We start from the raw sequence: 72,089 nt of genomic DNA on the forward strand, positions 1-72,089 counted from the left end.
ACTCGCTCTAACAGTTTTCCTTCTAGATACCACCCAATCACTTGTGAAGTTGATCAGCATTTGAGCAGAATAAATGCTTCTGAATTTACCTCCACATCATCATCATCAATCTGATCTATAGCCTTCAAGATTTGCATGATTGCATCGACAAGTTGCTTCAGTTATCCCTGGCTCACCAACTAAAACAATCTGTTCATGAGTTCCTGAATGGATCTTTTAGACTCTTGGATATCTGTAGTGTTGCTAAGGATGCCTTGTCGCAAACAAAAGAGTCTGTTCAAGGACTTCAATCCATTTTCCGCAGAAGAAGAGCTGATGATATTGAACTTACAAGTGAGGTTAAGAAATTCTTGACCTCTAGGAAAGCAGTGAAAAAGACCATCCAAAAGGCCTTAAAGAATTTGAAAACCATGAAAAGCCAAAGATCATCTCCAATCTATGGTGAAAATGAGACAAAGGCCACAATTAGCATGTTAAGACTTTCAAGGTGGTTGAGTCATTGTTGTCCCTTATCTCAAGGCCAAGAGCCTCATCAAAGTTAGCATCGTTTCCAAGCTAATGTAGCCAAAGAAGGTAGCATGTGAAGAAACAGACGCAATTGAGTTTGAAAAAGTGGATTCCTTTTGCATGCCCTAGATAGCAGCATGACAATCCAAACATTGTAGTAATCCATAACAAATCACTAGAGGTGGTTGGGTTTTGCATATAAATTTTTACATTATTGCAACTTCGGTTGATACTCAAATAAGAATAGACTAGCTTTACAAATTCATTGTAATTTATTTTTGCTTCAATTGATAAACCTCACCAAAGTATTTCTAAGTGTTATCAACTCCAACAATCCATTGGCCATCCAACAATCCATTGGCCACCATATCTAAACATAGATATTACCTCAACCATTTTCCTATACGAAAGAAATTCAACCAAGTGACGATATATTACAATTAACCCACAAATATTTTGAATAGTTTTATCACAGTCCAAAGCTCACACACGCACACGCACATAACATTTTCCAAGAAAATCGTAGTTCTAGTTTTCCTTCGATTTGGACACCAACAATTGTTCTACTTTGATAAAAACAATAGATATTGCTTGCATTCAAGTTATGTAATTGTTAAAAGTATCAACAAACAAAAAGAAGCATCATATTCTTTCAAAAATCAACATGTTTTGATCTTCATTCTCAAATATTTGAAACTAACAACACTAACACAAACAAATGAAAGTTCATGTTTAATATAAATCTGAGTCAAGATGCTAACTTGGACTATGATGATCTTGTTGGAGAAACAACACCACCTATTTTAAGCATGATTGCTGTTTGTGTTGAAAGAAAAATGGTGAAGGAGATAGTAACATAGTGGAAAGACTATTTTTTATAGAAATTATAGGTTTTGCTTTAAAATGTACAACTCAACTTTCATTACCTAAATTGGTATAGGCAACAACTATTTTGCGTATTTTAATTAATTTTCCTAGAAGAATTGTAGTATTTTATAGGTACTAACTAACTGTCAGTGTAAAGGCAGAAAAAAAAAACTAAGAAATGGAAAGTAATTGATACATAGAAAAAAAAAAACAGAAGTTGAAGAAGAGTATGTCACTATTGCTTGTTTATTAATGTAATAAAATTATTTATATATTTTTTTAATTATATAATTAGGAACATGGATGATGTATTAACTTATGATTATAATTTTGAATTAAGAATAAAATAATATTCAATCACATAATGACACATAATCTATATATTTAATTATGTATTAAAAATATATATTCATAGCATTGCTTATTAATAATGGTGATGGATCCATGGAAAGTTAATACATTTTGTTACCTGAGATTAGGCCTAACTAGTTTTGGTCCAATAGATCGGGGGAAGTAACTTTTAACCAATGTAGACATGTCAAATGGGTCAGGTTGGCCCATGGTCTAGCTAGAAGCTTGAAAATATAGGTCAGTTCAGAAAGGCTTGGCTTGCACTATAGCAACCTATAGGCTAGGCATTAGGCTAGTAGGTTAACCTGACCTGTAACTATTCACATAATAATTACAAAAATTATTTTTTATTAAAATTAATAGGTTAGCTCGTTTAAAGTCCGACCCTATATATATAAAGTTGTGTCATGTGTCTTAAGTATTTTTTGGATCGGCTTAGCCCCATAAACATGATGGGTCATGTTAGAGTTGGCCTAACCCACTGACACCTCTAAACCAAACATTTGATGAAAGTGACGAGAAGTCTAAAATGTCTCATTTTGTCTTATGTGAATCAACTTTAAAGAAATTAATATAATTATAAAAGTGATACAAAATTAGGCAATTATAACTATGTTTGAAAGGTGTTATGAAATTAGTAAACTCTCCAAAGGTTAAATGGCTTAAACATCTTAAATTATTTTCTTCAATAAATGCAAGTATGAAGATTTATATTTGATCTTTTTATTACTATTAATGATTCATTAGATTTTAAGTGAAAATATTGTTAAAATCATATTAAACAATTGGCCAGGAGAGGTAGATGTGATATATTCTAATAGGCAAATTTTGCTTTTGTTATAGGAATTGAGATGTTATACTATTTTACATCCATAGTAGTTGAATCATATTTTATCCATAAAAAGAGATGTTAATTAAAATAACCAATTTTTTTGTCTTTTATACATATATATTGCCACTTTTTTTTTTTCACTATACAAAAATAATCACTTTTTAGTTTGACTTTCCCTTTAAAAATGATAAGAGTCTCCTAACAAAAAGCAATGATGGTCCAAAATTGTTGTCCACTTCTAGCAACATTCCATCAAAAACAAAAAACAAAAGAAGTGGAACACAAAAAATTTTGACATATGTTGTGTTGACAACAACTTTGAACTCCTTTGGCTCTGTTGTTGCTTGTAATAACAAAAGCAAAAACAAGTACGTTGAAAAGTGGAACATAACTATAAACAGTGAAAAATTCATATATGATAACTTGGAAATTCTACAACCTATATTACATTATGTCATATGATCAAGTCAATCACTTCCCACGACTACGACTTGCATTCCTATGGCCAGGATGCAATGTCATTCATCCCTTACTTATACTACCCTTACGTGAAGACAATGTTGTTGACTCAGGTAATGGATTTGAATAATTCGATCTAGTGTGTCCATTCTCGCGTCATCGACTACAATATGTTCATGTACTTCCTCCCCTTGTGAAAATCTTCTATTGTGTTCAAAAGGTCTCCCTAAAGGTTGTCATTTTATATAAGGCAAAAGGACTATCGAGATTTCCTCGAGATGTTTTTATTCAAACAAATCTCTCAATGGGTTTACACTCTCCATGTAAATAACTTCCAATATTAAGTGGAGTAGTACTTGCTTACCCATTGATAACAATTCAAAAGGTTCTGGAACTTGGCAACAACTACAACGTGTGTACATGGAAGTTGTGATAGTTGAAATTTCATACAATTACACTTTTTCTCTGATAGATTGAAAGTAGCAATTGGTTGACCCGTACCATGTACTTCATATTTATGTACAATTATTGGTTTAACAATCATATTGGTTGATTTTTTAACATGACCAACCAATTTCTCCTCAGCTCATAGAGTTAGGGGATTACTGTAAATCTTTGGTGATTAAACATACATCAAAATGTTATAAAATTTCCATCAACTTTAATGTCAGCAAATATAAGAAATGTAGTAACGTCTTACATAACAAACCCATTAGAGTGTGTTAAGTATAAAACCATTTTTTATGGGATAAAACGTAGAAATTCAAGGAGTATCATCATTGGCAACTTTCATGCTTGTCATGCGAATGCATTGAACGACTCTGCAATATTAATGGTAATTATATTATATCAGATGTCAGAGAAATGTTCGTAGAGCCTCTTCAAAATCTAGTATCTTATAGGCTTTTATGGCTCTCCAAAATAACACTTCTACGGGTTTAGCTTGTTTGTACCTATTGCATATGTTTCCCTTTATATGATGGTTGCACCAACTGTGGTGCACATTTAGGAACACCTCTTTCACAAAGTAAATGATAATATGGTGTCTGTTTGAAATGATATAATAATAATTTTGGGAGATCACTAATGCACCGATGTAAAGCTCTCAGAAACAAGGTCCAGGTAATCATTTCCTCTTTCCCTCCTACCCTAAATGCTAATGAATCAATCTAGTTGTTTCCATTGTTTCCTAAATAAAAAGTGTCCCTCACTATCGAACTTTCAAAAATGCTCTATCAATACAAATGATGAAATGACTGTAATCTCGAAATGCTCTAATTGAGCACCTTAAGACTATAAAGATAAAATAGAATCGATTATCCTTGTCTGTCTAGATGTGTGTAATAGTGTCAAGATTTTTTTTTTAGGTTATAATGGTATGTCGGAAATAGTCGGAATGACTCTTCTAGTAAACCTCGGATCTTATTCAAAGTCTAGTTCTTAGCACACCAAACTTGAGTTTATGAGATATTAATCTTGTACCTATCTGTCACATTTGTTATGATATCTTTCAGCCTATAGATATGTTTAGTTGTAGTAAACACAGACTATAATATTTTACCAAGTGCCCTTTTGTCAGCCTGTCTATGGTGAGGCATTATAATATCCTGAGGACAAGTGTGTTTTTCCAACCTATGCAACACGAAAAGGTCACAATTACTTAACTTCACTCCTTATGTTCTTCATTTACATTGTTTATGCAAACATTTGATATCCCTTTTTTTTTGTTTGAACTTGTTACCTTGAACTAATAATAATTTTTCAATGCATCCCTATGAAATGTATCTATTAAGATCTATTTACAGACAAATTGATCATTCACTTTGAATCTCCTATCTCATGGTGAAGCTAAATTGTTGAACTCCTAGGTGTTTTGATAATGTTAAAAACACAAAAGTGAATATCTAACATTATCTAAGGAATGTATCAAAAATATTATCAAGTGGACACAATTTGGAAAATACAGAAACAGAACATACATGCTCATGCATCATGACTACACGCCTCGTGTATCTTTCCCATAGTTTTGGGCATGTATCCTTCCCATGCAGTTTTGGGCAAAAGTTAACATACACACTCATGTGCCTTAAACCACACACCTATGTATCAAGCCAACAAACAAGGAAAAATGACCGTGTATCCTTCTCGTGCAGGTTTGGGCAAAAATCAACATGTTTAAACAACATACACACCCATGTTCCTTAAAACACAGGCCCATGTATCAAGGACACCCGTCACTCTGCCTATCTTTTTCTTGGCTTTTCATGTTCGAAACATTTTGGAATTTTGAAGGTGTAAGGTAGGATGCCTGTCTCAAAAGTAGGGATGTTTGTCCCATAAATGGTGCATTTGAAAATTTGACCATTGAGAGCTTTGACTGAAGATTGACCAAGCACAAAAAGTGAAAAATTAAAAGACATACACTTGTGTGTCTTAGACACACGGCCGTGTGCCTCACAGATGCTTATAGAAATTGTTGATTTCAATGCCCAATGGATCTATTCTCTCAACCAACGGTCATATGACTTATTCCAACTATCCAAAACTATAAATTGAAAACTCTTTAATGAGGAATAGCTTAGAGATTGCACATGTAAAAATCATATACTTATTTTCTTCTATAATTTCTCTTATAAACTTACAACTCAATTATTTGAGATAAACTCTTATGCTTATTTTCTTGTATCAACCTTGTATTCATTTTCTTTTTTATTCAAGCAATCTTAGGTGAAATCTCAGATAAACTATAGTGGTAGATACAATCTCGAAAAATTAGTGTATGTGGACAAAATCCCGAAAAACTATTGTAAAGTGACAATATCTTTATGAGTGAAACTTCAAGTAGGTTGTTTAAAGAAGTGGATACAGGAGGCTTGGAAGAAAAAGCTTCAAACCACGATAGATCTTGACCATGTCCTTTCCCCACTCTTTTTACTTTATGTTTTACGTTTGTATTGTGTTTGTGATAAATTGCTAAGTAAAGTTTATGCTTATATATGTGTTGTATGCTTTGATAGATTATTGAATATTGTTTGTGCTTAATTATTTGGACATGTTGAATTTATTTGTTTAGGTGTGATTGTTTATAAATTTGTTAAAACCTTTTATTTGGTTAAAAAGTTTTAAATAATTATATTCATCCCTCTAAGATTATTAGCCTTTTGGGGGTTTCTCATGAATGAATTTCAATACTCTTATTTTTCACATCCTTATAAGGCTCTGGACCCCTAAAAAATAGATTTGGAACTTAATCATTAATGAGAACAGACCCGTGATGTATTGGAACATTGTGATCTGAACTGTCTAGCGTTAACCCACTAGGACCAACCCCCGTATCATAACTACCATTATCACTGCCACCATCACCACCATCATCACAACCACCAAATTTCTCTTTATCTGATTGAAAATCATCTGTTGGAATAACACCTATCTCAAAACATCTCTCCGATGTACCTCCTCTTGGCGCCTTGCTCTTTCACTTTAATCTTGAGAGGAAGCAATTAAGCTTGCCCTAACCTCAACACCATCATACAAGTTCACATTCACGTTATCATTTTGAGCACATTATATATTGTGTCTCACAATATATAATATCCAAAGAGTGAACTTCATCCATGATTGGGAATGAGTAAACCTTTGACTGTGCTTTAGATAGCTTTATGACAATTCAAACATCATAGTAATCCTTTATCAAATACGATAAATCACTAAAGGTAGTTGGGTTTTGCATACAAATTTTTACATTATTGCAACTTGGGTTGATGCTCAAACGAGAATAGATTGTTTTTACAAATCCATCATAATTTATTTTTGCGTTAATTGATACCAATGTATGAATCCCACTAATGTATTTCTAAGTGTTACCAACTCCAGCAACCCTTTGCCCACCATATCTAAGCCTATATATTACCTCAACTATTTTCCTATACGAAAGAAATTCAATTAAATGATGATATATTACAATTAACCCACAAACATTTTGAATAGTTTTATCGTAGTCCAAAGAGCGCACACACATGCACATAACATTTTCAGGAAAATCATAGTTCTGGTTTTCCTTCAATATGGACACCAATAATTATTCTACTTTGATAAAAACAACAGATGTTGCTTGTATCCAAGTTATGTAATTATTAAAAGTATCAACAAACAAAAAGAAGCATCATATTCTTTCAAAAATCAACATGTTTTGATCTTCATTCTCAAATATTTGAAACTAATAGCATTAACACAAACAAATGAAAGTTTTTGTTTAATATAAATCTAAGTCAAGATGTTTACTTGGACTGTGATGATATTGTTGGAGAAGCAACACTACCTATTTTAAGTGTGATTATTGTTCATGTTGAAAGAAAAATGGTGAAGGAGATAGTAATACAATGGAAAAAGTATTTTTGGTACAAATTATAGGTTTTGCTTAAAAAAGTAACGCTCAACTTTTCTTAACTAAATTGGCATAGGCGACAACTATTTTGCCTATTTTAATTAATTTTCCTAGAAGAATTGTGGTATTTTACAGATACTAACTAACTGTTAGTGTAAAGGCAGGAAAAAAAACTGAGAAACAGAAAGTAATTGATATGTAAAAGAAATTAAAATGGAAGTTAAAGAAGAGTATGTCACTATTGCTTGTTTATTAATATAATAAAATTATTTGTATACATTTTTAAGTATATAATTGGAAACACAGATGACGTATTATCTTGTAATTATGTGATTTTAAATTAAAAATAAAATAATATTCAATCAAATGATTATACATAATCTATATATTTAATTATGTATTAAAAAATATATATTCATAGCATTGTTTATTAATAATGGTGATAGATCCATGGAAAGTTAAAACATTTCGTTGCTTGATATTAAGCCTAAATAGTTTGGTCTAATAGATCAGGGGAAGTAACTTTTAACCAACGTAAACATGTCAAATGGGTTAGGTCAACTCGTAGCCCAGTTAGAAACATTAAATATAGCCCGATCGGGAAAGGTTTGGCCTGCACTATAATATCTTGTGAGCCTAGGCATTAGGCCCGTGGGTTAGCCCGACTTGTTACTTTTCAGATAATAATTAAAAAAATATATTTTTTATTAAAACTAATAGTTCAATCCATTTAAGGCTCATCCTTATATACACAGGGTCATGTCGTGTGCCTTAAGTATTTTTTGGGTCGACTCAACCCATAAGCACAATAGGTCCTACTAGAACGACCTAACCCACTAACACCTCTAAACCAACATTTGATGAAAGTGACAAGAAGTCTAAAATGTCCCATTTTGTCATATGTGAATCAACTTTAAAAAATTAACATAATTATAAAATTAAAGTATTATATTAATTAGGCAGGTATAACCCTCATCTCTATACTTCCAGCATAATTCTAAAATTAACGTTTGAGAGGTGTATGTGAAATTAGCAAACTGACCAAAGGTTAAATAGATTAAGCATCTTAAATTAAGACAAGTCAACCCTCATCTCTATACTTCTAATATTTATGAAGAGCCTTACCATTTTCACCCAATCAACACTTCCAATAAGCTCATTATCATATTCTCTTCAATAAATGCAAGTATGAAGATTTATGTTTTATCTTTTTATCATTATTAATGATTCACTAGATTTTAAGTGAAAATATTGTTGAAATCATATTAACCAATTGACCAGGAGAGCTACACGCGATATATTCTAATAGGTGAATTTTGCTTTTGTTATAAGAATTGAGATGTTATACTATTTTACATCCAGAGTAGTTGACATATATTTTACCCATAAGGGCTTATATGATATTTTATACATATGGGTTATTAGGGCAAAATATGTTATTCACGTAAGATTTTGCATATTGCTAGTTTACCCTTTTAGTAATTGTTACATATTAAATTAATTTATCATGTTATGTGCATAACTTTATACATAAATAATGACGTGTCATCACGAAATTATATAGTTAAAAATTAAAAATAAAATAACAATCAATCACATTATGACACATCGTTAATGATACCAAATTAGGATCATTAACAAATAATCAAAACACACTTTATCATTACTATCATTACTAAAGTGGAATTGTTTTTCATCAAAATTTAATTTATCATTTTCAATATACCATGCATAATTTCATTGAAAATTAAACAATTATATTATTATAATATGCATGAATAATATAATATGCATAAATCATAATATGACTAGAAGAGATATTAGAGTACCTTGCTTTTGATTATTTAAAATATTTTGAAAGAACAAATTTCGCAAGCTTGAAAGAAAATCTCTTTTATTTATCTCTCTCATATTACAACTATCTATCTACTTTTATAGATATGAGAATATGACTATTTTAAATTCTAATTAGTTTTGAATCTGTAGACATAATAATTAATGACTTTACATGCGGCTCATCAGCCGACGTAACATGATAAATATAAAACTTTACACATAGCCTATTGGCTGACGCAAAACGATAAATATACAGACTTTTTATAACAACACTGGTATTTGTCTCCCATGTGCTTTATAATATTTATTTCATGGAAGTATAGTTTTGAGTGTCTACAACATCTTCGACATTGATTCATTGAGTGTTGGCAATATCTCATCCTTCCATTGTATTTTGCTTATTGGATACACGTCGTGTCTTACATGTCGATTATTTGAAGGTTGATCGAATCTTCTTGCCTTTTTTGGGCCTTAGACAATTTTAAGTTTTATCTATAGAGTCCATAAAGAGTCTAAAGGCATTTTTGTTTTCTTCTTCCTCAGTTGGGATTTTAGCCTAGGCTTTTCTTAGGCTTCAGCCTTGGCTTCTGTTTGGGCCTCAATTTCTTGAGTTAATATGATCTAAAGAGTCTCTTTTGTTATCTCTATCAAGCTTTGTTGAGAGATATTCTAGATCTTAAATCTAGTAGTTATCTCTTGGAGTTGAGCCCGATTCCCTTTGAATAGAGTATCTTGAACTCTTGTGTATTTACTTGGTAAAGTTACTATAATTCCTTTATCCTTGTGAACTGTAGCATCCCTCTGTAGAAGTTCTTCAATTTTGGACTAGACTTGAAATAGTTTACCTATGTGAATTCTTGTCCAATACCAATCCTCTTTATCAAGGTTCTTTACTATTTATTGTAGTGCATATCGTCCCATTGAAACGTCCTCTCGAACCATTAATCCATACCATAGTTCTCATACAATAAACTCCTATATTTGTACAGGTTGCACATCACTATTTTCTTCGATGAAAGAAGTGATAATAGAAGTGAATGTGTGAATTTTTCTATCTAAAACACACAATGCTTGTTTCATTGTGTCTGGTATATGCGGGTCCATCATCGCTTCTTATACATCTATTTCCATTGCATCTATCCAATCTCTTTTTAAAAGTTATTTGTAATTTTCTCTTCTAAAGAGTTTTCAAGGAACATGCAATTCCATAGCTCCATTTGTAAAAATAAATAGTCCTACCAGAGGATCATCTACCTTTTCTTTTTACCAATAGGCTATTAACGTTTCTATTGTGACTAGATTTAGATAAGGAATATTAAAATTTTTCATCTCCCTGCATATCCTAGTTTTTAGAAGCAACTATCTCTGAAGAACAAATCTTCCCATAAATTCTTCTTCTTTATAATATACCTTATCGGCTTCAAGCCAAGCTAGCCGTTTTGCTAACTCTCACATTAGTTAACTAAGCTCTACTAGCCTTAAGTCTATTGCAATAGCTATTTGGCATTGAACTTCTAAGTCATCCCACAATGCTTCATTGGCTTTTGTCAACTTAAGGTTTTTAAGAAATTTAAAGCTATCTATAGTACTTATCATCTCTTATAGCTTCTTCTTTTTTTTTTCCTATTTTGCAACAGTTTTATCTTGCACCTAGGTAGTCTTAACCTTTTTCAAGTGTTCCTCTAGTCTTTTCAGAGTTTTCCTTCTTATTGGTGTCTGCATTAATTTTCATTCCTTTATTTAACATAGAGTTTTTATTGTTACATTAGCCAATTTCAAAGTTTTTCTTTCTATCAAAGTTAACTTTTTACTATATTGCTAGCTTTTGTATATCCACCATGCTAACTATGTTGGCTTTCTAATACTTCAGGTTTCTCCGATCAGAATTTTTTGTTTTTAATGAATGAGAGAACCTAGAATGTATTAATCCTTGTGATAGTGCAAGTTTTTCCTATTCTGAATAGTAGAGTTAGAACAGCAGAAGCATTTTCCAATTTCCTGTAAGGGTCTGGATAAAAAGTCTATCACAAAATTAGAATGATTAGATATATATTCAATTTTAATGTTATACTAAGCAAACTAGATTTGTCATCTAATTAATCTAGTTTTGTCATCCTTTAAAGGAAGTTTCATAAACGAAGTTAAATACTTTGAATTCATCCTTAAAGTAAACTTTTGATTGATTATGAATAATTGAAATCTGTCAATACATTCTTTAGTGGCTAAAACCTCTTTCTCGTGAGTAGGATAATTGATTTCAACTGCTGAGAATTTTCGTGATGCATATCGAACAATTCATTCAATATTATCAATTCTTTTGGCCTTAAGAACTCTACCGCAATAATAATCAGAAGCATCACTTTCTATTATCATAAAATTTGTATCTTCAAGTAAAGTTAAATATTATAGGTTTTTAGACAAGTCTTTAATTTGAATTACACAATTAGTATCTTCGTTGGTCCATTCCTATGGTACCTTTGAACTTACTTTGCTTCTGAATTTGTTTATAACCATAGCTAGATTGGAGACATATTCCCTTATATGATTTGCTAGTCCATGAAACTGTTGTAACATGTGTCTTAATTCCAACACATCAGGGAAATCCAACAATTTCTTTGAAATGTGGCCTTGGAGTTTCATGCCTCTTTCTTCAAACTCTACTCCTAAGAATTTGATCTTAGTTTGGAACCATTATATTTTTCTTTCAAATAGAATCATTTCATTTTCAAGGAACCTTTTGGTCACTTGTTATAGATGTTTTATATTATCTTTCCTAGTTTTACTAAACACTAGTATATTATCTATATAAATGACATAAAAATCAGATAAGTCAAAGAAACCCTTATCCATTTTCCTTTGGAATATAGATGGTGTCTGTTTTAACCCAAAAGGTAAAACTAGCCATTCATATAATCCTTTTGGACATGTAAATGTTGTCAAAGGCATACTTTCCTCAGACATCTTAATTTGCTAAAATCTTAACTTCAGATCAAATCGAGAAAAGATTTTTCTAAACCTAGCTTTATTTAATAAAGCTGATTTGTTAGGTATTTTCTAGACATTGTCTATAGTTTTGCTATTTAAAATCAGCCGAATGACTATTTCCCACCCAAGGTTTGATGTTTTCTCAAATATCTACCCTTTAACTATGGAAACACCAAACACTTACCCATGGTCAGTTAAATTTAACAGAACCCTAACGCCTGAAAATTTTATCTATTTTTACCCCCCTAAACTTTAAAAACTAAAATTTTCCCCCAGCCTAAGTTTTAAAAAATGACAGTTTCAACCTAGGATTTCGTTTTGAAATCTCCGACAACATCTCCGGCTCCATTGTCGATGGCCTCTCCCTCCCGAAGCATCCTCTCCTTCCGGCGATCTCTTTCCTCCTATTTGGACGCTCGATCGACATCGGAGAAGCCTTGGGAGACGAATGGGAAACGAAGAACTTTGTCTCCCAAGGCTTCTCCGACGCCAATCGGGCGTCCAAATGGGAGGAAAGAGATCACCAAAAGGAGAGGATGCTTCGGGAGGGAGAGGTCATCGGCAATGGAGCCGGAGATGTCGTCGGAGATTTCAAAATGAAACCCTATGGTGAAACTGCCATTTTTTAAAACTTAAGCTGGGGAAAAATTTTAGTTTTCAAAGTTTAGGGGGGCAAAAATAGATTATATTTTAGTTTATTTTTTAATATTATAGAGAAAATAACGATTTTACCCTTACCACCGTTAATTTTAACTGCTCATAGGTGGGTGTTTGGTGTTTTCATAGTTAAAGGGTGGATATTTGAGAAAACATCAAACCTTGGGTGGGAAATAGTCATTTGGCCATTTAAAATCCTATAGTCAATAACCACCCTAGTTTTTCCTCTAATCCGTTATGCTCTATTTATTACCATAAAAGCAGGCGAAGAGTAACGACTATTACTTTCCCTTATTAGCCCTTTAGCTAGTAATTATGGTATTTGTTTTCTAAATTCCTCTTTCATATCAGGAGAGTATCGTTGAGAGTTTGTTTTGACTCTATCATCCAGATTTTTTAGTTTTATTTTTGCAAATATATTGTTCCTTTCCCACAGTGTTAATGGTAATTCATCAAAACAAAGAAAAAACGCCTCTTTGAATTTTTTACTTTCTTCAAGATTTGAAGAGTATTCATGACCTTCGACTATTTTAGAGATTTCTTGTTTTCTAAGGTATGTTTTAAAAGATTTTTCTTTCTACAATCTACCGTGAGAGAATCTTTGAGACATTATTTTGCAGGTCATTTTCCTATCTTCTTCTAACTTAACTTTTGTTATCCACTATTTTTCTCGAGACTTTATCGAGAATTTGATGTAATAAGTTTCTTGCCTTAGCTTTTTAGGTCTAAAACCATTTCTGACTTTAGCTATTTCAGGCTTTGCTAGAATAGGAATAGTATGTCCTCCAAGAATAATATAGTCATTATCTTGGATAAATGGTCTCACTTCTGTTTGTCCTCACAAAAATGAGTTTCTAATAATAAAGTTTACCTTAAGGTACTCTAATAATAATACTTCCCTTATGACAAACTTTTTCTTGTTTAACAGTATGGTTACATTCTAGACAAATTTCGTAATCACATTTTGTCCTCCATCGGTGATTGTATTCATGATAGGTTATTCTAGTTGTTTTCATAATTCTTGTGGAAAATAGTATCGTCGTGCTATACATTTTGTCGCTTCTATATCTACTAGAATATCTAAAGTATAGGGTTCATATTCTGGAAATTTCAGTTCCACAATGATACAAGTTTCTATTATGCCTTGTACCAATGCATGACAATGAACTTTATGATTCATTATCATTCACGTTGATGAAGTATCTTCTTCTTCATATACTGGTCTACATAGATTTATATCCGATTATCTTCCTTGTAAAAAAGTTCCTCGAAATGTGACTTTCAGCATCCGAGTTATCTAATCTTTCTTTCTCCAATATATTAATCCTTGGTGCACTAGGTCTTTTATCTTTTGTTCTTTTAGAAATTGAATTTCTTGGTGAATACACATTCCTTGAAACTAAGTTTCTTAGAATTAGGAGAATTATGTCGACCCTATCACCAATTTCCTCAATTTTTATTCCTAAGTTTATTTCTATGTCCACTATGCTTGGCTGTAGTGTGAAGGTTAAAACTCAATTCCTTGGCCATGTCAACTATTTGAGATTGACTATGGTAAGATTTATTGAAATAATTGAGTTTGATCTTGGGTCATGCACTTCTGTATTTTATTGAGAGTGCATTGATATAGGATTAACAAAATTTACTAATCTATATATCATCCTATATTGAATTGCTATTTCATTACTGAATTGTAATAAATCTTTTAATCCAGAGGTATGAATTCATAGTACCATGATCCTCTTAAGGTTTGGGTCTTTAAGACTGATTGTATATCCTGGCCGAATTGTCCCATAAGATTTTTCTAAAGCTAAGTTTATATGAAATCCTCCAACTAATGCTTTAGTAAAAGTGGTTGATCTTCTATCTAGTAGTACAACTTAGAAAGGAACATTTATACCACCCCAAAATAAGCCCTATACACAAACCTGTACAACTCCTAGTTGTATATAATGATACTTGTTATTTGTCCGTTTCACAAGTTCACGCAGCTTTAGTAACCATTCATCATTTGACAAAATGATTTCCCCTTTATTTAACAATCTTTTCATGTACATATTCTAGTCCTCGAGCCTAGAATATCCATCAAAGTTTTTCCAAAGACTTCTCTTGGAGAAAACTTTGGAATAATTCATTCATTTGGGCTTACCGATATATCCTCATAACTAGTAAACGAGCTAATTACTAATTATGGATTAGTTTCGGGTTCTAATAAAATGAGTTCCTCATCATCAGTAAATAGATTAGAAGGCTTTGTAAATTTTTTATTCTATTCATAAAAATATTTAACCGATGCAAAGTAGAGACCTCTTCTTCTTGCCCTGATGAATAGTCTTCATCTGTTGAAGAGTCTTTCTCTGATTCTCTAAAGTATTGTAAGATCAATTCATAAACTGATTTGTTATCCGAGTTTACCTTGTATCCTAATACAAGTTCATATTTTGAAGTTCTAATGCTAACATCTACGTTAAGTAGTTTAGTACTAATTTTTCATTTGGCCTTATTTGGGAATTGTTATCATAGTGTTCTGTGTTGCCACATATCCAGCAATAATCATAGTCTTTTGCACTTTTCTCGAGGGAGAAGTGACACAATACCTCTTTGCTTCTCTTTCCTTCACTATTGGTGGAGTCTTCTTTGTCTTTCTCACAAATCTACCGTGGTCAAGAAGGTGAGATTTATTATAGATAGGTTTTTTCCTCATAGTTTGAAAGTGTTTAGGTCTAAACTTTTCCCTTTTAAAGAATTTATTCTTTTTCCTATGAGATTTCCTACTTTGAAGTTTATCCAATTTAACTTTACTATAACCATATTGTCGGACTCCTTCAAAGTTACAACAGTAGGTATCATCAAAATTAAGCTTTTTGTCTTCTTTATCAAACTTAGCATTGAGACACCTTGTTCTCACAAGTTGTTTTACAACTTTTATTCTTCCTCTTAAGGAATCAACTATTTGATTCTTTTCTAAGAGTAGTTTGAAGGCCTCGTTAGTCATTTTATCCCACCCGTTGATTAACTTTGCAAAAAAGGTGTTTTTATAACCTCTTGCATTCCTTCGAGTAATTGAGAAAAATATCGTCTATATTCATAAACGAAATTTTCAAGCAAAAACATCTCGCAAAGTGAAAGCTTAGATAATGCTTATAAAGTAACTACCTCTGCTAGGTTTCTACTAGATATTGTAATACATGTAAATTCTCTAGAGAGCATATCTTTAAAACAAGTGAAAATTCCTTCTCTACTTTTCAAGTCTTTCACCATATCCAAAATTTTGGTACTAGCTTCTAAACTCATCCAAAAGCTTCCTGTAGCTCCTTGCAGTGTAGACTATAGGAAACAATAGGTCTGTCCTAGATCAAAAGATTTGTTTCGTACATGGACCCAATTTACAGTTTCCTAATTTGAGATAGCATCAGATACATTACTGACACAATCTATACTGAGACAAGTCCCTCTAGACGGTATTTCTACCAATTTTAGTGTAAGTCTAGGCTTAAATTTCAACTTTATGTTTTTAGGATAAATCGTAGGAGTATATTCAAGCTTTAAAATTTCTTGTAGAAATCTTTCAAAAGAATACAAGGGATTTTTCATTCCTTCTAAAGAATCATCTTTAATCTAAGCTTCTTTGATATCAAAGATTAGATTCTTTAAATCCTCTATTTTTGGTCCTTGAGATATCCTTTTAAAAGTTTTTCCCTTTTCAACATTTTTCTTTTGTTTCTTAAATTCCTCTTCATAATATTTGCTGATTTTATCAACATCCAATAGAGTTATATCTGGAAGTTTTTCTTCTACCTTCCATTTTTCTTCTTCTTTGGAAACAAAATATTCCTTTTTTATTGCCTTTAAATACAGTTTTTTAGCTTTATCTCAATCCTCTTGGGACTCTTGAGTTACAAAATTTGCATATTCTGATGGAATACTAGAATATTTATTTTGTAGGCTAACAGCGAATTGCCTAAGCATTTCTTCATCTGCCATGCTTAGCCTTAGTCAGGAAATATAACACGTGATGTTAATGGTTCCTCGAGATTATGAAATTCTCCGTACCAATACCCTATGACAGCTTCAGCTTTATCCAACCATTTATTCCAAAATTCTAACTCATAAGTTTCAATGATTGTAATCTAGGTTGGTATAAATTAGAGTATTCGCGTCTAACAATCCTTCTACTCCTAACCATTCTAGATAATCTTTTCTAATAAATGGATTCCCATTGCAGAGATGAAGTACACACTATCTAATCTCTTGTACAATATATCCTTCGATCGGACATACTTGTTCCATATCACTATGGGTTAGTAACATAAAATAATTTTCTATCTTTATGATAGTATTAGGAAAGCTGAAATTATTAGCCAATCTTTCGTATTTTACCTATTTAGTAAAATGGTAAAAACACATTCCAGAGCTATTATTTTTTGTAAATCAAAGCTTATTTTAGAGATTGATTCCTCTATTTTAATCAGCTCTTGACTCATTAAAAATACACGATAAATTGTGTAATTTAGTTTTCTGTCTAGATTTTCTACCTTGAGATTTAAATCATCAAGCTTGGCTATATCAATATTCAATAAACCAATAATAAGTTTATTTTCAATTCCATACTTTACATGAAAACAAGATTTATTAAAATGTCAAATGTTTTTTTTAGTGTCTATGAAAAACGCCAGACCTCCATGAACGATAACACACTGATGTCTGTTATAATGAAAACAAAAAACTTGGCGATAACCCAACAAAGTATGACATACCAAAGCTTGTACGGTTAATAGCCTGACTTATTTTTTAGATATAAATCTTATCGCAGATGAAACCGAAAAAATTTTGTCACTTATCTGCATTTAATGAATACAAGTTTATCATAAAACAATATATTCAATTAAAGGGTGTAACATTATCTTTATAACAGAATTAGACAACATTAACAAACTCGACACCTCACACTTATGAGATAAAAAAGTATAAAACCTACTACATTAAAATTTCAATAAAATTATGTGTACCTATTTTAGGTACACAAATATATACACATTTATATATGTTATCATGTAATTAGATGATTTTAAATTAAGAATAAAATAATAATCAATCATATGATAACACATATGAGTGTATATACATTTGTGTACCCAAAATGAATACACATAATATTGCTCTTAAAATTTACTCTCTTCCCTAAACACCATAATATAGATAAATGTATTATGATTCAATCTGAACTATTTATAATAGTTTGAAGATGAAATTACACGAAGAGTAAAAGAAAAATATTATATGTACCCACTTTGAGTAAACAAATATATATGCACTTACAAATATTATCACATAATTAGATATTTTATTCTTAATTCAAGATCATCTAATCATATGATGATACATATAGATATATACATATTTGAGTTTCCAAAATAGGTATAGATAATTTTATTATTACACAAATTACAAGCATATTCAGAAACATCACTATATATATATATATATATATATATATATATATATATAATAATTTAATGTATATTCAAAAACATGTACTAAATATATCAAATAATTTATTCTATTAATAGTCTAAGAGTTTTAATTACGGAGAATGAACTCCAACATCTCTTCTGACTAACTTATTATAGAGAATGCGGTCATCTCTTCCCGTGTTGCTCTCAAGTAACGCACTTTGCACAAGTTCCTAATTCACCACACTTCTATCAGTTCCATGATAGGGATTTAAATTTACAATAATAATATATCTACATATATATATATAGTTTTGAATACCCAATTGGATATCACGATCACACAAATAACATTCAAACACATCATCTGAATATCCAATTAGGTATTCAAAACTAGATATACAGAATATTGCTCTTAAATCTATATTTAAAAAAGAAATTTAGATCCCAGAAAGAAGATATAAAATTCAAATTCTCACCTTGACATCCCTGTGGGAAAGGTATTTTCCCAAGTTATGGATAATCAACCTCATGTCTTCAACCTGAAAAGCCAACCAATACACGTTACAACTCTTTTAAAGGATTTAACTCAACAAAAGCAAAAGATTTTCCTCACCCTTATGTAGCCGACTAGATTCCGATCAAAAAATCTGAAAGCCTGCAACACATCAGAAGAGTTGATAAGCAAAGAAAAAATACCCTACTTACATGCTTAGTTACTGGCACAGAGGACAAAAGGAGCAGATCTGAAAGTTCTCAAGAAAATACCAGCAGTAATTCCTTATCAACATCCTCTTTCTTCCCTGTCTCTACCTCTCTCTCTCTTTTTTCATTAATAGCTACATCACCCCTGTGTTTTGCCTCAGTGCCTTCCATATTAGCTAGCTCCTTGGTATATGCATCAGATTCATCCTTCAAATTCTCAGCCTCCTTACCAGGCTCAGCATTTGCATTAGTTTTACTGTTTTCTTTATCATTCTGTAATAAAGGACGTACTCAAGCTTAATAGTGAAAGGTTATGCAGTGCCAGTGGCATTGACCAAATATTCAATTCTAAATTAAATATACCACTCCCAATCAAATAGTAATTAATCAAAGTCCTCTGTTGAAAATAACAAAAAATGTGGTATAAATTTCAACGAAAGGTAATAAAATTAGAAAGTAAATCTATGTAGCAGGGTCCAACTCTTTCTTGACAGAATAAACATCTTGGACATTCCAAATAGATTAAAGGCATTAAAACAATGTTTTTCTTGAAATTAACACATTTATGAAAATTAATTTAAAAAAAAAAAAGATGCAGGAAACTAGAAATACCTACCTCATCAGAAGAATTTTGTTGAGAACTAGCATCTTCCATTTCTTCACATTCTTCAGGATCTTCCTCGGGATCTTCCTCAACTTCTGATTCCACTTTTAACTTTGCCTCATCCACATGATCAACAGAAATTCCTTCCTTTGCCATAGTTTTTTCATCATCTGGTTGCACCATCTTTGTTGTTTCAGATTCAGTAGTGTTATTTGTCACATTAAGCTCATTTCTTTTCAGACGCTTTACTGGTGATGTTTTATCATTTTCCTTCAGCTGGACTTCATCTTGGTGCCTCTTGCGTTGTTTCCTTTTGGCCAGAAATTTGATGCGAAGTCTCTAAACAAGCACAGTGATAAATGCCTACGAAAAGAAATCAAATGATATACATGCAAAGAATCAAGTCAAAAACAAACCTGGAGAAATGCTAAAATATGACAGCCCATTTGATACTGGAGCATTTCATACAGCGTTTCTGCAAATAATGAAAGCTACAAAAACAGAACAAGCATTGTTGGCATGAGAAAAACCTACTAATTAATTTCAAGCACTTTGGAAACCAGATAAAAGACATTGGAGGCCTGATGGGAGTCACACAACTACTGTATACAAGGCGGCAAAAATTGAAAACAGGAAAATTTACCTCAAAAGTTGATTCTTCAATGTCCTTGTCAGTATAGTCCAGAAGTGAATCCAGAGAGAGTGACAATGAACGCAACTGTAGCAGTAAGAACAGGGATTATATTAGATGAAAAGCACACACAGAATATTTTCTATATACCACTGTTCCTAACTCATAATCTACCTACTTTAGAATCCTGGTTCAACTTTGTCCGCAGAATTAATCCAGGATGCTGAGGAGGTTCTTCAGGCTTTCTCTTTTCTTTCACTTCTCTAGAATTACTTCTAGAATAAGCTTTTCTATCCTTATCCTTCTGAGCTTTTTCATCTATTAATTTTTCCCTGTCTTTAGATTTTCCCCTCTTCCCATTATGACTATCCTTCAGAGAACCTTTTTCCTTCCCAATCTCAGTCTCTGCATCAACTCCCTTCCCATCTTTCTTATCCTCCTTCACATCCTTGATTTCTGTTTTACTTAAGTTAGTCGCACCAGCTTGTTTCTCTGTTTTCTTAACCTTGCTTTGCTCGTTTTCTGCATCAACTGCTTGCCTCCCGGTATTTTCTGTTTCATTTAGTGTGTCAGGTACCTTTCTCTGATCCCCATCGTTATCTGTCTTAATGTCAGCAACCGTATCACTATTTTTACCAGTGACCTTCCTTTTCAGCACCCTCTTAATTATTTTTTTCTTTCTGGTTGATTTCACAGTGGTATCTTGCAGAGCTGCAGTGCTGCTAGAATCTGAATTAATCTTTGGTTTATCATCAAAAACATTGATATGCTCCTTGGATTTCACCTCAAGCTGAATGCCTTTGTCTTCATCCTGAGTAGTTTTCCCCATGGGAACCTTTTTCACAACCTTCTTCCGGGCAGAAGTTTTAACTCCAGCAAGTTCAGCAGCAGATTCTTCCTGTTGACAGGAGATCACTGATTTTGTATTTTTCTCGTCCAGCTTGTCATTCTGAATGCTGTCCGAATTTTCCAAACCTGTTTCCTTATCAGTGACCTTCTGCTTGACAATCCGCCTAATAATCTTTCTCTTCCCAGGCTTTGCACTGCCAGCTGTCTGAGCACCAGCAGTTTCTCCCTGTTCTTTTTTCTCAACACTTTTTTCACCCACACCAATTTCACTGCCACCACTTTTTTCAACTTTCTTGTTATTCCCATTACCTTTCTGGTTGGCAGCATTCCCTTTCGTATTACTGCCAACTTTTTCATTTTTGTTAATATCAACTGCCTCTCCAGAAGATAACTGTTTCTTTCTTTCAGATTTGTCCATCCTTTCAACATCTTTTGAAGAGTCCATTTCTTTATCTGAATTTTTAATTTAAACAAAGAATATACACAACATTGTTTAGTGATCCCATCTTGGTCACTGACACAAACAGCAAAATTATGCATAACAATGCAGTAAGAAGGAATCCATATACTGCGTTTACCTTTCAGTTCATCCTTCTTCTCCCTAGATCTCTGTTAGGGAAGTATATTTTTAGTTAGCAATGTAAACATAACCACATGCTAATGTTTTTGGGAAAAGAAAAAAGCAATCAACAGTAATTAAACCAGCTGATTAAAAGGTTCCTAATAGGAACGTTCAACATCTTATACTACAATGTGTTTGTCTTGAACAATGCATGCAAAAAAAAGTCAAACACAATTAAACAAGAATGCCATAGGGGCCATATGATCCTGGTTTCCATAATTCTGAATTCAAATTATGACATATTTACTATAATTATTCCTGCGTTACCCATGTTACCAGTGTCAGAGTTAAGCCAATTTCAGCAGTTTTTTCTTGGTTGATTATTTCAACAAATCCATTCTCATGATTGTCAAGCAGGTAAACATCATGTTCCCTGGAAATCCCTATTGTCATGTAGTTTAACCTAAAGTGGAGCTACAAACTAAAAATTTACTGTTAAAAAAAAAAATTTGAACATTTGAATGTGAACTAGACCATGCTAGCAGAATATCAAACCCTCCCCTCCCCCCTCCTAAAAATGGATAAAACAATGAAGTTGTATTGAAAATATTTATAAATCATTAAGATTTTCAGCAAGCCTAGAAAGAATGTAAAAATCACAAAGCTTAATAATAGGAATTCTGCAACCTAATTGTATTTCTGACAGCACTGTGTCTGGACATGCACACCCTAAAAACATGCACACTCAAGTAACTATGCTATTATTTTGTCTACTTGGATAAAAATTACATTTCCTTCAACAACTGAGCTTTAGAAAATAATGACAGATAATACAGTAACAAAAGTTAAAACCAGTAAACCTCTTTTTTCAAAGAAAATTGTTGTTCTCTCTCAGCAATGGCCTTCTTGTGAGCAAGCCATTGTGCTCGCCATGTATCCAATGAAGGAAGACATTCCAACAAATCTGGAACAAACAATACAGTTACCTCTTTATGGCTAAACAGCCCATCCTTGCCAACTCTATCATAGTGTATCTGCAGTTTCCCGAAAAGGAGCAATTGAAATTAGCTTGCTAAAACCAAAAGAAGAAGAATAAAAAAAAAAGAGAGAAGCAAGCATCACATAGACAAAGTTTAGTTCAAGTAATTATCTCCAAGGAAAAACTAGCTACCTCAACAAACCGATTCCAATTACAACAATTCTGCAAATCAAGTTGAGCCACATCCTTTGCATATCTACAAAGTAAATGTCACAAGTGCAGTTGATAAAAGCATCACTATCATACATTTCAATACAATCAAACAAGAAGCAAATAAACCAACCTAACAGCTGTTTGAACTAGGGAAGAACTATCAGCTGAAGGGTGCCTGCCATCAGCAGAATGCCATGGTCCACCAATAGCCATAAAAGACTGATCCTTCTTAAGAACAGCAAATCTAAGGATACTGCAAATATGGGGAATGCGGTCATCAGAACTCTTTCCAGATGACAGCTCTTCAAGAGCATTCCTACTCAGTCCACTCATCAGAATGATCTGAAAAAGCGCAACAGAAACATTAGTACTCTGTAACAGAAAAAATAGTTATGAACATTAAACTACAGGAAAACACCCGGAGTATGAAATTTTACATAAAATTAAAGTCATGCATCCATCATTGCACAAGAAAGAAAAAAAGACAATCAAGGGGATTCAACTTGTCTCAATCGCTCAATTAGAATAAGGGATGATAGAAAGTAACTTCGAATGAAAAGCAGTCTTCCTTTATATCCAAAACAAAAAGACAAAGTGAAATATTGTATTTATATGAGTAATGTGAATGGTTTCTCGTATAACAAAAAAGAGAATAATTTTCAAAATACACTACACTTTTGCTCATATATTACACAACACATTTTACAAAATAACAGCAACACTTCAATCACTTGCATAATTTCTCTTGGTGTGTTCTAGTTATTGCTCCCTTTTCCACCCTTGAACCATCCTTTTAGGTATCAGTTAGTTATTATAACCATTCTGCAAATAAGAAATAAAGGCAATTGCTAGGATCACCATAATGACTAAATTAAAATGAAAGTGTACCTAAGTTAAGATCAAACAACCCAGAGGCAGCCCCCATCAATACCAGCAAATTGTACAATGAAGCAAACAACTGTTTAAGCATTGTCAATTCACCCCAGAAAGTAAAATTTCATATGCTTAACTCCACAGATAGTGTCCTATAGGCAATAATCAAACAAAGTAACTGATTTACTAGGAATTGAAATTAAGTATGTTTCTCCACCAACTTTCTATTACAAATTTACGGAGCATCAAATATGAATTCAAGATATCATGCTTTAAGCAAAAAGCAACAACTTTTTTATTATATTAGTGATCTATTCATGGCTAGACACAAACCATATATTGCACAAAAGAGAACCAATTTAAATCTAATAAAATCTCAACATAGAAAAAAATATAACATCCAACTAAACTCCGTCAACAATGATCTCAACTCAGGCTGAAGAACATAGTCAAAAGAAAAGTTTTATATTAAGGACCACAACATCTTGGGGTCAACATTTCATTCAATGCAAGAATGAATCAGGTGCATTGTATATACAAAAATTTACAAATAAATCTACCTTAGCATTCCATATTGTACTTCCATGTTCCAATAATGTTGGTTCTTCAGTCAAAAGCTTGGTTGATGGCTCTTTCAGGTCAACTAAACACTCTTCTTCAATGAAATCATGCTCAAAACTGTCCATTACAGAATGAATAGCAATAATATATTTTCCAAAGTATGTTAAGATGAAGTTCCATTCATCCTGTAGGTTATAGTAAAGTTTTACGAAAAGCAAAGAATATATAGAATCACAATGAGTTGGACCCCCACTCCAAGATTTTAAAACTCGTTCCTTTCCTATAATTTATGTTCAGCATCCCAATCAAATATCGAAAAAAGAATTGATAGATTTGTTTATATTTTAAAAATACATAGAACTAAGTTGGCAAGTACCATCAATTCTATGGTTGAAGGCAAGAAAATAACCAGAAAAGATCAGAAACAATACATACAAATAAGCACTAAATAGATTAAATGAGTCTATTTAACAAATAAACATACAAGGAAATGATTACCTAACAGGAGTATGAATCGAGAGTTTAAGATCCTCCTTCGGCCAGTTGACAACAACCTAAAACAATTAAATTAACAAGTAAAATAATTATTCGATTATCCAAACTTAATATCACATTTCTTGAACATAGATTACAAACACATGCCTTGGAAACTTCTGGAGATACAAAAAGCTTGGAATATCTCTTATCTATTGATATATAATCTCTCTCCACATCTACCAAACCAAATGAGCTAACCTGCAAGTAGATAAGATTATACACCCATAGAAATTGAACATAAAAAAATCTTAGTAAATTAAACATGTAGATAATTAGACTGCAGCCATTTTGACTGAGACAAATATGGTACTGATGTCACTTCACTTTTCTTAAAAGGCTAGATTCCTCAATTGTCATATCAGTAACAAATGCTACCAGTAACTGTCCAGCCCATCTTATAAAGCATAACACCACAACATTTTTGAATTCATGCTTTTGGAAGCACTAAAAGTTTAGCAAGACCGTCAACCAAAAAAGAAGAACAGGAATTGAAAATGCACATTATATTGTGTAAGGAAAAAGAAAAGAAGAGAAATAGGATAAGTATTATAAGAGGGGTGAGAAGCCAACGGGCAAGAGAAGCCCAATTGGACAGAAGACTTAAAAAAATCCCAGGAAGCTGACCTGAAGCCAAATGAACAGTAAGACACCATATAAAGGAGGAGAACCCCACCTTAAACAAAAGAATAGGAATTTATGTGAGCTGTGGAGATCTAAGCAAAAATACTCAAACCTGAGCAAAACTCCAAAAGGTAGCTTTTTAGAAATAAAATCCAAAGTGAGAGGAACGATAAGATTGAGCAAGATGAAAGGCAAACCCCACAGAGAAAAGAGAAGATCTGTGAAGAGGAAGCAGTTCTTATTATCATCGCATGACAAAGCTCTGGTATTTTTTTTTACCTTGCAGACATATTCTCTCCTTTTTTCTTTAACAGGTGAATGACGCCTTCAGAATAACAGAACACCAAGTTAGTTATGAGGGCTGCAAGATACACAGGGAGCTACATATTCAGAACTACATAGGGACGTAAAATACAATATCAAGATCCACCTATGCAAAACTTCATGGCGTGGTGAATCTCGTCGCAAGGATCTTCCCTCTTTTGTTGAGGAGGGACCATGATGGTCCCTAGAGACACTTGGTGGAGTTCGTTCACGCTTAGTTTCAATTCCACGTTTGCGCACTCGTTCTATCTCCTTCCGACACTCCAAAACACGTTCCCTTTCTCGTTCTCGTTCTCGTTCTCGTTCACGTTCTCTTAGTCGTTGTCGTTCTCGATCTCGATCTCGCTCCTTCTCCCTCTCTCTTTCTTTCTCTCGCTCGCGTAAATGTTCATGACGACGTTCCTCTTTCCTTAGCTCAAACTCAAAAAGATAGCTTGCTCTATCATCCTTATGCTCATCAATCCTTGGATGACCACCACGCGAAAACATACTACCAGGATAATCTAAGTCCACAGACGTGGCATGAAGTCCTTTTCCTGCTGCATAGTCCCTACCAGGAGGTAAACTCACTCCATAACTAGGGTTAGCAGAACTTTGTGGATACATGAGATCATCCACATTCCTCCTCGGAGCTGTGCCTAATATTGATGGAGCATGTTGCCCACTATATGAAGAACTAAGCATAGATAAATTGCAAGGATCAGCATCCATTCTTCCTCCATACGGCATAAGATCTTGAGTGGAATGGCGACTAGCAATATACCTTGCCACAAGATAATCAGCTTGACTGCCAGAAATTTGTCAACATTTAGTTTAACAAGTAATATATTACCATCTAGCATAGTTGCCGACAAACTATCACCTCAAGGGATAGACTAAGTATATCATTTAAAAGGAAAGGGGGACCTTCGCCATTCATTTACAAAAAAGGTTAACTGCAAGTGATCACTGGTATCTTATAAAAGGTAATCAAGCTTCATGTGTATTGGTCATGCAGTAAATATATATCACAAAAATACCTGGAACCCCCATCAAGAGAGGAAGATTGCAAGGATTGAGCTTTCAGCAATTGTTCTTGTCGAAACAGCGATGCCTGAACAATAAGATCATACATCTCAGACTAACAACATTTGTAATAAAGAAATTACAATAAACATATTTGATTCAAAAAATAACAAAAATTTAATAAAAGACTGACAAAAAAGTAACACCTGATGCTGATGACCAAAACTAACAGTTTCAGCAAATCTTCCAGTTGATTCACTTTGCAAGTCCCTTCCCATATAAGCACTCTGTCGCTCACCGTATTGACTTCTGTCATATGCAGAATAGTCAGGGATCTTCTCTGCAAATATTTTATCATCTTTAACGCCATATCCACGGCTTGATGATGAAACATAGTCACCAGATACAAATTTAGGTGAATCTGGTATAGCTGATGCATAACCACCATGACTTTCCAAAGCTGATGGTCCAGTCCCTTTGACATTTATAGCAGGAACCTGCAAAAAAAAAGCATATCATAAAGATTCGTACAAGTTATAAATTAGATGACCGAGTAAGATGGCTGTATGCCAACAGTACAATTGCAAATTAGAGCTTCTGAAGCACCCACAGGGAAGCATAAAAGAGGTCAATTATATGATTAAAGTGTTGAGATAATTTTATGTTAAAATAAAATATATCAAAAATGAAATTTAACATAAGGCATGAGGAATACAAGGCAAGCAAGTGACATTCACAAAAATATAGAAACAAAAAGGTGGAACAGAAACCTGAACAATTGAACTAAGGCTTTATAATGTTTATGACCAGAAGCCAAAAGCCTGACATTAACTAGAACATTTCCAAGTTCAGTACTCTCATAAAACCGTATAGGCAGTAGCTCCTTCCAAAGCTATTCGTCAAGGAAATCTTTAATGGGTAGCAGAAAGCTGGTGGGGTGCAAAACTTACAAAACACCTCAAATTAAAACTATATTATACGGTAATACCAACTCATGCACCAGTTGATTTACAAACTTGAATAACTTGTCAGATCATTCTATCGTTAAGGAAATATGGCCAAATGGATTTGAATGCAAACTTTGTATGCATAGCAATATTGTAGATTGTATTAAATTTCCTATAAATACACAGGTTTATTTTACTACATTTTAATATTTTCTTGATAATTAATTCTTTAAATGTGTAGTCGACATAAATACAAAAGCAAGTTGACCACTTATTAAAGCAGAGCTAAGGTTATGATAATAATGTAGGCCTTCACTTGCATCAAAAACTATGCTAAGTTTTGATGCAGAACACAAAAAAATATGAAGACAATGCAATTAAAATCACTAACCTGTTGTGCCCCACTTAAAGCAGCAGAACCATAAACAGAGCTATACTGACCCCCATAATGAGGTGCACCAGCAGTATGGCCTCTGTACCCACCAACTTCTGACTCCTGAGAAGTACCTAGCATTGAGGAATGCCGAGATGACAAAGAAACTTGAGAGCTTCCCTCTGGCACTCCAACTGAACTCACAGAATAGCCAGGTCCCAACTGCACCGCATAAATACATTAAAAAAAGGGATCAACTGCAACCTCTAAATCCATGGTCAGTGGGCATTCACAGGTTTTAACCAAGGGAGAATGCATATAAAAATAAAGCAATTGAGAATGATTTATTATAAGCCCATGTTTCATGATGGACAGAGTATTTACGTGTTTCTAATTCAAAAAATCATTAACAAAAATTAAATTCAACATACAGCAGCATATCTCAATCCTCGATGTCTATGTATATTAATCCAGAATGAACCCAAATTATGTTTATGACATATAATTTAGTAACATATAAATAATTAATTAAACTTACAGTTTGTCCATAAGCAGACTGGCTAGCATACGAGGCTTGCCCGTACGCATTGCTCCCTCTAGATGAATACATGGTGCAATCAGCACATACAGTAACAACAAAACCTGCATTAACAAAACCTGATTAAACAAAGTATTTCTTTTCCTTTTCCTTTTCTTTTCTTTTACGTTTCACTACAAGTAATTCTTCGGCTTCTGTGTATTTGCATTAACATTAGCGACCAAAATTTTAAAAAGAGGGAGATTTAAAGTATTGAGACAGTCGGAAAATGAAAAACAAAAACGTCAATTATTAGAGAAACAAAACGTTGATTGACAAGGGAACTTACTGTGACTGATTCACGGCAAAAGTTTTCTGCTTCAATGGACCAAATGATAAGAACCCTAACATACTGAATTATAGTTTTGAGGTCTAAATTATAGCAAGTGATCAACAACTCTAGTCGGTTTCGCGTTTGGGTAATCGGGTCGGGTTCGAAGGATTCAAGTAATTTCAATATCACTCTCAATCTTAATTTTAAAATAACAACTCACACATTTATCTTTACATTTTTTAGAAAAAAAAAATATATATTTTTAATTAAACTAACATGTTATCCAACCCCATTACCTTTTTTACTCCAAGTCAAAACCCTATTATTCCACGCAAACTAATATTGTTTATGGTATTTCATCTATCGAAACAAAAAGGTTTTTATGATATTTGGTTTATCAAATCGAAAATGAATTTTTAATTATTATAAAACATTAGTAATAATAATTAATGTTTGCAATAATTATTAATAAATTGTGAGCAAATACGAGAAAAAATGGTCATGTATAGTATTTGCTATCATAACTTATTGATACCATTATCCTTAGTTAATATTATAACTTGTTGAAATTAAAGATAGATTCGAATTAAATTGAACTCAAATTTAGGTTTACTCAAGTTTAACCCGATATAAAGGAAATCAAATTTAAGTCAAAGCAAAAGTTCAACAAATTTTGAAGGAAATGAGCTTACCTTGACATGTCAAGTGATCTTGAAATTTGATTCACATGGACTCAATGCTGCAAATACAAATCCAAGTTTATGTTAGTTGCATTTGAGCTTAGTAAACTTGGAGCAAAACAACTTCGTTCAATACTAAGTTAGATAGCAAAACAGTGTCTACTTACATAATATAACATTAGTGTAAATTGACGTTTGTTTTATCTACAAATACAAGTCATTGGCACGCTTATCAAGTTGAGTACCCTCATAGCTCAACCTCAATAATATCGCATACATATGATTCGAGCTTGAATTCAACCCATGATCACTGGTTTTAAGCTTAAACAAACCGAATTAATAATTGAACTTAAGTCAAATAGGCTTGAAACTACCCTCACGGAAATACTTAGATTGCTATTTGCATAGACACTATTGTTGTGGCTGAATGCAGCAGCCATGGTGGCCACCGTGACAAAATTTGAATCTTTAGATGTGATAGTATGGGTAAAAAATGAGGGTGTGAGAAGAAGATGGCAAGGAAAAGAGAATAATAGAAATTTTTTGTTGTTTGAATTTTTTTGCAACGTGAAGATCAAATTATCTTTTTAAATTAAATGCAATTGGGTGTCATTTAAATTAAATAGTTGTATAATTTAACTCATTAACAAAATACTTAAAAAAATAGTATTAATTTTGTTAAAATATATTCTAAATATACTCAAACTATATCCAGAATATTGTTAAAATATTTTTTTGTTATTGATTTTACAATCGTATATGTTTACTTCTTTGTATGATCAAAAGACTATTATAACCTTGAAACGGTATCAGAGTATTAATATCATTTCAAGTTACAAAATATACTCAATTTAATCTCATTCAATTCTTGACATGGTGTCAGAGTATTAATATCATTTTGCATCCATCAGTTTTTAAAACAGTCTATTATACCCTTGAAATTATGGTTTTATAATTTTTCCTTGCAGCCACCGTCCTTAGGTTTCATAATTTTTCATTCCACCCCCACATAAAGGAAGACATTTTTCATTAGGGGTGAACAAAACTGGTTAATTGATTTTGAAAATTGAATTGAATTTTTTGTTTTACACATTAACCGATTTATAACCAAACCAAAATTATTCGATAACTGATCTAATTTTTGGTTATCTAATTTTGAACTGAATTTTAACATTAATATTTCAAATTTTCAATTAAGTTTTTAATAAAAATTGTTTTTTTCTTTAATTTTAGCTTTCACTAAACTTTTTAATTAAAATAATTTGATACTAAAGTAAAGTAAATTTTAAATGATATTATGCTTAATATAAATACATACAAATATGATTCATTCGACTATTAAATTAATTTACAAAATAAGTATAAACTAGGATAATTAACTGATATATATAAATTGAAAAACTGCAGCAATTGGCATAGATCGGTAGCATATTCTTTTTGCACTTTATGACAATATCTTCAACCTGTAAATAATTAATAAACTAAGAAAATAAGTTAAAAAAATAACTAGCATTAGAAATTCTCTTAAACCTAAATATAAATTCAATATCATGCATTTCACATACCAAAACGTTGAACATATAGTCAATAAATTTTCCAAACAATAACTGTGTAACTAAATGAATAACACGCAAAATAAAAAAACAAATAGAGAAATAAAAACTTAAGACTAAAGTATGAGATTGAATTGAATAACTCATTACGAAGATGACAAAATGGCATTGAGACTAGAGAGATTGTATCAATCATCCTCCAAATAAATAGTGATAGTTTAATGATTATATCCTTTAATATAACAATTCTTAAATCACAATCAATTATTTCAACAATCATAATATTTACAACATGTATAATAAACAATTTACAAATTATTTATGTATGTTTGTAAATAATTTTACTTTTACCTGATTCAGTGTTTACTATCTCTTGTACGCTTTCTTCAATTATAAATGGTTCACGTGATCCTTAGATCCAATCTTGTGCACAAATAAGAGCCTCCACCATCTTAAGAGTAATAGAGCTATGAAATGGATCTAATACATGACCCCTAGTACTAAAAGCTGACTCAAATGTAATAGTTGAAACATGCATAGCCAAGATATCCGTGCTACCAAAGAGAGAATTTGATATCTTGGTGAATTCATTTTCCACCAATTTAAGATATTAAACTTCTTGTCTCCATCATCATCAATATCGTCAACTAGATATTTATCCAACTCAGATTTAGGTTGCATAGCTCGTTGTCTAACCCTTTCTTCATTATACATAACCATCATAAAATTTTCAGGATCAAGATTTACATCACCAATATCAACATTACTTATACCTTGAGATTAATCAGTTGATTGCATACTATGAGAAATATTAAGCAAACTGTACTCTTCAAATAAAGCATACAAAATCTCTTTTCCTTTTGTTTTCAACTTATCAACATCAATAATATCATAGGAATGATTAATAACTTGATTTACATACTCTAACTTGTACCTAGGATCCAATACCACTGCAATGAACAATTTAGGTTAATATTATCAATATTTTCCCAATATTTATCATGTTTTCCCTTCATCTTTTTAGCCATTTGATATAATTTATAATCATTGCTTTTACACCATATTGAAATTTTCAACCTAATGTCATATATTTCTTGCACATATGCATTAACTGTAACATAAAGAAAACCAAACACATGTAGAGTTGTATCATTAAAAATTTTTAGAAAAGGCAACAAATGACTAGCATATTTCCAATCAGTAGGCGTACTTACACTCTTATATTTATCCCCATTAAGTTCAACTCAATACTTACTATCTTGAAGCTCTAACAAGTCAAATGCTCTTTGAAATTGTATAGCCACATCCAACATCAAATAAGTTGAGTTCTATCTTGTTTCAACATCAAGAGCCAACAGACATTTACTTTCATTTTTTTTTTTATTCTACACAATTTTTAAACTTTTTCAATCTCATTGGAGAAAACCTTACATACCTTACAGTGGAATGAATTCTAAAAATAGAGTCATCCATATCTTTTAACCCTTCTTTTACAGTTAGGCTCAATATATGTGCACAACATCTTATATGAAGATAGTCACCATTCAATGCACTATTGTTCCAACGTTCTAACCTTTGCTTAAGATAATTTAGTCCTGTATGATTAAAGCTTGCATTATCAACAATTATGGTGAGTATCTTAGAAATTTTCTATTGAAGCAAACAACTCTCAACTATCTTGCCAATAGTTAAACTTTTATGACTCGAAATAGGACAAAAATTTAGAATCTTTTTGTTTAGTTTCCAATCCTCATCAATAAAATGAGCTGTAAAACACGTGTAATTGAGGTTCTGACAAGATGTCCATGTATCAGTTGTGAGAGAAACTCTATAAGAGAACTTAACAAAGAAATTCTTCAACTTCTCTTTCTCTTCAACAAAAAATTTATAACAATCTCTAGCTACAGTAATATGTGAGGGAACTTGAAACTTAGGTTATGCCACACCTATCATTTCACAAAACACTTCTCGCTCCACAAACCTAAAGGGTAACTCATCTATAATGATCATTTTTGCTATAGCATGTCTAATTAAATCTTAATCAAATTTCCAAGAATAAAGTGAAGGATGTATGGAAGTAGCCTCAACACCACTTGAGGGATCATATGTGTGTTTTTGAAATATTAAATTTTTTTCTTTTCTCTGCCACATTCAAGGGATATTTTTTATATCAATTTAAATGATTACGTAAAGAACTAGTACTACTTTTGTTAGGACAAACAAGGATAACCCCACAATAATTACATGAAGTTGTAACATTATCTTTATTTTCACAATCATTTTTTGTAAAATGATCCCACATATTGAAGTATTTTTCCTAGTTTTTGTAGAACTTACATGTTTGAGGCCTTTAGTTGGGAATGGAGCCACAAAATTCCCATTGTTATCACCGATGGATGACATCTACAATAACAATAAATTATTATGCTAGTAAGCAATATAAAATTGTAAATACTATCATGTTAATAAAACACAATAAAACAACATCATCAAGCCTTTTTGAACTTATATTAATGTGTGTTTATCATTTTTTGCATTTCTTTAATCCATGAAACTATTCCTGGAGCCTTAACAATCTCATTCAACTATTTGCATCAATAAAAATTTAATAGTATCAATCAACCCTTTATTTTATTAAAATAAAGTTACCAATACAACTTTTTATTTCCATCAATTAAAATACAAAATTAAAACCTTTAACTAATCCAAACAAAAGTACAATTTTATTAAAATAAAATAAAAACATATTTCATACTTCATTGTCATCTCAAGTGGATTCTCCTTTTATGCAATTAACCATCAATCCCACCCTTTCAAATTTCACCCCGTGAAATAATATCTCATCAAACAAGTGGAAAACTTAGTCAACAAGAATTTACTGCAATAAATCTCTAGAAAAACACATTTGAAAAGCTTTTAAAAAAAAACATATATCATCAGCTTCACTCTTGTGGTTAATATAAGTAGACCATCACCCAAAATCAACATGGCATGTGCACAATAAAAAAGGCAATAACCTAAGAAAGCCAAATTTTCATACTTTTGATAAGAACTTCACAATTGAACACTCACCTGTAAGGAATGTGGCGGTTTGTGGTGGGGTCCTGATATTTTTTTGCAAGCCCAAAATCAATAATATAGACCTGGTGATAACATATAAAGAGAAATAAGATATGAGATAATAGACTAATTCGTGCAAATGAAAATAAAGAAGAATAGAAGATGAAGCTTGTTGCATTACAATGAAGATTGTTGCAAGAATAGAGAATAGAAAATAGAAAATGACATTACAGTGAAGATTGTTGTAACTTGTAAGAATAGAGAAGAGAAAATGAAAAACAAGGGAAAAGAAGATGCGAAACCACGTGTCAATCCCTGGTTGCTTGCTCCTTGCTGCAATTCTACAACAACTTTACATTGTTTCATTCATCCTACATGCTAGTTGGCTAGAGATATCCAAAGAAAGGAAAAAGAGAAGTCCAAGGAAGGAAGTAAAGCAAAAGATAAAAAGTTTTTTTTCCTTTAAACAAACATTTGACTTTTATGTTAATATTAAAAGACAAGTTTCAATTTTTAGTATAAATTTTTTTATTATTTTTTAAATTTGAAAATTGAATCGGTTATCAGGTAATCGATTTTTCAATTTGAGCAAACCAAAAACAGAACTGAATTTTCGTTTTTCTTAATATTTTGACATTGTAACTGAATTGATTTTATAAGTATCCTATTTTTCGGTTTGAATATCGTTTCGGATACTAATTCGGTTTGGTTATCAAAAATTTTTGAACACCCTATTCTTCATGGTTGCTCCTTGTACTACTTATTTTATAACAATGTTTTATATCCTTTGCTCCTTGTACTACCCATTTTATAACAATGTTTCGTATCTTTCGATATATCAAAAATACTTTGTTCTACAATCTTTACTTTTTTACATAGTCTTCACTTATATGCATATTATAATGCTGATTAGGTAGAAGATCCATTTGATAGACATTTCATCATAAGTTATTGTTTCTTTCTAAAAGATTCTCTCATCTCTTGGCCTAATAAGAAATAAAAAGTCATTTCTCATTCAAGAACAGGAGCAGAGTATAAAATACTTACAAATGTTACTTCCAAGCTATTCTAACTTTGATGGTTGTTACAAGATAGAATAGTCTCTCAGTCCAAAGCTACAAACATCTACTACGATAATAGAAGTGTCATTTATATTGCCCACAATGATGTTTTTCATTAACATACTAAACATATTGAGATTGATTGTTACTTTGTTTGTCATCATTTGGTCAATAACATACTTCATCACGTCTTCACCCAAACTCATCCTCTAAAATGTTTTAATGATAAATATGATAAACAAGTTAACAAAATCTTTGTCCATTTGAGTTTAAAGAGATATTAAAATATATTATGAATATACTCTAAATATATTCAAAATACTATTAGAATATTTCTTGGTTATTGATTTTCCAAATTATATATGATTTACTTCCTTGTATGTTCATGAGAATTATATATATATTTAGTTATGTGTCAATATACAAAAATTACAAAATTTCATCTTATTCAATTCTTGACAAATTTGTGCATAGGACTTTATAAACTTTTGTAATAAGAGCATAAAAGTTACAAATTCTTAAAAATAAACTATTTAGGGTTAGACTTAACTTTATCTAATGAGTGAAGGCAAAATTTAAAATTTAAATTATTTTTTATAACTAAATAAATAATAAAAAAATTGAAAAAAAAAAAACCTAGTTTTTATAAAAGGAAAAATAAAACTTAAAAGTTATCAAAATAAAGAAGATATTGTTGTTTTCATTTAATTTTTTTAAAATTGATTTATTACATGTTTCTTTTAGTCTATAGCTTTTGAAATTATTAATTTTTTATTTTCTTAAAAAAATTATCATAAAAATATATTAATTAGAAGATTATTGGTATAAATTAGTATTATGTGTGATAAAGTTAATATATATAAATAATTATTTTGTTTAATTAGTAATAATAAAAAAATACTAAAATATTGTATTACCTAAATACTTATAAAAGATTTTCGATATAAATTAGTATTGTGTTTGGTTAAAGTATTTGTTTTATGTATTTTTTTAAGTATTTCCATATTAGAAATATATAAGATTTTGTTGATATTTTCAAATTATAAAATTAATTAATTAAATTATTTTTTCAAGTTTATCATATTGTTAATCTATATGTATATTAAAAATTTTCATATTAATAATTATTTTAATTAAAATTAAGAATATTTAATAATATTTTAATACATATAACAATGTTTTAATAAGTATAAAATTGAAATTAATTCAATAATATTTTAAAACATATAATATTGTCATATCATCAATGATAACAAAAGATCATTTAAATTTATTATTATTTGATAAATCAAATAAATACGATAATAAAATATTATTCTAAATCAAATGCCCTAATTAAATAATTTATAACTTCTATTCTCATCTAAAGATTTATAAATTGAGCAATGTTATATGTACTCATCTTTTATATACAATTTGGATCTATAGATGATATTTCATCATATGATTAGTTGTTATTTTATCTTTAATTTAAAATTATTCAATCACATGATACACATTATTTGTGTATTGAAATTATATCTATCCAAGCTAGAGTAAAATAAAAAGGTCTGGATAGAGTTGTCTATGGGTTGGGCCTTCAGGTTGGGTTAGTCCATGGGTTGTATAAGGCCCAAAACTTGACCTAATATATATAGGATTTGGTCACACTAGGTAAGGGTGGAATCGAATCGAATCAAGTCAGAATATAACTTAGCTCGAGTTCGACATACTAGTACAAAGGAAGGTTCAAGTTCGGTTCAAAAGAAAAATTTGAGATTCGTAACTCTATTGAAGTTTGTAGCTCCAATTTATAGCTCGAGTTTGTGATTCGAATTCGTGGCTCGAATTGATTTGTTAAAACCAAACATTAGATGCCACAAATTTAATATATAAGAGTTGACAATGTAATTTTGCAAACTGAATGTTATAAATTCATTTCTAAGATAATTTCTATAGAACAAACAATAGAGAAAGACAATCACATTCGTTAACTCGTATTACAAATTCAACAACATCACATGATATCTACATCTCCCAAACAACCCAACATCATCTTTCTACTATCTTCAAACATTCTGGTTGGTCAAATATAACCACCAAACTTATTTTGTAACGAATTAATTAGCAAATAAAGACTTCAATTAGGGTTCTTACCACTAAAAATAAAAACTTGAAAATATATGGTGCACCAATTGACGATAGTAAGATAATCATGTGTAATTAGAATCGTGGTTGGCAAGATGGACTTCGACTGGCTACAACAACTATCGATTTGGTGAGATAATAAGAATGAAGGTTTGAAGGAGCGAGATCGAGATGAATTTATGTTTGTTTGCTTGTTCTTTGTCCCAAAATGGTGATATTTGAAGGAAACATAGATGATACAAATAGGAGGAACAAAAGTGGAGATTGGAGAGAGGGCAATTGATGAGTGATGAAGGTGAGTTTTGTTGGTTTCTTGTGTGAATGAAAAAGTAACATAAGAAAATAGTGAGGTTTTAGTTTTGTGGGTTATGTGTGTAAATGGGAAAAATCAGAAAAAATGATGGATAAGAAGGTAGAGAGTACTATTACTCAATGGATAAATGAAAAAACTTTTAAGCTATCTAAGCTAGCTCTAAGTGAGTCGTGGCTTAGCTTGAATCGAATTGAATTGATAGATAGCTTGTGAGCTATTTCAAACTGAATCTTATATAATTTGAGTTTGACTTGTTTATTAATCGAATCGTATACTATAGTTTGCTCCGGTCTGAGTTTACAAAAAAGAACTCAGACAAAATTGATTTGAGCCAAGCCGATTTGCCTTAGATCCATGCTTAGGGTCGGCCTTAAATAAGTCAGTCCATAGGTTGACCCATTAATTTTAATAAAAATTAAGTTTTAATATTATAATTATTAATTAATTAATTTTTTTAATATTATGTGAACAATTCAGGTCAGCCAATCGACCAGCCTTGTGTCTAGGCTCACAGCCTAAAAGATACATGTGTCGAATCCGACACATTACAATATTAGACTGAACATTTTCCCAAATCCAACCTAGTCCAATTGATGCCTTTAGGCCCATAACATGCCTGAGCCTTTTCTCGAACCCCTTGACACCTCCAATCCAATAAAACCAATGTTTTTTAAATCAGAGCGTGATCGAACCGGTTGTCTTACTAGTTTATGGGTTGAAAAGTTGGATTGAAAACTAACCGGTTCAACTTATTATCAAATTATAACGAACATATTTTACTTAAAAATTTGTAAAAGATAGAATCAATTAGGATACTTAACCTATGAGAAGTAAAACATATCTTTTTTAAGAAATAACAATTATTTTAATGAAATAATTAAATTAAAAAATATTTTAATCTCATGATATAGAAAAAATATGATTCTACAAATTATTATCTATAGAAAACATTTTAATAGATATATTCTTTTTTCTTTTATTTTTAAATTTATTTTCCTTACAAACTTTTAAAAATTTATCTAATCTAATAAAAAATAATCAAACTCAGTTATGTTAGTTTTGATCGATCCATCAGCTTTGATCTAATTAATAAATAAATCATTTTCTAATATTAATTAGAGTGAACTTAGAACTGAATTTTAGTTCAATTGTTTATCAATCCAGCTCTTAAAAACAGTGAATATAACAATTCAGATGTTGACCAGTCAAATATTACAAGATTTCAACTTGAGCTAGATATCCGGCAGTGTCGACGAGAGCGACCGACGGAAAAACGAATCCCAAAATCAACGTGACAGCTGGTAATGTCAGAACGTGAACGCAACTACATATAGTACAACTTCTGTCTGCCACGTATGCAGCAACTTAATGAGGACACGTGTCAAGGCAGCTACCTAAAACCACCAAACCAAAAGGGGTCTTCCATTTATGGCCAGATCTCTTTGCCTTCAATTGTTTCACCGATTTCCTGAGAAAAGTAAGTGATGTCACTCAGATCATCTTTAAGAATTAAGACTCCACCATTAACACTATTTCCTTCTAGTTTCATCTACCAGACAAGAAGATGCAAGGGACAGCTAAAAAGCTTGAGCAGTCCGAGAAATTGAACCGGAAAAAAATAATATTTTTTATACAGAAAAAAATTTTTTAATTTTTTTAATTATCTAATAATGCCTGCTGTTTCTCAGGAATGTGCAATGATAGAGAAGGGAAAGGTTTAAAGTTTATTTATGTTATGGTAGTTCAGAGATGAGTTCACGTGAAGAGTATGTACCGTTGGTCCGTGAGGTTTGCGGGCAACAATTTCAAGAAAAAGATGCCAAACCAACTTGTTCAATGTGAGAAACTTGATTACTTGCTCTTCTAGGGTTTCTTGAGTGACCTCAAGCTGAAGCAGATATGGAAATGTCTACTTTTATATATTGCTGTTGGTAGATCTGAAAGATTCTAGAAGAAGGAAGCTTTTTACTTCTTAAAGAATCGAATCCTTTTGTTTATGGATCAAGGTCAGAGAATTTCAATATGATGGAGCCTCTGGTTTCGAGGTACTCTCTTATCTTGCTCTTCTCTGTAATTTCTTTTCTTCCACTTGGTAGATCAGGCGATGTAGAGGCTCTTTTGTCTCTGAAATCGTCAATAGATCCTTTAAACACTCTTCCATGGAAAAGAAGCGATGTTTGCAAATGGGAAGGGGTCAAGGAGTGTATGAACGGAAGAGTAACCAAACTTGTTCTAGAGTACTTGAATTTGAGTGGTACATTAGATGAGAAAAGTCTGAATGAGTTAGACCAGCTTCGCGTATTGAGTTTCAAAGGTAACTCAATTTCAGGTCAAATCCCAAACCTTTTTGGCCTTGTTAATCTAAAATCTTTTTTTCTAAATGACAACAATTTCTCTGGTAAATTCCCGGAGTCCCTTTCAAGCCTACACCGTTTAAAAGTCATAGTTTTGGCCAATAACCAGATCTCCGGTCCCATTCCTTTATCCCTCTTAAATCTCACTCGATTGTATATGCTTTATTTGCAAGATAATAACTTCACCGGAACAATCCCTCCGTTCAACCAAACTAATCTCAGACTCTTCAATGTCTCCAACAATCAACTTTCTGGTCAAGTTCCATTAACCCCGGCTTTAGTTCGGTTCAATAAGTCTTCATTCTTGGGTAATATTGATCTTTGCGGTAAACAAATTCAAATCCCTTGTAAAACTAATGAACTTGGGCCTACATTGAGTCCTTCTTTCCCTATAACGCCAGGTTCAAAATCATCATCAAAAAGGGTCAAAATTATAGCTGCAAGTGTAGTAGGTGGATTTGTTGTCCTATTAGTTTGTGTATTATTGTTATGTTTGGGATGGAGATATTGTAGAAAGGAAGCGGGTTCCGGCGAGTTGAGAAACAAAGGGGTTGTTGGTGTAGAAGGAATAGAGAGAGAAGAGGGAACAGGAACAGGAACAGGAACAGGAACAGGAGGTGGAAAACAAGGAGGATTTTCATGGGAGGGTGAAGGATTAGGGAGTTTGGTGTTCTGTGGAGCAGGAGATGAGCAAATGAATTATAGTTTAGAGGACTTGCTGAAAGCATCTGCAGAGACGTTAGGAAGAGGTACAATGGGTAGCACATACAAGGCTGTATTGGAATCAGGATTCATTGTAACTGTTAAAAGGCTTAAAGATGCAAGGTATCCTAGATTGGAGGAATTCAGGAGGCATATGGACATTGTTGGGAGATTAAGGCACCCTAATTTGGTTCCTCTTAGAGCTTATTTCCAGGCCAAGGAGGAGAGACTTCTTGTCTATGATTATTTCCCAAATGGCAGTCTCTTTTCACTCATTCACGGTATGTCCCTCATTTCCTTTTATTTAATCATTTTCCATCATTCACTTTGATAAAATTTATTTTATTAATTTAGCTACCTACACTTTACACTTTTTCTACAAACTACTAAAGTAGTCCTACCTAAGAGGTATGGGTTAGTTAAGAGTTGATTTCATTTTCCTCCATGTCAGGTGCCCGGGTATTAAAATTATCTTCTTTATTGAAATGTATAAAAAAAAGAAAACACCTATACAATTATCAAAAACCCCATTAAAAGACCCGGTGCAAAAATATGAAAAATCCATCCATAGGCTGTCTTTAATACTTTATAAACTAAGTAGATGAGTTGAAAACTAAGTGATGCCACAAAGGGCCTAAATAAAATAGAGGCGAATACATACTTCCAATGATATTTCTTATGACATAAAGGGCGAAAATGAAAATAAAAACTGTTATTCATGATTTTGAAACCTTGATTAGATTGGTCGGTTCAATCGGGATCCGAAACCCTTCCCAATACGGTTTGATAGCTTTAGCTATTTGGATTGTTTTAAACCTTAGTTCAATTATGAGAGTCACATTGGGTTGCAATTCAACCATTGGATCAATCGCAGTTCAAAGGAACAATGACAAAGTGAATGAGTCGTTAGAAATGGCAAAATCGATGCTAAGAGGAGCTAGAAATAACAAGAATGACATTGGGAGGAGTTTCCAAAGAGAAAATTAGTATGAGATGGAACTAGAAATGACAAAATTGATGTTGAGAGTAGTTGGAATTAACGAGGTTGGTGTTGGGAAAAATTGCCCAAAAGAAGATCAAACAACTAGAGTTTGTGTGAAAATGATGAGATTGACTCTCCTCTTTTTGCGGTCTCTTACCTTTTTATACTCTTCTTTGAAAATACCACTTTGGTTCCTACACAAAATTAAAACAATAAAATAATATTTAAATATATATTAATTGAATAAAATTATATGTATAAATAATTTGTACAACTTAAGATGGTAGATTGTGATTAGGTGATGTGATTATTTTTTTTTTTTAACTTCAAAATCATGCAATTGAGTGTTACCATATCAAGTTATATACAAAAGATTGTACAATTTATTTATACATGTAGTATTATTTATTTTAGTTTAACCCTAGAGTAAAACCAAAAAGGCAAAATTAGTTTTAGATTATGTATCGGTTCTATTGGTTTTTTTTTTTTTTTGAGATAAGTATTGGTTGAATTGACGGTTTGATTGGTCGAATTGAAAGTTGATTTAAACAATGTTATTGACGGGGTTAAAGCTTGGATGTTAAAACTTGGTTATTAAAATTTAAAACCATGCTGTTATATATTATTCCTAATTACAATTTTTCAAATTGAATGTGTTTGGAATTAGATTCTAGTAATTATAACGTTACATGTTGATAATGCTAGTGTTGTCTATAAAGCTATATCAAACAAAACCAAAATGTAATGTGGTTCAATGTTTTTCTGACCTTTAGTTTTGGTTTTGCCTCCCATTTGAACCAAAATTAATCAAGGCACGTGATACTCGGGCACGTCACTTAAATCACCTTTCACTACTTGGTGGTGATGGTATTGGTGGGCCTAACTTACTTACACCTTCTGTGCCTTGTTTTTTCTTTATTGACTGGCTAGACCCTCATCACTTGTCTCCTCAAACTAGGATATATTTATATTTTTCGTCAAGATGCAAAGCCAATATTTGATTTTTAATAATTATAAAGTTTGTTTTTCCACTTTTGTCAGTGTCTGAAAAAGTGACTTCGAATATTCAATATGACATATTAAGTACTTGGACCATTTGGTTCTTTTCAATAAATTGATATTTATGTTTATTATTTTTAAATAATATAATATAAATTTATGTATAAAATAATAATATATATGATTTTAAATTAAATTATATAATAATAATAATAATACATTATTATTTGTTTATAAATTTGTACATGGATATAATTTGATAAAAATAATACACAGTCAGTACAGTATGTCAGTATGTGTGTACGATAGCAAGCACGGTTCCTTTCGTTGTGGGCATCCGGATATAAGGTGAATAAGGCCAAGTTGACAGCTCACTAGTGTTGTCCCGTACCTGCATGCCCATCATCGTTCTTATATCTTCTCCCCTTAGATTTACCAAATGACGTGCCCACGTCTCTTCAAACCTTGTCTCCAGTCTTATATGCTTGTCAGACTCACGGGGTCCCCTTGTAGACCAGTCAAATAATTTTTGAACTATGATATATATGAACAATTTTTTTTTTAATGTAATTTATATATAGATATATATAAATAATTTGTTATTGTGATTAAATATGATAGTATTTAGAATTTAAGGATTGGAGTTAAGATATTATATATCATTTATATATTTAAATTATATATTAAAAGAAAATATATATTGATATATAATTTTTTAATAATTTTTATAGATGTATATAATACGTATTATTATAAAGTACCCAACACTAAGAAAAATACTTTTTCAAGACCAAAAAAAAAAAAAATTGTATGAACATTTGCATACTGCCAATATTCCCCAAACTTGATTTTCATACAATTTGAATACATATCTTTAAGATTTGGTTACAGTTGTTGTTCATTGAAGAAGGCCAACTCTACATGCATTAAGCAATAATATTTGATTAAATTGTATGAAGCAGTAGTATTGTGAAATTCTGAATTAACTTGAATCTTTGGTTACTGTCACAGGAACAAGAACTTCCGGTGGTGGAAAGCCTCTTCATTGGACTTCATGTCTCAAAATAGCTGAAGACTTGGCCAGTGGACTGCTCTATATCCACCAGAACCCTGGACTAACCCACGGCAACTTGAAATCCTCCAATGTCTTATTAGGTCCCGACTTTGAGTCATGCTTAACAGATTATGGTCTCTCCTCATTTCGCGATCCGGACACACTGGAAGAATCCAGTGCCGCGTCTCTCTTCTATAGAGCCCCTGAATGCCGCAGCGCCTGGAGACAACCCACTCAACAAGCTGATATTTACAGCTTCGGTGTCCTCCTTTTGGAGCTATTAACTGGAAAAACTCCTTTCCAAGACCTTGTTCAGGAACATGGTTCAGACATTCCTAGATGGGTGAGGTCTGTCCGGGAAGAAGAAACTGAGTCTGGGGATGACCCTGCTTCGGGTAATGAGGCATCTGAGGAAAAACTTCAAGCTCTTTTGAATGTTGCAATGGCTTGTATCTCACTTAAGCCTGAAGGTCGTCCAATGATGAGAGAGGTGTTGAAGATGATCAGAGATGCAAGGGCAGAAGCTCAAATCTCATCCAACAGTAGTGATCATTCACCGGGGAGATGGTCGGACACAGTTCAGAGCTTGCCTAGAGAAGAACATTTGAGCATTTGAGCGGTAATAAATTTGACTGCTTTAATTTAAATTTTTGATTCTTTTCAATTAGATCTCAATTGATCTGCTCAGTATTGTAGAGTCTGCCACTAGTGTAAAGTTTGATTTTTCTTATATTTCGTGCTTTGAAGCTTGTTTTTAGTTGTAGAAGATTGAACCACTTTGTCTAATTTAAGATTGAACCACTTTGTCTAATTTACAATTCAGTGAGGGTTTGTTAGCTGCTAATGTCTAGGAGCTGAGAATTGTTGAATAGGATCCCACAGATCAAGATACCCAAAGGCCTTCATTCATGAGTTAGAAACACAAGGCAATTGTCGAATAGGAGAAATCGGGGTGACAAGCTGATGCATCAAACAAGATACATGAAAAACCGGATGAATTTTACCCTTGGAAGTTAAAGGCCAACTTGTAAGCAACAACTCCAATATGACATGATATCGAACCATAAAAACAGGAAGACAACTAATGGGGGTACCTTCAGGGTTTACAGTTAAAGGCGAAGATTCACCCAATAATCTATATTAAATTCATGTCTAAATCATCTGTTATCTGCAAAACAATTCATCCTAGACTGGGTGGCTTGCAATATTCCTTGAGAAGTTCCAAAATAGCACATGAACAGTTAGAACACTACTAGAACCAGGCAAATAGGCATCAACATGAGGAGGAAGCCATTAAGTCCATGTAGGTTCGTGGCTAGCAAGACACCTCAAGGAAGTCTCCAGTGAACTATTAACCACTGCCATTTAGTCCTTCTCAAGTCTTTTATATTTACAAGACAAAAAGAAGCACTTTGCAAGTTTTAAAAAAATTTCTACCCAAAAGTGACTAAGAAATCCTCTTTACAAGTCTTTCATATTTATAAGATGAAGGGTGAAATTACATGTACATAAATATTTTTAATTCAAACATGATTCTAGAAATTCGCACATATTCTAATTGTATAAAGAAAAAAATAATTATATTGAGTGTATGATTCCAATTTGATAAGAGATAATTGTTTTTCCTTATAAACACAAGATGGAATATGAAAAAATCTTATAAATGCAAACAAAATATGTTGACATCTAGAATTTTCTCTTATTGTCCCCAAGTGACAGGATTTTCATCCGTGTTTTTAGTTAGTATGTAAATAAATGATATATCGAATCATTATCCTTACTACTTATCGGTGTTTAGTTACTTCTTAAATTTTGTACCCATAACTTCATTCAAAGAGAACTTTTATAGTATAAAATTATATATATATACAAAAGTTGACATGTATTTATTGCTGATATGTATTTATTTGGATGAAACACCTATCTCATTATTCGATTTTTTCAAAATATGTAAGTAAAATCGTTCTTGCTTTTTTCTTTAGTATTTTTGAATTGAATGTTTTTTCATTATTCTTTTCTATAATTACAACACATTCCCCATGTCCTTTCATGCAGGAATGGAACAAAATCATCATGATGTTATGTCAAAATTTATATGATTTAATATCTTTATTTCTCTGATCTAGTTAGTAAATATGCGTATTATTTATGTTTTTATATTATTCATATATTAAACATATTTGAAAGAATTTTTAAATCTAAAATATATTAAACATATATTTTACATTCTTTTTATATTAAATATAAATTATATATCGTATTTTATGTTTATCATATTTTTGAATTTTCGACTAAACTTAAAGAGCAATACTATGTCCACTTTGGGTACACAAATATATACACACTCATATGTGTCATCATATGATTGGTTATTATTTTATTCTTAATTCAAAATCATCCAATCACATGATGACACATATAAATGTGTACATATTTGTGTACCCAAAGTGGGTACACATAGTTTTATTGAAACTTAAAATGTAAAATTGTCTCTTATATTTTTAATTATTTACGAAAATATCACTGCCATTTAGGGTTGGATTCGAGCCGAACCGAGTTCGAGCTCGGCTTGATTCACCTAGAGTATTTGAGCTCGGCTAAAGTCGGCTTGAGTTCGGTTTAACTCGTTTTTCATTATCAAAACGACGTCGTTTTGTATCAAAAATTTTAATTAGAAAATTTGATAAATAGCTCGAGCTCGACCGAGCTCGGTTAAGGCCGGCTCATTTTGGTCTCGATTGAGCCGAGCTCAAACTCGAGCTGGTTTGGCTCGAATCCAGCCCTACTGTCATTTAAAAAAACCCAACAACATTTCTTTCTTAATTTTTAGCCGTAATATTGTGTTTTTCTTCCATGTGGCATGTACAAAGATTCACTTTGATCTGAAGTTTAAAATTCAAGCTGATTAATTTGTTTATTTTTTTCAACTGATTGGTATATCACTTATTGTATTAAGAATTTTGATTATATATTATATTATATTATATTTAATAGTTAATTAAACACTTTACATTTAAATTGTTATATTGATTTTTAATAAGAAATTCGAAAAAAATCATAAAATTATTACGATATTGTCATATTTTTAGAAACGTATTATTGACGATGTGTCATATTATATCTGTATATACATGTCCATACTTTTTTCATATGCAAATTTTAGAAAATTTTTTTTATAAAAATATTTTTTATTATTTACCATATTATACCCATATTATTTGCATACTATTTTTTTTTTTGTTTTTATATTTACTAACTAGGCTCTAGACGATCACTCATAATATTTTTCTAATATTTACTGGAATGAAAGATATCTCTACGACTAAGTGAGCAAGTTTTAGTTATTCACGAGAAACACAAAACTATCTTTAGCCGTAATTTTTAAAAAGCAATGATGTGTGCATTAGTTTTTAATTTTTAATTAAATATTTATATGATATATTGTTATGTGATTAAATGTAATTTTAATTTTAATTCATAATTATTTAATCATATTCTCTAAATATCTAATAGAGTATTCAAAATTAGATGTAATTAATTTTATTCAATTTCTACATATTGGGAAGCTTTACTTGTACCAGAATGTGCACACATTAATTGGCTTGATATATCACCATTTTAGATATTATAAAATTATGTGCACTCAAATTTAAATACTCAATTAAATATTTAAATAATATATTATTATATAACACTCAATCGTATTATAATATATTATTTGAGTATTTAATTTGGTACTCAAAACTCTAGTTAGTAAATTCGTATATTATACACAATAGCTACATTTTGTTGTTTTAATTTAAACATGTTCAAATGCATAGTATAAATGATAGCTACATTTTATAAGTTTAAAATGTATAAAACGTGCATTTTATATACATATTGTATTAAATGTTTGTATTATATGTTTTCGTATTTTTATTTTTTTCTTTCAACGAAGGGTAAAACAACGTCATTTTATAAAAATCAAAATAATGTTGCTTTCATATAAAAAGTATATAAAACTCATCTCAAAATAGTGACAATTTGCGTTCATTTTTTTTTAAATCGAAAATCTCTTATAATCTTATATTTTTTCTTTTTAATTTTTATTTCTTACTATCAACTTATCATTTTTTTCCTTCAATTTATTAATATTTGAAAACAACAATTCACATCGATGATTCGATTAAGGTAAAAAACCTACTACTTTGTTATATTTATAATGAAATATTCTTGCAATGATAGATTTTGATCTTTATTATTTTGAATGTTAAAAAAACTTGAACTTAATTGATAAATCTTATTTTATCTTTATTATTTGACAATAGAGTCCGATCTTGATTCATAAATGAAAAAATATATGTGTTTAATTAATCTTATTTAGTAACACAATCATTAAGACTTACAGTTTTTTTCAATAAGGACAAATAATATCGAATAAGATAAAAAATTTAAAAATATGATATAATTTCTCTAGTTTTTTTAAATATAGGGTTTAGGGTTTTCTTTGTCGATATTTTCTTATAAAGTGTTTATTTTATTGTTGAGAATGATACCTACATTGTCAATCTATCTCAATTAGAAAGGATAAAGATAAGATATAAATAATTTTTTCTTATTAAATTTTCTTTTGTAAATTAAAAAATCAACTATTGTGATATTTAATTAACTATGTTATGTTTTTGAGATACTATAATTGAAATTTGATTATAATTTAAAAATTGATTATGTATTATGATATATTAGGTCTTATAAAAAATGTTAAAATTATTATTGATATTGTCATATTTTTTAAAATATACTATCAATTATGTGTCATATTAAACCCATAAATATATGTTTTATATTTTTTCTATATCTGAATTTTACAATCGTACTTTTATAATCCATACCAATTTTTTCTGCTCTCATATATACTACCTAAACTCAAAACTAAATACACATAATGTTGCGCCTCTAAATAATAACACTTCTTCGGCTCTAGCTGCACCACCATTCCAGTCAGAAAAACCAATCTCCTAATACGTCATTATTGTGACTGGTGAACTTACCAACATTTAGTTGGCATTGAAATTGGTCTTCAAATGCACCACAAAGCTGGCTGATAATCTATTTATAAATGCATTATTATTTACCATTCCAACGTCTTACCAAGGCAACAGAACCACGTTAAAATTGAAAGAGAACGTATTCCCCATGAAAAAATTGCAAAGGTCTTGGCATAAATGTTATGGTGTAACATTGTTAGGGCTTAAAATCGTGCATCCCCCAGGTTGCTCTAGGAAATTTCTGTCAAAAGTTTTGATTTTGAATAATACCCACTGATTTGCTTTAAATAAATTCTACACCTAACCCCTTGTTACAAGTTTCAAGTTTAGAGCAACGTTTTCATAAGTGAATTAATAAGTTTAGACAGGTTCCAACAACCTTTGCCATGATTTATAAAACTTTAATTTATTTTGTGTAGTAGTTATAAGTTCAATCATTGTGTCTCGAGATTTATCTGTCCAATCAATTTGAACGAGATTCTCCAATTGAAAAAAAAAAAAGTTTAAACCAACCATGCTTTGCACGTTTTTTAAGAATGTAGGGTTGTGAAAAATGTATATGGTATATTTATAAGTGAACTATTTTGGAAAACAGGCCATACATTACGTATATGGTATATTTGTAAGTGAACTATTTTGGAAAACAGGTCATACATTACACATTCACCAATATACACAGCATGTCAAAACAATGTTGACTTTTTAGCAAGAGTGTTACTATGCAAGAAAGATGTAGTACTGCAATCGAACAAAGCAAAATTTCAGAAAAGACAGAGCATTCATCAAACTCCCAAGGAAGATGACAACAATGCAAAATTTCAGATGATGTCAACAATGCAAAAGTCAGAGCAAACTAAAACAAAACTGTGGGTTGGATGCGAATCAGATGCAGGCAACTGGACACAATATATCAGTGAGATAACAACACATGGCACTTTGATCTTTTGCGATTTTTGTCGAGGTATACAAAGAACTTTATGCAGTGATTTTGGAACCTTCAACAAGAACAACTAAGTTCTTTTCCTGTCAAAGATTTCAAAGTTGAGCCCAGAACACATCAAATGAGCACTCAACTATGGTATATTAATAAGATGTGAATCATTTCAGAAAACAGAGTCATACATATGACAAATTCACAATAGTGCAGCAAGCCCCAGAATTTTGCCAAATCCCAAGCAAAACAACAATGGATCAATTTTTAATTTTATCAGCATTTTTGTCTTTCTGGTTATTTGACATTTATTTTTGTGACCTACAATTTGCTGCAGGCTAATTGATAATATCCTACAGCCTTACTTGGATCTAAGGGCTTCCCTCCTAATGAAGTTTTCAACTCAAAATTGACAAAGAATACAATCTTTAATTGACTACACAAGGAAGTCACAGCATTTAATTTACCCACCAATCATGATAATAACATAAGTACTTTAAAGAAAATAATCAAACATTCGTATTGGTCTAATAGGGTATGTTAATAGGATTTGTAAAACTGACACAATAGCATACACGTAACAGTGGCAGATGAGGAACCACAGCATAGATTTTGTACACATGAAGCTTTTAACTTAAAATTCAGCTTACGCTGGTTAGAAATTCTGTGGCTCCAGCCACCAGATGATAGGAAGTTGGCATCATTACTATATGGCGCTTCAATCTAACATCTGGGTTGCTAAACATTTCAGGTTTCCAAAAATGGGATCTTTTCCATTATGGCACCAAATATGTGACTAAATATGTGTACAACAAGTGAAGAAGAGCGTCCTACCAGCTTCTTACACATTTACAGTAGAAAATTTTTGTACTTACAGGCCAGTTATATCAACATCAACAGTTATCCATCAGCATCTTGGTTCCTGCTTCAGTTGGATCCCCATTGGTGAGCCAAACATCATTGACTGAAAGGAACGCAAATGTAAAATTAGTTCCCACTAGCTATTTGTAATATCAAAATTTCAATTTATCAGGGGGTTATTAGTCCATTTATTCATTATTGCTCTATAATTGTCAAATTGTGTACAGTGAAAAAAAAAAACCAATTTCTACTAATCCAATAATCCAAAGTTTGAAGAAAATAACTTACAACATTTATCATTCATCTTACCTATGCATTTCATTCCATGTCCAGATAAAAAATTGCAATAAATTTGTAAAATGCAGAGTAGGGTATTCCACAGGCAAAAAGTTCTCAGGACAGGTTTAGTTCATACTAGAAATGATTAAGAAAGTATCGCAGTAAGAATATAGCAAAATTCCCCAATGAGATTAGGTCAGAAGAACTCAAATACGTGAATATGACACAGTTAAAGTTAAATTGAAAATATTAGTTTGACCAATAACAGACAAGATCTTGTAGTTTTGAGAAAAAAACTATAAAATTGAGATATCCAAAAATATTTTGATTGACACTGAGTATGATCCAACAATTCATGTAGAAGGATAGTGCCAGCTTGATTATAAACATATCAATTAGCAGATTGTTGAACTATAGGTGGACCAATGGCAGCTCTACCAAGGGTTTTTTATTTTCTCTCATTTTAGTCATTTAATCCGTTCCCCTTCCTTGTTTTCATCACAGCAGCTGTTATCCTGGATGATATAGCCACTAACAACCCTATGATCTTAAACTCTGAACCTGGTCTCACATTGACATGAAACAAAGATAATCTACATACTAGAGAGACAATTGATTGGTACTTTGTGAGTGGTTCCTTTGCTCATAACATTTGGCAGTAGGTAGCCAATCTGCTTTCAACCTCTTTGTCCTTATTCAGGTCGTTGGAAACTTTTCAGGCAATCAGTCTTCTTTGAACAATTTTCATTCAGATATATAATTTCTAGATCACCGATTGTCCATTTAATATTTACTTGATCTGGAAAGGACACAACAAGCTGAGTTTTGTAAGTGCAACATTCCTAATGATACTTTTTTCAGTGCCAGTTCCTGCTCTGAAGAATCAACACTTTCTGCCCTAGTCTTCCTCAGAAAATTTCATATTAGCAGACATTGGCCTTAATCCACATTTTCATAAATCCCCAATGTTATTTCCATTATATGGGAAAAGGCAAATTATCCTAGCAAGAAAATCAAGATGAATAGCATCCCTAATAGTACGCCAACCCAAAAAATAAATTATGACTTTTGGAAGAAAATTTTATTTTGTGATAAATTATAATGTTGAACGGTAATGTTTCAGTGAAAGTAGAAGGTCTTGGAGTTGTGAAATTTATTATACTTTATCATATAACATATGTGTGTGTACATGCATATGTATATATACATGTAACTATTTCAGCATCCCTTTTAAAATAAAATCTAATCATAGTGAATACCATTCTCTAAATTTATTATAATAATTTATATATGAATTAAGAAAAAAAAAAACATAAGAGAGGTAAGTGTATAAAATCAAACTAACACTCTCATGCAGATTATACTGAAATATACCAAATGAAATACTGATAAAATAAACTGTCACATATGACTAATCACATAAAAACTAATTGACAAAAAGACAACATTGTTAAGAAGTAACTTATCCAAAGAAGAGCAAATCAATCATATAGTGAAAATAATTGGCAGAAAGACATTTAAAAAAATGAAATAGTAATAAAATAAATTATGTCATTATTGAGGACATATAAGAAGTAATAAAGAACAATCATTCAAAGAAGAAATAAATAAGATCTAATGAACTTTTTAAACAAAAAAAACCCTCTCTTTCTGAGTTAAGCTAATTATATAATAAGAATTGACGAATGAAATGAAATTCTAACAACAGAAAATTTAGGACGTTGCATACTCCTAAGTATCTCCAAAATTAAATAATTATGCGGTTTTCTTTGCGTTTGTGCAGATTTATGCATGTGCGTTGGGGAAGGGGTAGTGAAGCAGGTGATCCATAAGCAATATATAAACAAAATTACATAGCATGAAAGCTCACCTGAGTTGTATGAGGCAATATACTATTAGCAAGGTCCTCATTTATGGATACAGGCAAAGGTGGCATCTGGCTCATTATGCCAGGCATGTCTCTCATGCTGCAAGTATCAGAGAAAAGAAATATTTTCACAAAAAAAAAAAAAAAAAGCAGCACTTAATGACAAAACAAAGTGGGAACAAATGGCTTCAATAACAAATTGAAGATTCTATAAAGTGTCAACATACTCATTTAGGATGGCAATAATATTGTTCCTCGTGTGACAGAAGAGTTCAACGTTATCCTGTAACTGTTTGAAACATTATCAACAATTACTTTTGTGAATAAAGAACAAAGATAGAGAACACTTAATATTGCAGGAATCAATATATGTTCCAAAATAAATACGCACAAAATGTAATACAAAATGTTAAACTTTGAAGGATAGCCTCCCATCTCCTGAGCCCACCACTGTCCCAGATGAACCCATCAATTCCCCTTTTCAAAGTTACATCTACTTTAACTTCCCACAAAATAAAGTCCTCTCAGTACTTTATTGACAGATACATCTGCTCTATCACACCATACTTGATTTAAACAAAGAAGGGAGGGTTCAAGATAGCAGATGATGTTACAGCATGTTCATCATAAAAGCCTATTGGTTTAATAGTGTATTTAAGTCAGCATGATTTTAGCTAATAATAGTGAATGACCCAGCAACATAAAATTATTATTTCAAAATGCTTATATTAATTATTTGAGGAAAGCTATGCGTAGATTATCTGTCTAAGAATCAGCAAGAACTAAAGAATGAGCCATTCACCTTAAATGTAGAAAGGTTGGCTGTGATTTGACTAAAAGCTTGAGAATTCTGTTCTAAGAGATGCCTAGTCGTGCCACTTATTCCCAGGACTACAAAAATAAACAAGTAAATAAATAAAAACTGTACATGTACAATCAACAATTAGGAAAATAAATAACTATAGAAGAGGACATTCAAGAAATGCAACTTCAACCAGTAGAAAGGAGATAACATGAATGCATTATGAGGAAATAAGATGACACAGAAAAATAATAATAATAATAACAATAAATAAAGAACAAAAGAAAAATAATGAAACATAAACAAATAAATCCACGGGCCACCTCTAACACATACCATGAATCATGTTACTTTATATAAACCTAAGCTTTGTTCAGAAAGTGATTGCATAATATAGACTGGAAATTTTTTTAGAAGGAAACATCCTCCGAAAGGCCAATCGAATTTTGTTCAGACAACCAAAGCCTCAACAGTCAGTTCGAACTGGCCAGAAACTTCAAGGATTACTAAGACGAAATCGATTTCATCTAAAACCCAGACCAATCACCCCATACATACATATATATATATATATATATATATATATATCATTAATTGCATTTCCTTTAGCCAGAATATTATGGAACTGAAATCTAATCCACCATAGTTGAATACATGAAGTGTTCAATCCTACCCTGCAGTTAACCCAAATTTACACCATCCGGTTGTGCATTTTCAATAAGAAACTGTTGTACACTGTCTTTAGTTACTGAGAACAATGATCTGTGCATATGATATGATGGTTTGAGTGATACAACCTGAATGAAATGCAATGTGAAATAAAGCTCAAACAGTTTAATGGTATGAGGAGTTCATAAGTACTAGGTAGCCACAAGAGATTTTGATGCAACTGTAAACAGAAACTTGAGGTTCTACAAAGATGATTTATGCGTAGCCTCATAAAAGAATTCTCAAATCTGAACTCCCCTAACTCGGTTAATATCTAGAGGTGGAATGTGACATTTGTTTTTATCAATATATAATGAAACAAAGGAAGTTTTTGGAATCTCTGATATCTCTCCACTAGCATTCTTAGAATATCTCCAATCATTGTGGAGAATATCTCCCATTTATAGGAATATATTGTGTAAATATTTCTAGTTTTTCTATAATTTAGGGATCTTATCCACTGTTGTATATTGAAAAATTTACCTATCAATGAAATCAAGCGATAAGTTCCACTTTACCACACGGTTTCAAAGCCTTCAGTGCTATCCCTAAAAATTTCACCTCTAGTCTTCATTGCTATATACATATATATTTTTTGTCTTTCTGCCATAATAGAAACCAAACCCTTCTTTGTCTCTTAGCTCATTAGGCCTTCATTGCCAACCTTAGAAAATGTCAACTGCTTCTACTGACTCTTCAACATCAATTACCAGTAGACTACAACTAATCCACCCTCAAATGGGTTAAACAGTGAACTCCAGAGCATAAATCCGACCTATCTGCTAGATGGGACAATTTTTTTTCTTTTAGAAATGAATCAAATTATCCAAACTTTTCTTAGAGGCTGAGGTAAGATCAACTACCTAACTGGTGATGGTCCAGATAAACAATACCCAAAGTATAAACCTGGTAAGAAGAGGATTCCCTAACATGTCATGGTTATGGAATCCCCTGAAGCCTGAGCAAAGCAGAAACTTGGTATTTCTTCCAACAACTAAGGCCATCTGGAAAACCCTGCAGTAGACCTACCCCAACCAAACAAGGGAAGTAGGACTTTGATTGGAGATTGACATTACTGAGATATCTAGATGAAACACAGCAAGGGATGTTAGCCTCTTCTAGGAAAAGCTTGAGCATGATCCAACCTTTAAATTCCTAGTAAGACTGGATGCCGAGTTTGACAAAGTTAAGATCCAAATTCTGGGTAAGGATATGTAGGAAAATAGGAATAAATCCCTAAACTTTAGCGATTAATAGTCCAATTTAATTTTTTTTTATTTTTCCTTGTTTAGGCTGATTTAGTTTTAGTTGCTTTCCTAGTTTGTTATTGCAAAACATGTATAAATTCACCTTTTACAATTAAATGAAATCAAACAAGAATTATTCAATTACTCGGTTCTTGTTGCATGGTATGAGAGCACAGGTTCTAAGAATTCTTTTTCTTTTTTACTCTTAGAAGGTGTAATTCACCAAAATATTCACTGAACGCTACCGGAATATTGCCAAAAAATTTTCAGACCTCAGACGCTGCCAAAGTTCCATTCTATCATCATAGAAGCTGTAAAAAGTCCACAACAGCCACTGGAAAAGCACAAACGCCACCAGATATCTAAGATCTCACCAAAAAATCTTCAGATCTTTCCAGAAAAGATTGGAAGTTGTCGATTTACATCCAGACACTGCCAGAAGCTATTGATATACTACCAGAAGTCGCCCGAAATTGCTAATTTATATCTAACGGAAGTTTCAAATCTACCAGAAGTCACCTTAAGTGTCAGATTTGTTGGAAGAAATAAATGATCAGTGCTTGTTGGAAATTTCACCCTGCCAACCTTAAGTGTCAGATTTGTTGGAAGAAATAAATGATCAGTGCTTGTTGGAAATTTCATCCTGCCAAAAGGTTCAAACTTGGCAGAAGTTGTCGGAAGTATCAAATCTGTCGAAAAATCTGAACCACTTATTTAACTGGTTCTATTGTCAATTTGCATTTCTTTTTTAAGGTAAACTGTTAGGATCTCAAGTGCAAGGTATGGGACTTGGATCCCACATTGGAAAGTATGGGCAACTAGTGTGAGGTTTATATGGCCTTGGGCTCTCCCATCTCAATAGCTAGCTTTTGAGGTGTGGTTCTCCTAAGGTTCGTATCATTTGGTATCAGAGTCATCATCATGTCTCTCAGTTGCAATCGTGCGACGCGGGTGGTGACGCCGACATTGCAGTGTTCACCCGGTGCTAGCAGGGAGCTAGCGCACAACCAACCTGCGTGGGCGCCGGGGCTGTGGAACATGGTGGAATGTTAGGATCCCAAGTGCAAGATATCGGACTTGGATCCCACATTGGAAAGTATGGACAACTAGTGTGAGGTTTATATGGCCTTGGACTCTCCCATCTCAATAGCTAGCTTTTGAGGTGTAGTTCTCCTAAGGTTCGTATCATAAACTTTGTACACTCTATTAATAATATTTCGTGTGATAATTAATAAGAGAAAAAAAAGCAACTATATTCTCTTCATTATTCTTAAAGGGAATGAAGGAGAAACAAAAATGACAATTTGAAGAAAAAATAAGATAATGTATCTATTAAACAAGAAGGACAGCTTTCTCAATGAGATAGAAAGAGCATTAGAAGTCAAATGTAGGATAGAGAGAGATGAATAAGTATAGTATTATAAATTTCTCATTTTATTCTTTTTATATTTTCCACTAAACAAAAAAATATATACAAAGAAAAATATAATACAGAAAAAAAACAAGCTATCCCAAAACCCATAAAGGAATTCAAATAGTATAAAAAGAGAAGTCAACTCACAATCTATAACTAATAGAACCCTAACTAAAAATTTGAAAAAGCCAAACAGCTATTCAAGCTCCCAGTTTTGATGATAAAGAAGAATGAGACTTCCTTAGATTCCAAAGTTATAAACCCCCAAAGAGGAGCCCAATATTTCACTTTTCCAAAAAAAAGAAGAAACCTCTTAACCAATATCTTCAAAAGTTCTCACATACCTTTCCAAACATAATTCCCAAAAACATTTCATTAAAATATTGAAAAATAAAATTAACATAGTAGTTCTTTTTACTAACTTCAAACTCCCTATAAAAATTGTCTTTTATTTTGCATATACATTCCTAAAGGTCCCTCAATCTTACCTAGGTTTTCACCGAGTTCTACACTAAGGGCTACTTCAAAAACCTGCAAACTTGGTAGCTAGAAAACTAGTGGGATAGTTTATCCCAAAATATTGCCCCAAGTGAATTTGAACCCCTTTACCTCTTAGTTGAAGTCAAGGGTTTTTTAACACTGACTTACCCCAACCCTTTGGTTTCCAATAAAACAGTCTATTTTCCGCAAATACCTGATAAAACAACAAGTAAAAATGTAATTTGAGGTACTTACCCAAGAAAATGTGATTTGAGTTGTCAATGTCAAAATATATATATTTGGTTACTTTCGAAGAAAATTGATTAATAGACTTTTAACTGACCCATCAATGATCTGTATTCAAATATCTCTGATTTAAAACTAAAACTGCCTCAACTTATTAAGGTCCAATGTTAAATAAGAAACCAGAGTTCAAATCAATTCGAAAAGGATCCTTTAGAGTTTACTGATCCAAAAGAAGATCAATACACTTTTTCACCAAAAAAGGAAGAAGAGGGTCAATATTTTACACAGGATGTCTTGCCTAGAAGAATGCAGATGATTATCCTGTTATCCTAGACACTAATGTTGTGGAATGGGGCCTGGGCCTTTTAAATTTGAAAACCTGGGTGCACCCTCACTAGTTAAAAAGTAGTGTTGAAGAATGGTGGAACAATGAGCAGCATGGAGGTTTTGAAGGGTACCAGAATTGTTTGAAGCATCACATTTCATTCGAGCGAAAAAAAAAATCCCTGTAATGACTATCGTTTTTTAATTTCACTTGTGTCTCAAATAAAATAATAGTTCTTTAAAAGAAAATAAGCATGAGAAAAGGCAGTAGAAGGAAATCAGCAGAAAGGCAAAAAATAATAATAATACTAATAACAAACAGATAAATGAATTTATCTTATCTGTGCTAATATTACAACTGCATAGATTAAGATATCAGTTTCCATTGCCAAAACCTTGAGAGCTTGGAAAGCAAGAAATTTATACATGTGTCAATGTCTATGATTATCTAATAAAACAATAACATGGAAAAAGACATGTCTCCAATAACATACTAACCTTCAAAAGGAAAAGGTCCATTCTGGTCCATCTGATGCATTAAGAAAGGATAGGAACCCATGTTCTGTGAATAAGTTAAAGGTATATTTGTCTTCAAGTTTAATTCCACCAGCTTATCCTGAAGAAGTATGATCTTTAGAATACCGGTTCTTCAATCAACATTACATCCTAAAAGATTTAATTGATTACATAAATTAAAACTGGAATTCATCTGCGGTGCTACTATTTTTATCACTAACAACAAATTTTAATTTACTAGTATGTTTTGAGAGCTCAGAAAAAAAGAACTGCTATTTTGCCCAATATTAAGAGTAAACATTTCTAACACCACACTTTCGTATGAAACTAAAGGAACAAGTTTTATATGCGTAAAAAAGGATTGTAGATGATGTCAAAGAGTTGGATGGGAGAAAAGGAAACAAAATAAGGTATGGCTACTATGCATGTTAAAATGGTGAACTTCTTTTAATACAAAAAAAAAAAATGACAGATTCATAGGAAACCCTAATCTGAACAAACAATTAAAAGTAACACAAAAGCAGAGCAGGAATACAGCCAACTCAACATGACTGCAGGCCAACACAGTGGTTGCTGAAATCTGATGCAAAATGAAAAAGAACCTCAGGAACCAGTTGGCAGAATGGATACTTATCATGAAGGATACTTTATCCTCAAGGTCAAATTGCTTTGTAGCCTCCACTTCTTAACCACAAATTCCTCAAGCACTCTCCTAAGACGGAAAAATTTATGCTTCTCTTCCACCAGTAGCTTACCTTTCTTTCATTTATTCCAGATTCTGTACCATATAGCATAACCTAATCTTTATGCTGCTATGGTAAAGGTTTTTTAAGTGCTTCTTTGGTAGAAAATATACTTTCAGAGCTGACAAGATGGAAGTAATATTTTTCTTCTAAGCTTGAACAATATTCCTATCCCTACTAATCTATCTGAGGCATTATCTAATGAAAATTGGGAGACAAACTATGAATGCAAAAATGGAGGCCTTACAAAATAAATATATATATGGGAGCTGATGAATCTGCCTACAGGATAGAAGCCTGTGGGATGTAAAAATGGGTTTCTAGTTTGAAATACAAAGCAAATGGGGTCATTGGAGAGGTACAAGGTGAGATTTGTAGCTAAAGGGTATACACAAACTTATGGAGTGGATTATTAAGAGACATTCACCCCAATTGCCAAGATGAATATGGGTAGAATTTTGTTGTCATTACCATTCAACTATGACTGGGACTTGCAACATTTTGATGTAAAAAATGTCTTTCTACATGGAGATCTTCAAAAAGAAATCTACATGGAGATTCCACATGGATTTGAAAACAACCTAACCACCGAACAAGTGTGTAAGCTCAAGACAACCTTGTATGGGCTTAAGTAGTCTCTAAGGGTATGGTTTGGTAGGTTTGTCGAGGTGATGATAAGTATGGGATTTAGATACAGTTCAGAAGATCAGGTTTTATTTGTCAAGCACTTAGATTTAGGGAGAGTTACGGTCTCTTTGGTATATGTTGATGACACCATTGTGGCAGGAGACGATAAAAAAGGGGAACAGTATCTGAAGCCATGTTTGGCCAAGGAATTTGAGATTAAAGAGTTGGACAATCTAAAGTACTTTCTAGGAATTGAAATTGCACACTCCAAAATAGAATCTTCATGTCTCAACAAAAGTATGTTATGGACCTTCTTAAGGAATTAGGGAAGTTGGCATGTAAACTAGCAAGCACACCAATAGAACCCAATCACAAGTAGGGGTAGGCACAGGAGGATATTGATGTAGACAGAGAGATATACCAACGTCTAGTAGGAAAACTCATTTATTTGTCTCACACCAAAGCAAATATAGCCTATGTTGTTGGAGTGATTAGTCAGTCATGCACCGACCAAAGAAAGTTCATCTACAAGCTGTTAATCTAGTATTGCAATACCTTAAAGGAACTTTGGTGAAATGAATCTTATTCTAGAGAAATTCATAATTAATGCTTGAATAGATAGAGACTATACTGGTGATAAGGGGTCAAATTCTGGATATTGCACATTTTTTTGGCAGGAACCTTGTGACATGGAGTAAAAAATAGAATGTGGCAGCAAGTCTAGTGTTCAGGCAAAATTTCGAACAATGGTATTTGAGGTATTTGTGAACTTTTGTGGTTGAATATCATTTTAAAAGACTATAAGATTAAATAGGATGGGCTAATGAGACTTTACTGTGAAAACAAAATGTAATCAACATTGCACATAACCTAATATAGCATGATTGAACGAAGCACATAGAACTGGATAAACATTTGAACAAGGAAAGGTTGGAGAGTGGGTTGATCTGTATGTCATATTTATTTATAAGATGTCAACTTGTAGATTTACTTATGAAAGGACTAAATATTGCAACATTTCAAAAAGTTGTGGCCAAACTGGAAATGAAAAATATCTATTCATCAGCTTGGAGGATTACAGGAGAGGAATTGTTGAAATATCTGTGATAATATTATGTAAATAAGGAATACATAGTGTAAAATAAATATATTTCCTAAGCTAGAATAGAAATAATTAATAACTTTCCTAGATTAGCTAGTTACAATTCCTATATAATGTTGTACTTTTCTTCGAATCTATATAAGAGAAAACAAGCTCTATTCATCTTTGTTCAAATGGTATTAGAGCCTATATTAGGGTTCTAAGATTTTTTCAGCATTCCTAACTTGTTTCCCGACGATTCCAAGTCCTTTTTCGTCTGCTTTCACTGTGCTTTTGTCCTTTTCCGATGGTCGTACCTATACTAGTGTAACTAAAACTATCTCGTCGACAAACCTATGGAAAAAGCGTCTCCGTTCGCCACTACACACGCCTCCACGCACTGTTCATTCTCTTAATAACTTCTGTCATTGATCTCATATTCTGGCAACTATGCAACGACATCACCTCTCCCATTAGACTCAAAAGACACCAGTGAGTCTATTTGTGGTAACCCCGCTGTCATTGCATGTCGAACTTTATTGCATGTGCCGATCGTTTTCTCCTCAAGTCATGATCTCCAATCTATTGTTTTGGCGCACGTGGGACTATACCACCAACACCATCCTCTTCAGATAGCATCAGTGACCCTTTTCTAATCAACCACGCTCTTGTTCATTGTCGACAGTCTCCGTCATCACTGAAAAACAGCTTCTGTCAATTTTTTCCCTCCTTTCAGGCTGTGTTGATCTACCAACCTCGTCTCTAGGTATTTTTCAACAATTTCTATCAATTTCTAGTTGATTTCTCCGCTTTGTTTAGTTTAATATGTCTTTTCAGAGCTCCAGATCCAATAAAACTTTTCCATTTACTTTTTTCCCTGTAATCACAACTGAGAAGTTAGTTGGTAGTAGCAATTATGTTTCGTGGATTACTTCTATTGAATTATGGTGTATGGGACAAGGTATTGAGGACTATTTAACGACCAAAGTTGTAGACATCAAATCGGATACAACTACCTGGATTAGAATTGATGTTGTCCTGTGTAGTATGTTATAGAATACTATTGACCCTCAACTTCAATCCATTTTCAAGGCCTATCGAACATATTGTGAAATATGGACTCAAGTCAAACTTCTCTATACCAATGACATCTAACAATTATATTTGGTGGTGTCTAATTTGGTTCATCTAAAACAATAAGGAATAAGTATGTCAGAGTTTCTTGAACGAATGGTCTCTCTTAAAATTGAATTCAACTCACTTTTTCCCGCCAATAAATCATTTGTAGAAGACTTGGCCCGGCAAGATAAATTATTTATGGTGTTGACTTTAGCTATTCTTAGTCCTGAATTTGATTCTGTTTGGGATCAAATTTTGGCCAGTGCTATTATACCATCTCTTGATGAGGTCTTTGCTTGATTACTTCATGTATCCTCTCTAGGTGTTGTAACAAGTTTCTCAAGTTCTTCCAGCTTTGACACATTTGCTCTTGCCTCTCAGACTCAATAGGGCAGTCGTGGTGGTCAAGGAAATCAACTACGGTGTAATTATTATCATAGATGGGGTCATACCAGAGAAAAATGTTATAAACTACATGGTCGTCCTCCTCGGGTAGCCAATGTTATTTAGACAGACCTTCCTAATTCCTCTAGCAATCAATCCCAATAATCATTGACTCTTACAGGTGTTGATTATGAAGAATACCTCAAGTATCAAGCCTCCAAGCAGTCTTCCTCCAACATTGCTATTATCACCCACACCAGTCAGCTAGCAGTGTGCCTCACTCAATCTTTCTCTCCCGATCCATAGGTCCTTGATTTTAGTATTTCTGATCACATTTCAAGGGCGTTTGGTTTGGGTAATGTTTTATTACCAAAATAGAAAGATTACCTTGAAGATAGATTACTTAGAAGATTACTGGGCATAAATGATTACTGTGTTTGATAAAATTTGATAGGTATAAATAATTATTGTGTTTGGTTAAAGGTAACAAAAGATTACTAGTAAATTATTTTACTTAAATGCCGTTGAATATAATTATTTTTAAATATTTTTTATATTATTTGTCATATTAATTAAAAATAAATTTATTTTTATCTCAAAAAATTAATAAATAATAATATAATTATAATAAACTCAAGATTACCTCAGTAATCTTTAAATACCTAAGGTGAAGATGGTAATCAGATTACCACCTATATTACATGCCACGTCAGCATTGGTAATAGAAAATTACTGTAATATTTTATTACTAGCAAACCAAACAAGGGAATAAAAGATAGATTACCAAGGTAATCTTAAAAACCCCCAACCAAACGCCCCCTTCTAGTAACTTTACTTTTCCATTGTATTGAATTTTAGTCTCTACCTGTTGTTACATTAGCCAATGGATCCATAACTCGAGCAACGACCATAGATCGTGCACATCCTCTTCCTTCCTTGCCTTTACATTATTGATTTTAATCTCGTTTCTATTTGTAAACTCATTCTTTAAATTGTTTCATTACCTTCACTAATAATTCTTTTGTTATACAAGACCGAAGTACAGGCCGAATGATTGACGCAGGACATGAGTCACAGGGTCTCTACTTCTTACATCTGCCACCTGTTTCTATAGCCTACACGATTACTGAGTCTCTGATACTTCTTTATAATCATCTCAGATACCCCAGCATCTCCAAACTATAAAAGATGGTACTTGGTCTTTCTTCTTTGTCGTCTCTTCAATATAAGTCATGTCAGCTTGGAAAACATTCTTGAAAATCTTTTCCAAAGCGAGTCAATAATCACGTTGCGTCCCCCTTTAAGTTAGTTCATTCTGATGTCTAGGTCCTAGTCGAGTTGTGTCTGTTTTAGAGTTTCAATATTTTGTTACTTTTATTGACGATTATTCGTGTTGCATCTAATTGCTTTTAATGAAAAATCAGTCTGAGTTATTTTTTATTTTTGAATCTTTTTATGCTGAAATAAAAACAGGATTTTCTACTACAATGCATACCCTTTGTAGTGATAATGCCTGTGAATATTTTTCTACTCCCTTCACCAAATTCATGTCTTCTCAGGGTATTGTGCATCAATCCTCTTATGTTTATACCCCTCAACAAAATGGGGTTGCACAATGTAAGAATCGACTTCTCATTGAGACTGCCCGCACCCTTCTTATCTATAATAATGTTCCTTTCCGATTTTGGTCAAATGTAGTCCTCGTTGCCTATTTTCTAATAAATCTGATGCCTTTTTCAATTTTACAACATAAAGTGTCTCATTCTATTTTATATCCTAAATAGTCCCTGTATTCTTTTTCCCCTTATGTCTTTGGGTGCACTTGTTTTGTTCATGACTTATCCCCTAGTCGTGACAAATTAACCGTTCATGCTCTTAAATGTGTGTTTCTTGGTTACTCTCGTCTTAAAAAATGTTATCGATGTTATTCTGCTGACACACCGATATTATCTTTTCGCTAACTTTATCTTTTTTTAATGTTTTTCTTACTTTTCTTCTTCGTTAGATGGTCAGCCTATTACAAAAATCCTCCCATTACCATCTATTGTCTCTTTACCTGAGTCACCTTTTGAGTTTGCCCCTACGTCTCCTTTTTCTCCTTCCACTGAGGAACCCTCTTCCCTGCCTGGTACCAATATTGTTCATCATCCCACAAGTGATGTTGTTGGTGAGTTTGTATTTGAGACTCCTGTGCACCCAGTTCTTGCTCCAGACTCTTTCCTACTATGGTCCTACCTCTACCTCCTACTGATTAGTTTCTTATTGCCATTTGCACAAGATGCATTCCACACGAAATCCTTATCCCATCTATATTTTTCTTAGCTATTATCGGTTATCGTTACCTTTTTATGCGTTTGTGTTTACTTTATCTTTTGTATTTGTTCCTAACATTGTTGTGAGGCACTCTCTGATCCCGGGTGGCAACAAGCAATGGTTGATGAGATGTCTACTTTGCATGCCAATAGTATTTGAGAATTGGTTCCTCAACCTCTTGGACACCCCACAGTTGGTTGTCAATGAATATATACTGTTAAAGTTGGACCAGATGATAAGGTTGACAAATTGAAAGCTTAGTCAATTACCAAGGGTTACATTCAGACATTTGACCTAGACTATTATGAAACAATCTCTCCTGTGGCTAAGGTGTCGTTTGTTTGCCTCATCCTATCTATGGCTGCTATTCGGCAATAGTCGTTACATCAATTGGATATTAAAAATGTTTTTCTTCATGGTGAACTACAAGAGGATATTTATATGAAGCAACCATCAAACTTTATTGCTCAAGGAGAGTCTGGATTGGTATGTAAACTTCGTCGTTCTATGTATGGCTTGAAACAGTCTCCTCGTGCCCGGTTTCGTTGTTTTAGCATGGTGATTCAAGAGTTTGGCATCCGGAGGAACAAGTCTGATCATTTTATGTTCTATAGACATATATTACAAGGACAATGCATTTATCTGGTTGTTTATGTGGATGATACTGTTATAACAAGAAGTGATCAAAACGCCATTGAGCAATTAAAACAACATCCATTTAGACACTTCAAATAAAGGATCTCAAGCCACTCAAGTATTTTTTTGGTATAGAAGTTCCACAATTTAAGTCTAGAATTGTTATCTCTCAAAGGAAGAATGCTTTGAATATTCTAGAAGAAATAGAGATGTTAGACTGCAAACACATAGACTCTCCTATGGTTTCTAAGATTAAACTCTTACCTAGATAGGGGGAGCCCTTTACAGACCCTAGGAGATATCAAAGGCTGGTTGATAAACTCAATTATCTCACCATTACACTTGACCTTTCGTTTTCAGTTAGTGTTGTTAGTCAGTTTCTTTAGTCTCTAAGTGACCATCATTGGGATATGGTTAATTGGATTCTACGATATATCAAGAGAGCTCCAAGAAAAGGTCTACTTTATGAGAATAAAGGTCATACACAAGTTATTGGATATTTAGATACTGATTAGGTAAGTTCGCCATCAGATAGATGATCTATTTCTAGGTACTGTGTATTGATTGGAGGAAATCTCATATGATAGAAAAGTAAGAAACAAGACATTGTCGCTAGATCAAATGCAGAAGTAGAATATCGTATTATGACCTTAGTTACCTATGACCTTGTTTGGTTGAAGCAATTAATTCATGAGTTGTAATTTGCAAATATATCAAAAATGTCATTACATTGTAACAACCAGGTTGCACTACACATTTCTTCCAATCCAGTTTTTCATGAAAGGACGAAACACATAGAAATTTATTGTCATTTTGTTTGTGAGAAGATTATGTTTGACAATATTACCACAAGTCATGTTAGTTCAAACAATCAATTTGCTAACATCCTTACTATATCTCTTTGAGGTTTTCGAATTAATTATATTTGTAACAAGCTTGACGCATATAACTTATATGCTCCAACTTAAAGGAGAGTGTTAAAATATTTGCGGCAATATTATATAAATAAGGAATACATAGTGTAAAATAAAGAATACGTAAATATTTTTCATAAGTTAAAATAGAAGTAATTTAATAACTTTCCTAAAGTAGTCCGATAAAATTCTTATATAATGTTATACTTTTCTTTGAATCTATATAAGAGAAAACATTTTTTATTCATCTCTGTTCATAGGAATGAATCAATCATAAATTAGGGAAAATCAATAATAATTATTTGTTATTGAACTTGTAATTATTTGCTTCCTTTCCTATAGAGAATATGTATGTATCAATTGACGCTAAACCAAGGGTACAATTTTTTAGTAATTCCTCTTAACACCAACTAGTTTTTATCTCACCGATATAACCCTTACCTAGATATCATTCTTTGTGACCAAAAAAATAAAAAACAAACCAAAAGTTCTAATATATCAAGTTCATAAATATTTTGTAGAGTATAAATTTGAAATGCCACTGGTATCAAGTTTCAAAACAATTTCTAAAAACATCACTAAAAGAAAATAATTGGTAACTTCATAACATCATTAAAAATAAAAAACAAATTGTCTAACAAATTGATAATAATTTAGTAATCAACATATGAAAGATACCTTCCTGCTGATCACCTTCTTTCCAAAATTATACTCTTCAGGTTTTCTTCGCTTTCTCTGTAAAAGGTTTGTATGAGTTCTTTTATGTTTGATAGATAAAGAGGAATATCTAACTTTAATTTTGCATATACACATGTAGCGCATAAAGGCTAAGTTAATGAGAGTTTCACCACAAACTACTATGAAACATAATTGTTGGTAAAACATAGAAGCAATACCTAGCAAGCTGATAATGCACCATATAGAACATTGACAAGTTTTTCCAGTTATAGCTAAATAAAGTTATTGCAGGGACCCTTTTTCATTTGTCTCTCATGCAATTACATATAACCAAGTGTATTCCTGATCTGCCAAGTCAGAAACAAGGGGAGAAAAGGGTGTGGCAAGTCTCAACACACCATCCAGTTGGAAGGCTTTCCAACTGAAAACAGAAGCCAGAATTGTAAATATCATAACAATTCTAAATAAACAGGATTACACGTTTCAGCAAAATTTTTCATTATGATTCTAATTAGAATTCTATTAATCTTTCAATCTTTTCTCACTATAAAGTAATTATTTGAACCCAAAATTTATGTTGATAGGCATGAACCCAACAAACAATGGCATTTTAGGTCTTACAAACTTCTTCACCAGAACTTGCATGAGAACTGAAACAATAACACAACTTATTATAGTTTACTTGATCATAAGGGAATTCAAACACAAGACCACTTCTTAACATTGACTCTAATATCATATTAAATAACCACCCGACTAAAACACTTAAGCTGAAAAGTATGTACTCACAATAGAATTTAAGCTCTAACACTAAAATTTTCCTGCTTTTTTTTACCAGCAATGCAACATATACAATGAATCTAAAAGGAGCAAAAACTTACAGTCATCCACCTACACCTCAATGCAACATCACGTACAGTTTTGTCACGCAAAGTTGCCGCAATCTTCACATACCTCATGATGTTTGGTTCATCGGAATATCTACATAAACAAAAGCCAAAATGTAAAAGAATCAATTGAAATTAGTACATGGAAGCAGTTATAATATGTCAAATCACAAAACAAAAGTACCTACTTGATAAGGCCTTCCTCCAGTTTAAGCTGCTCATGCATGGACCAATCAACAGCGAATCCAGTATCATGTTTGAGGCCGGAGGAATCAAGAAAAGTAGAAGTAGAACAGGAATTGGGAGGTTGAACTAATCCAGGAATGAAGCCAGATGAAGAAGCAAAGTAATTCCCCATTCCCATTCCAAAACCCATACTCATAAGATTGGAATTAGGATTAGGAATCCCCTCTGAATTGCAGGTGCTGTAATTCAAACCAAATCCCGTCGTCTTTGATGACTCAGCGGCCATTTTTTTTTCCCCCAATTCTCACTTCAATCTAATCAACAACTTAAACCAATTCACCATCCATAACTGAAACCTAACCTAAAAAAAATATTTTGATGGTTGAGTTACCTTTTCGGGCAACTTTCTTTCCGACGGACCACTAATTGGCTCTCCTGTTTAACTTTTTCTCTCACTAAAACACTAAATTATTTTTCCACTGTAGCTCCTACTAACAACACTTTATGCTTCCTCTTTCTCCTCCAATCAAACAAAAAGCTTTTCGCACATTATATTTTTTTTAAATTAATAATTGATTTTGCCAGATCTTGGAATTCAGCAACAGTGCGAATCTCCGTAAGCATTGGATGCCAATTATTGTGGACTCTCCACCTTCCTTTTTAAACAGTTTTTTGTTTTTTTCTTCTCTTTTTTTTTTTTCCCTCTTTTATTTTTGACAAACTATTAATATAATTCATGGTTTTAAACATCGAATCAGAGCTATCAGACAACTCTGTTTAATTAGACAAGATAAAAATCCAAATTTAATAACTATCAATTTTGAATATGTACACTATCAAATTAACTTTATTTTACAGTGAAATTATTTATATTATATATTTAATAATTAATTATAAAAAATTATTTTTAAACAGTTAATCGATTTAATCACTAATCAAATGATCAAGTTTTTGGTTGGATCAGACCACCATTTTCAATGATGGCCAAAGGGTAGAAAAAGATTGAATATCTTAATTTTTGTTTTTATTCTTACCGAAAATGTCTTTTTCTGGTCCTTGCCTCATCTCTGATATAAAAATAATGAGGGATTTTTGTCTCTTCCCCCTTGGGAAAAATTTCCCTCCTCTTCCCTTTCTTATTTATGCAGAATAATATTAAAATATTTATTAGGTAATAAGGTATATTTGTAATGATTTAAGACTTTAAAAAACAATTTAATTTTTAAGTTGTGCAAATGTATAGGCAAGTCTATCAACAGGGTTGAACAAACTTAAAGTTTGATTGTTTGCTCTGAAAAATTTAGTTTTGAACCAAACAAAATTTAGTTAGACCTTGGGTAGCCCAAGACATAAAATGATCCATTAAGTTATCGGGTTCAGGCTTGAACAAGGCTTAATAGTTAGGATTGTTTAAAATTATCTAATAATCGAATCAAACAAATTTTCAAATGAAAAACTGAATCGAAAAATCAATTATTTGAAAAATTGGTTCAAATATCGATTCAAGAATATATAAAAATTGATTTTTTGGTTTGGTTCAGTTTATCTATTTTTTTAAATAAGTTAACCAAGCTAAACCGATTTTAAAAAATTGAACAAGAAATTAATAAAGTATTTAACCTTTTAAAAAATTAGATAAAATAAAGTAGAATAATCTTTTAAAATTCGATTTAAAACTAGTTAAATGAAAATTCAGTTCTATTAATTAGTTTTTTCAATTCGATTTAAAATCAATTAATATTTAAATTGATTTAGTTTTAGTTTATAATTTTCTAGAAATTAAAAAAATGATTTTGTTTAAAATATTATCGAACTGATAAACCTCAAAATTCATTATATGCATGGTGTGTTTGTTAGGTATTAAATAGGAAAATTATATAAGTGTTTTTCTAGGTTTTTAAAGTTATACAAATAGATTCAAAGCATGAAAAATTTTAATAAATTGGGCCTAAACATAAAATATGAGGCTCGAAACTTGAACTCGAAAATTTTTTATAGGTCCAAACTTGAACAAAATAAGCTCAGTTCAATATGTTTGATTGAAAGACTTATTTATAAAGGAAGAGATGAACCATGAAAGGATAAAATAAAGATATATTTATCATCATCCTTAATTATAAAAATTTTAGTCATTTATATCTTTATCGGAAATGTCCAATATCAATGAGCCTTTCAATACGCTTGTTTGAAATACCTATGTTTTACACAGAGTGATGGTTATGAAATGTACTTGGGATACTCTTTAGAAATGTTTTTATGGTTACCAAAACATGACATGTAAGACCACCAATAAACTTAATTTGAATTACTTTAACATTGATTATATCAGCACATTATACTAATCATTTGATTTTATTACCCAATGCACATGTGGGAGTGACCATTATCTTGCAACTTGAGCTGAGGATAAGGTGGTACGGTTTGCTTGAAAATCGGTCAACTTGATTATGAATTCAATCCCTATACACCAATATAAGGTATACATCAGTGGTTAGAAAATTGAATTGGTGGACTTGGTCAAGTGCAATTGCACGTGTAGGAAATTAAATTTCAACTGTCTCAGGTCTCATCTACCTAACATTCATGTTGTTGCAATTGTCAGAATGATGAATTTGTCAGATTATTACTAATAGGCCCACGTACACCACAGTAATGAAACATATTGTGTAATTTTTACGTAAAAATTGTCAACCTTTCAAGTCATAATCATATTCCGTTATACAAGGAAAAAGTATAACCACAATATTGTAATAGTTGTCAAGAAAATAAACATGTTAGGCTTAACTATTGAAGTTCAACTCCAATCGAGACTACCTATTTGCATAAGATTTTTCGATGAGGAGTTAGACATGGTTCTTCTAGTAGCGATTCAAGTTCTTCACGTGGTAAGTTGGATTCTGAAATGATTGATTGATTGATATTATACCAAATGTTACTAAATTATGTTTGGGTTTTATATGATTAAGGTTGAATGGTGCTTTAGGTTTGTTAAGTTTGTTGTGATATTATTTGAAAACATGCATTTTCAACTATTGTAGTTTGTAAACAATCAGATCAGGTCACCTTCACAGTCATTCATCATCCAGTCACAGTTTAGATATCATTAACAATTCATATTTTACATGTCATTTAAATTTATTCTACATGTATGATTTACCTAGCAATTGAGAAAACCTTTCTTTAGATCCTCTATATGTGCCACATGCCTAAATTATGCATAAAAACAAGTATAGTTTTATTCACGGTTTTCCAATTGGTATTGGTTGGTTGTAAAATCGATTCGAAATGTAATTTTATTTCGTAAAATCAATTCCAAAATTGAATAAATTCACCAAAGAGTAGTACTATATATAAACGATATATACAAATTTGTATAGAAATGATGATATATCATTATATAATTAAATATTATTTTATCTTTAATTCAAAATTATTTAACCATATAGCGATATATCATTTTTTTGTGTATAAATTTATATTTATTATTCGTACATATAGTTTTATTGTGCATCAAATAAAGTAGCCAAAATAAGGATTCAAACCAGTATGAGCATGTGGTGGTATTAGTATGATTCTTGTGGCGATAAAAGGCCATATGACTTTTCCAACCCAAGGTTTTGTGAAAGTCTAAACTCATATTTGCCAATTTTCAAAAACCTAAATATCTACTATTCTGTTAAAATCTATTATTATAATTAATGATAAAATTGTTATTTAATTAAAAATATAAAAAAAAAAACTAAAAATCTCTCACATTTTTCACTAGGTTTACAAATCTAAAAATTTTTCCTCATTCAAAGTTTGAAAAGTGATTATTTTCCCTTAGTTTTTGATCATTCTCTCTGACAACTACTATTTTTGTGTCGAAAATTGGAAGACAATGAAATATTCCTCTGGGTGGGAAGATCAACCACTATTCGGTTCATTTCCCTTGGTTTTCATCAGGAGACAATGAAGCGTTG

The 72,089-nt window shown here is 31.9% G+C and overlaps 3 protein-coding genes across 4 annotated transcripts; 1 reads left to right on the top strand and 2 right to left on the bottom strand.

Moving 5' to 3' along the window:
• Positions 1-18,402: 18,402 nt before the first annotated feature.
• On the bottom strand, positions 18,403-29,136 carry LOC123213946 (protein SHORT ROOT IN SALT MEDIUM 1-like). Of its 2 annotated transcripts, XM_044633589.1 has the most exons (22): positions 28,985-29,135; positions 28,657-28,760; positions 28,137-28,340; positions 27,005-27,295; positions 26,813-26,886; positions 25,900-26,580; positions 25,749-25,794; positions 24,954-25,046; positions 24,810-24,865; positions 24,311-24,428; positions 23,008-23,219; positions 22,857-22,920; positions 22,546-22,719; positions 21,702-21,732; positions 20,453-21,576; positions 20,287-20,361; positions 20,060-20,134; positions 19,656-19,982; positions 19,103-19,312; positions 18,951-18,992; positions 18,814-18,876; positions 18,403-18,567 (listed from the first exon to the last, which is right to left on the bottom strand). In XM_044633589.1, the coding sequence occupies exons 2-22, from the start codon at positions 28,726-28,728 to the stop codon at positions 18,466-18,468; spliced, it is 4,134 nt and encodes a 1,377-aa protein (XP_044489524.1). In that variant the 5' UTR covers positions 28,729-28,760; positions 28,985-29,135; the 3' UTR covers positions 18,403-18,465. The 2 variants fall into 2 exon arrangements, with proteins under 2 accessions (XP_044489524.1, XP_044489525.1); XM_044633590.1 differs by lacking the exon at positions 19,103-19,312 and having other exon boundaries at positions 28,985-29,136.
• A 9,975-nt stretch (positions 29,137-39,111) lies between these two features.
• On the top strand, positions 39,112-44,665 carry LOC123212886 (inactive leucine-rich repeat receptor-like serine/threonine-protein kinase At1g60630). The gene is made up of 3 exons (XM_044632113.1): positions 39,112-39,240; positions 39,452-41,100; positions 43,812-44,665. Exons 2-3 carry the CDS (start codon positions 39,786-39,788, stop codon positions 44,468-44,470), a joined length of 1,974 nt encoding a protein of 657 aa, XP_044488048.1. The 5' UTR covers positions 39,112-39,240; positions 39,452-39,785; the 3' UTR covers positions 44,471-44,665.
• Positions 44,666-50,337: 5,672 nt separating this feature from the next.
• On the bottom strand, positions 50,338-68,786 carry LOC123214102. Its single transcript, XM_044633829.1, has 8 exons — positions 68,130-68,786; positions 67,936-68,035; positions 67,055-67,111; positions 58,542-58,659; positions 53,625-53,713; positions 53,050-53,111; positions 52,826-52,922; positions 50,338-50,779 (listed from the first exon to the last, which is right to left on the bottom strand). Exons 1-8 carry the CDS (start codon positions 68,411-68,413, stop codon positions 50,723-50,725), a joined length of 864 nt encoding a protein of 287 aa, XP_044489764.1. The 5' UTR covers positions 68,414-68,786; the 3' UTR covers positions 50,338-50,722.
• Positions 68,787-72,089: the final 3,303 nt, after the last annotated feature.

This window comes from Mangifera indica, chromosome 4 (genome assembly GCF_011075055.1).
Source record: "Mangifera indica cultivar Alphonso chromosome 4, CATAS_Mindica_2.1, whole genome shotgun sequence".
NCBI lineage: Eukaryota > Viridiplantae > Streptophyta > Magnoliopsida > Sapindales > Anacardiaceae > Mangifera > Mangifera indica.

What these genes read in the sequence shown, in the direction of transcription:
- LOC123213946 (XM_044633589.1), bottom strand. Translation starts at nt 28,728, where the DNA reads ATGTATTCATCTAGAGGGAGCAATGCGTACGGGCAAGCCTCGTATGCT. An exon ending in TATCTCCAGAAGTTTCCAAG is followed by an intron (nt 24,866 to 24,953) that starts GCATGTGTTTGT and finishes TAATTGTTTTAG; the next exon opens with GTTGTTGTCAACTGGCCGAA. An exon ending in GTACAATATGGAATGCTAAG is followed by an intron (nt 23,220 to 24,310) that starts GTAGATTTATTT and finishes GCGCTTTTTCAG; the next exon opens with ATCATTCTGATGAGTGGACT.
- LOC123212886 (XM_044632113.1), top strand. Translation starts at nt 39,786, where the DNA reads ATGATGGAGCCTCTGGTTTCGAGGTACTCTCTTATCTTGCTCTTCTCT. An exon ending in TCTCTTTTCACTCATTCACG is followed by an intron (nt 41,101 to 43,811) that starts GTATGTCCCTCA and finishes TTACTGTCACAG; the next exon opens with GAACAAGAACTTCCGGTGGT.
- LOC123214102 (XM_044633829.1), bottom strand. Translation starts at nt 68,413, where the DNA reads ATGGCCGCTGAGTCATCAAAGACGACGGGATTTGGTTTGAATTACAGC. An exon ending in CCAACCTTTCTACATTTAAG is followed by an intron (nt 53,112 to 53,624) that starts GTGAATGGCTCA and finishes TGTTTCAAACAG; the next exon opens with TTACAGGATAACGTTGAACT. An exon ending in ATTATTGCCATCCTAAATGA is followed by an intron (nt 52,923 to 53,049) that starts GTATGTTGACAC and finishes TGATACTTGCAG; the next exon opens with CATGAGAGACATGCCTGGCA.